At 47.5% G+C, this 63,329-nt stretch overlaps 1 protein-coding gene across 2 annotated transcripts; it reads left to right on the forward strand.

Annotated features, from left to right (window-relative positions):
* Window positions 1-15,219: 15,219 nt before the first annotated feature.
* Window positions 15,220-59,383, forward strand: XPNPEP1 (X-prolyl aminopeptidase (aminopeptidase P) 1, soluble). Of its 2 annotated transcripts, XM_004680454.2 has the most exons (21): window positions 15,220-15,355; window positions 21,549-21,637; window positions 27,298-27,422; window positions 35,329-35,392; window positions 36,840-36,944; window positions 40,691-40,783; window positions 41,049-41,192; window positions 42,984-43,079; window positions 45,112-45,193; window positions 46,533-46,743; window positions 47,699-47,788; window positions 48,350-48,400; window positions 49,518-49,576; window positions 49,707-49,784; window positions 51,185-51,256; window positions 52,048-52,108; window positions 53,439-53,508; window positions 54,278-54,451; window positions 55,152-55,228; window positions 55,642-55,740; window positions 58,851-59,383. In XM_004680454.2, exons 1-21 carry the CDS (start codon window positions 15,324-15,326, stop codon window positions 58,977-58,979), a joined length of 2,001 nt encoding a protein of 666 aa, XP_004680511.1. In that variant the 5' UTR covers window positions 15,220-15,323; the 3' UTR covers window positions 58,980-59,383. The 2 variants fall into 2 exon arrangements, with proteins under 2 accessions (XP_004680511.1, XP_012579286.1); XM_012723832.1 differs by lacking the exon at window positions 21,549-21,637 and having other exon boundaries at window positions 15,274-15,355.
* Window positions 59,384-63,329: the final 3,946 nt, after the last annotated feature.

Raw genomic sequence — 63,329 nt, forward strand, 5'->3', positions numbered from 1 at the left:
ACCCCAAAGCAAACTGACTAAACAGTTTTACCTTTTGTAATAGCAGAACTTCTAGGAGTAAATGCTTCACTCATTACTGGATCCACGAGCTCAAATGGTTTCAGCAGAATTTATACAAATGACTCCTCCCTAGGTCTGCTTTTCTTTGCATTGACATTTTCAGACAGTCTCTTCATGAGTGATAAATGACTGCTGGCATCTATAGCTCGTATCCTCAAATCTTAGTGCCTTCCATGAAGAGAGCTTTATTTCCTCAATAGTTCCAGCATAAACCCTAGATGCAAGGCTACTGGCATTGGAGGCAAGGATCCCTGCCCCTGAATTGGCTGCTGGATTTGGGTTAATGGGTTATGCTGACTGGCTGTATTTTCTCTCTCTACCATGGGGAAGTGGGTAATGGAGGTAATGGAGGTGGGGACCCTCTATCTAGACTGAGCCTGGGTGGGATATTCCCTAAAGGAAAATGAAGGGCTGTTATCAGGAACAAGAGAATGAAAGGTGGGTAGGCCAAACTAGCAGATATTCACTGCAGTAAAATGATACGTTAGGCAATTCTTAGTTAGAAACTACTTATCCTGCACACTACATATGGCCTGTGATTGGCCAGTATGTTAGAACAGCACAGTCAGAAGTCTCTGATCTAGTTCCTGTAGGAGCCAAGACTTTCCTGTTTTTAATATAGCTTGATAGGTTTGTTATGGGCATAATGAATGGAAGCTTTGTTTATGATTTCGATACCAGTTTAGAAATGTTCTTAATGTAAGGAGCCAGATGAGGGGTTCTCCTCTCATATTTTCCAAGACAGTAATGGCTAAAGGTTTGCTAAAGGTACTTTATATAGATTGCAACCATACCTCTCGCTATGGAAAAAGGAAAAAAAAAGTACAAAATCTAATACCTCTAACGTCCTGCTTTTTCATGACCCAGGGGCAACAGAAGGAAGTGCAAATCTTATCACCTGAATTGAGGAGCAAGGAAATTAACATAGAGAAAATCAGCACAGTGGAGGTGGCATCACCAGCTAACTCCTGAGCATAATTGAGGCACTTCACAGGACCTGCTATTTCTGGAAACCAGTGTTTGCCATTAAAGTTCCTTCTTTATGAGTTCTGTACAGTTTAACTAGTTCAAGGCATTAGATTGCCTGGAAAGCATAATTAATTGCATTTTGTAGAGGTCAGCTCAATTCAGTAGTTATTGAAGACTTAGAGCTAGTTGTTTTACTTAGTATGCTTTTGATGGCAAAGAACAGAAAACCCAGGTCCAATAAGTCTTCAAAAATAAAGGAAATCCATGTACAAGTGTAGTGACAAGGAGGCCTTCAGGAAGGCCTAATCCAAAAGTTCAACAGTGTCACCAAATACCTAACTTCTCTCTGTCAGTTCAGGTTTCCTGGCTGTCTGCTTCACCTCAAGACTGACCAGCTCATGGCCACCAGATGGTAGCCAGAATGTTGTGAGAGGTAGTTTTTCCCTACTGTTCCTCCATCAGGAGGAAAAGCAGTTGTCCAAAATGTTTATAAGCAGTTCTTTCCCAAAGAATATTCTCACGTCTCTCTAGGTCAATCCGGGCCATGTACTGCTTATTCCTAAATCAAATTTTGTGGCCAGAAGAATTGGACATACCGGAAAATTAGGACCATGCCTGGCACCATCTTCCTCAGAGCCACATGGTGTGAGGAGGGTGGGAATCTTGCCTTGAGTGGAGATTTATGCACTGTCAACAGAAGGAAGGAGAATAAATGGAAAGCTACGTCCATTTATGTGGGGAGCCGGGGTTTTGTTCATGAATAGAATGATACTGAGTAGCGTAAATATTTGTAAATACATTAAGAGAATGTAATTTCAAAGAGAGAAGAGAATTTAAACTTGGGACATGTTGAGTTTCAGGTGCCTGCCAAAATGTGGGACAATAGGGATCCAGGACTCAGAAAACTGGGTTTGGGCAGGAGCTATAGATAGAGAGGTTGAAACCAAGACAGTGGAGGGCCCTCCCTGGTGGCGCAGCAGGTTAAAGCACAGCACTAAGACGCGAAAGCCACTTCAGCATGAGTTGGGTCCCAACCTGCCCCCGAGGTGATGCACATGGTGCAGCAGACCTCTCCTGACCCATCCACTGTTCCCCTCAGCCTCTGTACGCACAAATAAATCTTTAAAAAAAAAAAAAAAAAGACAGTGGAGGCCATGAGGTGTAGCATCGGTGCCTGGAGGCAATGCTGGGTGTATAAGAGGAGGCCTAACACTTAGCAAAGTGGGAAAAGAAAGGGGGAACCAGGGAGCTGGAGAAAGCGAGGAGACCACCATATGAGGAAGATCTCGGGGAACCAGCAGTCCTGAAACAGGGAGGACTTGTCTCAAAGGCCAAGTCAGATAAGGCCTCGACAGTCTATTGAGTTGGCAGCTGGGAGGTCATTGGTGGGGGCTCTGGGAGAGGGATGGGGTGCATAGAGGAGTCAGAGTGGAGAATGGTGTTGAAGGGCCGAGGACCTCACTCTGCAGAGCTGCCTCTGAAGGGAAAGGGGGAGTAGGCAGAACTCAGGGAAGAGAGGGACGTCTATCCGCTTCCTGATAGGGCTTCAAAGGGGTTAAGTGCTTTTTCTGTCAGGCCCCTTAACTTGTTGGTGCTACTTTCTCTGAACAGGGAAGACAGGTGTGAACATCGGGGGTAGGGACTGTGTTCTACCACAGAAGCAGATCACCGGTCATGGGTAGTAACACCCTGGGGTGCCCATCTATAACATGCCCAGTAGCTGATATCTTCCTGCTTTTCTTCCCTGGGGCCAGCCCATGGGCATCTTCCAGTGGTAATTGGGCGTCCTGGGTGATAGTGGGTGTGTCCACTCATCTGCACCTCCCCTCACCCCCCTAAGGATGGTACTAGGGCCTCTTCAACTCTAACAGGGGCCTCCTGGACTGCCTCAATGTAGATCGCTTGCTATGATCCTCCAAACCTTCTCCCTCTCATCTTGTAATTCAACCTCCCTCTGCTTCTGAAACACTGACTGACCCATGAGGATGCCTGGGTTTTGGGAGGAGCTGATGACCTTTCTTGAAGAGGCTTTCACTGTCCCTTCACCTCTTTCATCTTCCTGTCCCAGGGGACTCAGAGTACCACCTCCTCGCTATCTGTTGCAGATGGTGCCCTGGGTGGCCCTCTCTCTCACTGCCTGCCTGGTGAAAATGCCCTGGGCTGCTGGAGCTGTGCTGATTGAACTCATGGCATCCCCAGCTCAGCAACGAGTGCCTCAACTTTGGCTGCTTAGTCAGCACTTCAGTGAGAAAACCTCGGAGGCTTGGTGCAGAGAAGGGAGATGTCACACTTCCTAGGAACTTCCAGTCAGCTCCACAGGAGCTCCTGCCCCCTACTGCAATGCAATGTTTCTCTGCCTCAGACTGAGCCTTTTCTGGAAGCCTGAGCCACTTCTGAGGTGTAAGAAGAGGATTCCAGGAAATGCAGGAAGGCTTCTGAGGAGTTGAGGTACTCGTCTGGAGCTCACTAACACTGTCCTCATCCAGGTGGGTGCTAACTTCTAAAACAGGGGAGCTATTAGCATCTCCCAGGAATCAGGCTCCACCCTCCGCTCCCCTCCTAGTGGGGCATCAGCTACTTGGGCTTCCCAGCAGCGTGCTGGCCACGACAGTAGATTCTTCCGAACTCTTATTCCCTCCTGAGGGGAAAAAATTCAGAGCCAAAGGCAAGGGCCAGCCTCAGAGAGAGTTCCTTCCGAGGGAAAGGATGACTCTCACAGCTCCCTTCTGTGCTGACGGCACAGGGAATGAGCAGGAGGAGCCCTCCTCCTTCAGTCCCATATCTCATTCTTCACGCTCACTCTACCCCTCAGAAGGAGTTCTGGCCCCACTTCAGGCTCCTGGTGTCACGGGAGCGGCAGACTGGTGTCACAACACTGAGGACAAGCTCCCTTTAAAACACTGTCAGGGCTGAGCTAGCAGACTAGGGAATTGAACCTGTGACCAGCAACCTTGCTCTCTTTACAGCCTGGTTTCTGGCAGGCGACCGTCAAGCCTCTTGGCTAAGGGGTGGGGACAGGTCATCTTGCTTGCGGGGTTTGCATGGTGCACGTGCAGCAGTGGTTGTCCTGTCGTGTCACACTTTGCCATTCTCCTAGTTGTGGACCTTTGACTCGTTTCTGATTTGGAGCTGTAATGAAAAGTGCTACAACCGTATGTGCCATTTGGTGAACATATGTGTTGGATGTGCAGACTGGGCGAGGGTTTTCCGGGTCATTCCTCCCTTGATATTGGAACAAACATTAGAGCAGGAACATCCTGTCTTCTATTGTACACACAGAGGGATCATGGCTAGTGGGGGCAGTGATCCTTGAGGTCTTACAGCTCACACGGGCAGAGCCAGATACCCTAATGTTGGCACAGATCCAAGGAATACTAAAAGCTCCCAAACTTGCGCTCTCTAAAGCAGTTTGCCCACTCATGAATATGAAGACAAAGAAAGTAAATTCTTAATGTTAAAGATCTTTACTAGAATTTATGGCCATGGAGAGGAAAGAGATGTTATCTTTCCCAATAAATCACCCAAAGTTACTCATGCCCATGTGGGTAAATGCCCAGCAAAACAAGGTTGGTCTGAAGCCGGGTACTGGGGCCCAAAAGCTTGCCACAAGTCCAGGCACCTTCTATTAGGGAACCACAGGAAGGGGGTGAATGGAGCCAGGCAAGTTTGGGATATAGGAGCAAAAATCAAAGTACAATTCAAGAAAACAGCCACTGCTGTTGGCCTCCATGAGTCTCTTTCGAGTGTCTCTACGTCTCTGCTCCACGTGTCTACCCCCAGCAGGACCAGGGTGCGAGAACAGCCAGTAGAAGCAAGAGCTCGCTTCCCTTTAGTCCACCAGCCTTCCCCGTGACACAGCTTCACCTGACTGCTTGCACCCAGCAGCTCGTCTGAGCCATAAGTGGGGGCCGAGAACACGTCCCCCCCACCAACACTAGGAGCAGGACCTCTTCTTCCGGTTCTCCCATCTACTTCTCTGAGAGGTCAGTGGGATCCCTTTTCCTTCCAACTGTGCCCCTCTCCCCCTCCTGCCACCCTCTAGGACTCTCCCTGCCCTCCCTCCATTCACCCCCAACCTCCCCTGGGCAAAGGAACCTGTAGTCCTTCCGGGCATTTACAGTGTTGCCCTTAACTCCATTTTAATCCTCCTCTTTTCTGGTGAAGCTTTTCCTACAAGCCTCTATTATTCCTGTAGTACCTCTATGCCTTTTTGTTCTGAACTCTCCTGGTCACTGTTGTCCTTTACTAGACCTTCCTGAACACCTGTAATCTCCACCACTTTTCATTTTCAACACATCGGATAGGTCCTTTCTCTAGGAACACCTGGTGTGGGCCCATCACAGGCATGAGGATAAAACCGATGACTGCTCTTCCTATTGGGTGTCAGGACCTCCTAGGAGGCATAAAGTGCAAGAGTAAGGTGGTTATGAGGTGGGTGCTAGTGTGGGTGCCGAAGGATGGCCGGAAAAGCAGCAAACCCAGCTGCGCAGACAGCTTGCCTGGGCTGGTCTCCTGCACGGGCCCTGCCCAGGGCACAGATTGTTCTGTTTCGACTTTGGCAACTGGTGCTACTGAACTGTGACAAGAGGGGAGGGTTCACCCTTCTGTAAATATTGGCCTTTTAGTGAGGTCCTTCCTGACAGTTTTAAATAGAATGCACCCCACCCCACTTCCCATATTCCCATGTCCCTTCCCTGCTTTTATCTGTCATGTTCTCGCCACCACTAATACTGTTTGTTTTATGGTTTGTCTTTATTCACTAGAAACTAAACTCCATGTGGACCAGAATTTCTGGTTTGTTTGTTTGTTTGTTTGTTTTTTACAGTGTGAGAATACTTTCTTTCTTCCCTATTAACACAAAGATTGGCCGTGTGAGTTGGGAGGAAGGGGACAGTTTAGCTGGAGGGTAGATCAACTTCAGATGAAACTGGAACCAAGAAGCCCTCAGTTTGGTACCCCGGGCAGAACTGAGTAGGCTTGAACTCCCCTGTGTGGCTCAGATCATGCCCAGTGTGTAGTGAGCAATTAATAAATATTGCCAATCCAATCCATCTCGTTCTGTCTGCTCACAATCATTTGGGCTTTGCAAAGAGAGGGAGATTTTTCCAACTCTGTACATCTAAACTTGGGGAACCTGAGCTCTGTGGATAGGAAAAAGTCCCGAATACTGATGGCTGTGTATACTGTATTGAGTGACAGCTAGCTTTTACTATGTACCAGGGACTAGTCTCCGGGGAGGTGGAGACCAAAGACTGGAATAGCCCCTGACATCAGGGAGGCTATTTGCATTTGTGGAGACCGCACAGCTGACCCCTGACTTGGTTGACCAGGTTAAAAATATATACACATTGGCCCTCCCTGGTGACGCAGCAGGTTAAAGCACTGCACTGAGAAGCTAAAGCCACTTCCGCATGAGTTCGATTCCTGCCTGCCCCAGGAGGTGGCCACATGGCGCGGCATACCTCTCCTGGCCCACCCGCTGCTCCCCTCAGCAGTGTACTTCGTCGATCTGCTTGTTCTGCTCCCCACTCTGTCTCTGGTGAAGCCTCTCGCCACCCCTGAGCCTCTGGCCTGTACCCCAGTTCTGTATGTACAAATAAATAAATCTTTAAAAAACTATATATATATATATACACACATTGGGACAGAGTGGGAGAGAGAGAGTTCGGTGTGAGAGGTGGATGTGCAAAGGTCCCAAGGCACAAAGAAAGGTCTTTGAGGAACTGGAAAGTGAGGCGGGAGTCCAGAGAGAATTGAGGTGGAGCGTTGACCACCAGAGCCACTTAAAGTTTTCAGACTTTCAGAGCCTGTTTGCAGTTAACAACTCCTGCAAGCAACCCCTGCAAACTCCAGCGAAACTCCCCTGCAAACTAGTGATTGTAACGGACAACATCTTTAGAGCGTATTAATCTATTACACTTTTCTTTTTATTATTGAACACCCACATGATTCCAATCCCACCTAACATCAAAGAGAGGCCGAAAGACCTGCTTGGTGCCAAGGTCACACAATAGGAACTTATTGTCTTATTCTCCATTTCAGAGCAGTTCTTCCTTTGCTCTTCCTGAAACTGCTACATGACGTCTTTGTGCCAAAGAGCTGGGGGAAGCCATGGGGCCGGGCTGTTTTTACAGCTGTGCTGAACTCCAACCCGAGAATTGTGCATCCCACTCCTCGCACACTCAGGCGACTCCAGCGAACAGGGAAGGATGTAAATCATGCCTCCCACATGTGTTCTGAGCTCATTTGTCTCTCAGCCTCGCCCAGGGGCCTCTTAAGTTTGACTCTGAAGTACTGAGCCAAAACTGCCAGGAAAGGTGACTTGTTAGCTTAACAGTGAGGTCTCTCCTGGCAAATCAGCGCCTTGGGTTACAGGTGCACCTTACTTTTTACAATCAGGTCACTTACAAAACCCTAGAGGGTGTGGACACACGCTGGCCCAGGTTACCACCTCACCTTCTGTAGGAGGAAACTGCTCTTCTCCCGAGTTCAGCGACCTACGTGTTCTCTGAGAATAAGTCCAGATTGCACCCTCATTTTTTGAGGGTGTATAGATACCAGATTTTTGACTGCCCCAGGGAGCTCACCAGTGATAGTAGAGTAACATTCGTTTGCTGTGTTCTTCATGTTTTCCGGACACAGTACTCAGCTCTTTGCTGTGTTCTCTTGCATAGGTCTTTAGAACAGAGTCTAGAATCCTTTCTCCCACTTTCCAGATGAGGCTTAGAGAAGAAAAGTAAACCCTTCAAGGTCTCAGGGCCAGTGAGCGGCAGAACTGGAGTCCCAGTGGGGCGCTAATGCCCCAGGCCTGTGTTCTTAAGGAGTGACTGGAGAACCAGGCTGTGGTAGGGTAATCACTAGCTCTTTTCAATATGACCAAAATGAACCCAATGATTAAAAGCTGGGGGAAAACAGCTTGCTTTGCATACCCCACAGACAAATCCAGGGGTAGCCGGTGACAAAGACTTCAGATTACAGCGTTTTCTCCACGCCTGGGATGCACCGGCGTTTGCATATCAGCAATTAGTGGTTGGTGAGAAGCGCTGATGTGTTGCTCTGGAGAACAGACCAGATGCTTCTTTCTGGATATGGGTAAGACGCTGCACCTCACACCTGGAAGGTGAAGGGTGGAGTTTACAAAACTGTGTGCTGTTCCCAGACCTTCCCTTGTGGGGGCTTGTGCTCTGAGTCAACACTTGGTCTTGATTTCTTTTTGAAATCTGTAGAGGCCTTTTGCATCTGCCGCTTATTTTGTGAACTTAGGCCAAGGGAGGCCCACAGGGGCCCTGCGGCTGTCTCCTTACTCTCCTTTTTGCAGTACTCCAGTTCTCCTGTTTTGCTCATCTGCTCCCTTGATAAGCCCTCCGAGTCTGCGAAGATCTCAGTTGCCCACCCGTATTTCTCCATCTGTGTCTGTCTTTCTTTTAACCAGGTTAGGTAGAATCTCCCACAGACATTCTTTCTTAAATGAAGGAATGATAGATTAATGGAAAACAAGTGAATAGAATGTTATATGACTAGTTTAAGTTACTCAAGTATCTTTTTAGAGATTGTCATTTTATTCTGGGAAAAGGGCTGCTTTTAGCAGGCAAGTTATGATTAGGGAAAGGGAGGATTAGAAATTAGGAAAAGTGATTTTCGTTCTTGGCAATGGTCCTAAGCACAACATTGTTTTTCTGGGTATTTTTGAAGCTCAGGCAGCCCGTTGCTTGGTTTTTCAGCTCCATTTGTTTGATTTTGGCTCGTTTGAGTTACTAAGAGGACATATTGTGGCAAGGGACACTCATGACATCAGCACTAGCAGGGCTGCCAGAATCTGGGGGGGTCTTGCCAAGCCCACTGAGTTGTCTCCTGCATTGCAAGATCTAAATTGCAAGCATGAAGAGTGAAGACTTGCTAGCTGGTACGCAGCTCGGGGGACCTGTGTTTGAATGCCAACACTGAAAACACTCTGACAAGAAGTGATTTAACTCAATTGCAAGGGCAACTTCATGAAAGTCAGAATCCACACCACACTTTGTGAGATTGTCTAGGAGAAGGAGCCACAAACTGGGACATCGACAGGGGCCCGGAAGGTGATGAAGACACACGTACATGGTCAAGCAGAGGGTACCTGGCCCATGGCACCTGCTCAGCTCCTGCGAGTTGTTGCTGTTTAGAAGGCGGCACCACGGCTGCCAAACCACCCTTGAGAATTTCCAAAGCAAACTGAAAGTTTGGGTTTTTAAACAGTAATTTTTTTTTTTTTTTTTTAGATATTGCTATCTAATTAGAATGAAAAATGTAACAACTCACAGAATGGAAGAAAATACTTGCAATTCATGTATCTGATGAGGGCCTTGCACCTAGGATGTATGAGATGTTTCTAACACAACAATAAAAAGCATTTTAGGCCCTCCCTGGTGGCACAGCAGGTTAAAGCACTGCACTAAGAAGCTTAAGCCACTTCCTCATGAGTTCGATCAGCGCCTGCCCTGGAGGAGATCCACATGGCGCAGCAGACCTCTCCTGACCCGCCCGCTGCTCCCCTCAGCAGTGTACTTCATCCATCTGCCTGTTCTGCTCCCCGCTCTGTCCCTGGTGAATCCTCTCACCCTCCACATCTCTGGCCTATACTCCAGTTCTGTATGAATAAATAAATAAATCTTTAAAAAAACTTTTTTGAAATGGGCAAAAATCTAAACACACAAACATACACTCCATACAGACCACACACACACACATATGTATCTCCAATGACAATATACACATGACTAAGAAGCACATGAAGAAAAAAAAGCTAAAGATCATGAGCCATCAGGGAGATGCTAATTAAAACCACAATGAGATATAATTTCATATCCACTAGAATGAATCCAATCAAAATGAAAGGTAGTAATGAAATGTTCGTGAGAATGTTGGAAGAATCAGAACTCTCTTATTGCTGGTGGGAATGCAAAATGGTGTCGTCAGACTGGAAAACAATCCAACAGTTCCTTCAAAGGTTAAACATGGAGTGACAGCATGATTCAGCATTTTCATGCATGGGTGTACACACACACACACACACACACACGATACCAAGGAGCACATGTCCACACAGAAGCTTGTACACAGATGTTCCTAGCAGCTTTAATTACACCTCAAAGAAGAAGCAAATCAGGGCTCTCCCTGGTGGCCCTTGCTGGGTTGAAGTGCAGCACTGTGAAGCTAGCAGCAACCCTTCAGATCAAGTTCATGTTGGATTCCTCCACCTGGGAGCTGACCCACACGGCATGGCAGACCTCTCCTGCCTCTCACTGCTCCCTTCAGCTTTGTACTTCATCCATCTGCCTGTTCTGCTCCCCACTCTGTCTCTGGTGAATCCTCTCACCGTCTCTGCACCACTGGCCTGTACCCTAGATCTGTATGCATAAATAAATAAATCTTTAAAAAAGTTGTGTTTTTTTTTTTTTTTAAGAAGAAGCAACTCAAATGTCCTTCAACGGATGACCTCCAAGCCATGCTGCCTCTATCTAAAGCCCAGCTTTCAAAGCACAGCCAGTCAGGAACCCTGAGAAGTCAGCACCAGGAACAGCTGACAACCTCTCTTCCTTTGTCCAACATTATACAAAAGTCTCTCAACAACTTCTTTCTTTGACAAGGGATAAAACATGGAGGGAAAGGATACTCCTAAGAGCAAGAGACAGGCTTCCCTGAGCTATTTTTCCTCTAGTGTGGGATGATCTGTGTTTCAGAGGACGCTTACTCTGTATGTTTCTGATTTATTTACACTTAGCACATCAATGTGTTGTTTGTGCAAGAACTATTTGATGTCCAAGTAACCCTCTGGGCCTCTTAAAGGTTTTCTTTTTCTTTTTTCATTTGAACCAGAGAACTGAACTTTGCCAAAAGTAAATGGAACTCAGATATCAAAGGTCTGAGTTCAGTTTTCATTGAATACAAAGGGTGAGTGGATTCTGAACTTGGCCAAGTGTGTTCTCCCACCCTTAATTTACAGTACATTGTTTTGGCACTTCTGAAAGTTGGCTTTTCTTCTTCCATTCCTTTCTAGGGTGTAACTACAAGCCTATCTCTCAGTTAACTTTATAAAAACATAGGCCATATTATAAAAATTTATGAGTGCTTCATTCAGCACTATCTCTACAACTATCAGCTTTACTAAAACAGATCAAAACATCTGAAAAAAAAAGTTAAAACCATCCTATAAAGTTGCAGTTTCCTTTCATACCCTATAGGAATTTCTATTTTTTCTGTGTTCTCATCTGGGGGTTTCTCGGAGGGGATATTCCCATTACCCTCATCAGTAGTCAGACAGTATTAGCCAGTTTTCAAGTTGAATACTGGAGGGTCACTCTTATTTTTGATGCTCAGATTGGGAAGATGGAAGAGGTTCTATGCTCTGTTTTCCAAGGAGAAAAGATCAGAGAAATGATTAGCAATCTGAGTTTTTTCAATTAAAAATTATCTCAGAAAAATGAAGAAGCAGCACAAAATTAAGATGACCCCAAACTTACTACAAACTTGAAGTAAGCAGAGTTAATTAACATTTGGTGGGTCGTTTCCCTTATCTTTGAAAATCTGTGTCATATGTGTATATATATACACACACACACATACAAACAAGTACACATTTATGTATAATATATAAATATAAAAAACAGATATTACATTATTTTATAATCTATTTTCCATCCATTAGTTCCTGATTATATTAATAAAGTTATATTAATATAATATAACTTTGTACTAAAATTCAATCATATGCTTATTGAAATGATTCAGTGAGGAGTCTTTTGATTGCAAGTGACAGAAAATCTATGTCAAATTGACTTTAATATAAAAGGACACTTTTTTGGCTGATATCTGAGAAGTCCAGTGGGAGATTAGTCTTCAGATGTGGTTCAAATAATGGATTCAGGCTTCCAATAATGTCATGAGGTTTCTGTTTCCCTTCCGAGGCAGCAGTGGTAACTGCAGCATTTTCTGTCTCTGTTCTTGCCTGGCAGGTGAGCCCCTGTCTCTGCTCAGACATTCACCAGGGACATTTCATTGCACTGGCTCAACAGTTTTTCTCTGAGCCTATCATTCTGGCGTGTTCTGGGTCACAGAAGACTCTGGGAATCAAAGTGTTTCACCTGGGTTATACAGAGAGTGAGGAAAGGGGGGATCCAGTGATGGGTTTTTACTGGCGATTAGGAGGTGGTTACCAGCTGGAGATGAAATGAGTTGAATGGTGAAAAGAATGGTATTCCACATGGGTATGCACAACTTGTTTTGTATTACGTTTCCTCGGGCTTTTGTACCAAAGTACCACACATTGGGGAACTTAAGTGGAAATTTGTTCTTTCACACATCTGGAGGCTGGAAGTTCAACATCAAGGAATCTTCAGGGTGTGTTCCTTCGGGGGCCATTTAGGAGAATCTGCTCCGTGCTTTTCTCGTAGTGTCTTATGTTTGCTGGCAGTCTTTGGCGTTCCTTGACTTGCAGCCACATCATACTGATTTCTGCCTTCAGCTCATGTGGCATTCTTTCTGTGTCCAGATTTCTCCCTATGGACACCAGTCATGGGTTTCAGCCCCTCCTACTCGATATTATCTTAACTAATTACATCTAATTGCAACAGCCCTATTTCCAGATACTATCACATTTTGAGGTCCTGATGGTTGGGGTTTCAGTATATGAGTTGAGGTTGGGATCACATCCACTCATAGTGGTTTCCACACACTAAATGTTTCTGGCTTATCTAAGATCCATCCAGTCTGACTTTAAATGATGAATCTGGCTGCCTCTCCCTTTCTACCACATACCTAGCAGACTGGATGCAATTTTAAAAAAAAATATAATAGTTTATTTTAAAATCATTTTGTGGCCTTTTCCATCTCAGTTGTAATCCCCGTGGACTTTGCATCAACAAATCACCTGTGTGCCATCACCATATCACCATAGTCCATTGCACTTCACCCCACTTTTGATCCTATTCCCCACTCCACCCCTGTAAAATGTCTCTGGAATATAGTTGTTTATTATTATTATTTATATTATTGTTTTCCCCCCTGGTCCTTTATGCTCCTTCTGTAAGTGAAACCATCTGGTATTTTTCTTTTTCTTTCTGGCTTATTTCACTAAGCATGATCCCTCCAGCTCCATCCAAAAGGCATGTGTTTATCTTTTTTTTTTCTGCTGAGTAATATTCCATTGTGTATCTGTACCACATATACACTGGACACAATTTAACCACCAGTGTTCAGGGAACTAGGAATCCATCCACTGCCTGATGTACTCCACAGTGCTACTATTTCCTAACTTGTGGATTTAGGACTCATTCTCCTCAACCTAAGGAATGAGGATGCCATCCTTCACTCACTGGGTAGCTGTAGGCCAGGCACATAGTGCTCAGTGAATGTTAGTCAACGTGACTGTTCTGTCTCTTCAAATGTGTATGAACAGTTCTCACCTGCTAGGGACAATTGGGCTCATCGTTCTCAGATTCTGCCAGAAGAAGTTCAAGAGGGGGTGAGCTGTTTCATTAGCATGCCAACAGGAATTCGAATGGAGTTAAAGGAACACCAAGTGTTTCTTTTTTTCTCCCCTGAAGCCAGTGGGCATAAATTCAGAGCTGACTCCAAGGCAGTGAGGTCTATGGATGCCACTTCTCTCGTGTGCTCTTTCTCTCTTTTTTCTCTTAAAATTTGACCTATCCTATGGTCTCGCAGATGCGCACTGGAGCCATTCATTTTATTTACAATCTCTTTTGCACACCATTAATTTGGGAAAGTGAAAGACATCTGCTGTTTTCTAAGGCACCACATCTTTTAATTTCTTTTGACTTTTAAAAATTAGAACTAATTTACTTTGTCTAATGATTATTGAATAAAACTAGAATGCCAAGCTCTTGCAGGGAGCAGAATCTATTTGATACAGGTGTATTAGGCCTCCACCAAGATCAAACCAAGAGATACAGATCACCTTTAAAAATGTGGTCGTTTTGGTTTAGCAAATATTTCCTAAGTGCTGACTAAAACTGAGTCTAGAGTATATACTGGGGGACAGTTATTCATACAGACAATATTTAAAGATAACTTACTACATGTTCAGTATTATCATTTAAAAAAACAAAAAGACAATTCTTGCACAGATAGGTATTGTGTGGGTGTGTTTGTGGAGGCAGAATCCAATACATATAAGTAAATTTTTATTATGTTAAAATTTGGTAGGTATTCTGAAAAAAAAAATAGGGGGGTTGGTTATGTTTGGGGGCTTACAATTTTAAACAGGGAGTGAGAGTAGGTTTCATTGAGAAGGTAATCTGAGCAAAAACTTGAAGGCCAGGTGGAAGATAAGTGAGGGAGCCTGATATTTGAGGAACAGCAAGTCTCAAGACCTTGGGGCATGTGTGCCTGTGCCCTGTTTTCAAGGACGTTAAGGAAGCCAGTTTAACTTGTGCAGGAGTTAGGTGAGAAGCCTTAGGAGATGGGATTGGGGGAGATAGAGTAAAACGAGGTGCCATCCCACAGTGCAAAGCAGACAAGTGACATGTCTTAGATTTCAAAGCAACCACTTGGCTGCTGCCTTTAGGCTAGACCGTGCAGGTGCTGGACAGAAGCCCATGGGTCTTGTAAGCACAGCAGTAGTGACCACCACCAGAGTAGCCCCCAAGACCAAGCCCAGAGGCCCACGGGCACCAGAGATCATGTTAACTCTGAAGAGCCTATTAGGTATCCAAGTGGAGCCAGCGGCTGGATTTTGAAGCTTCCTGGAGAAGTGATTTTGGAGTCACCTCTAAAACCACAGTGAGTGCCTTGCTAGGTTTTTCTCCAACGGGCCACGTTCTTTTCCCTCCGTCTTCCCCAAGGCCAGAACACCCCAGGAGGGCTCGTGCCATAGCCCCTTCAGTCTGCAAAGCCCTTCTTTCCTCTTTGGGGAATGGTGGGGAAAGTGAACAGAAGTGGGGAACTGCGGCACCCTGCCCCTCCCCTTCGGCAGAAAGGCTGGAGCTGTGGGAACGGAAGCTCCGTCCCGCTTCCCGCCCCCAGCCCGGGGACCAGCGTCCCGAGAGCCCCGGGCGGGGCCTGCGGGCTGGGGGCGGGGTCTGGGACGGGGCCCGAGGGCGGGGCGGTGGGGTTTAGGGGCGGGGTCTGAGGCGGGCCGCGACGAGAGCGCACGCCACAGAAGGGGGCGTGGCCCGCCTCAAGTGCGCCGCCGCCTGCGCCGCGGCCTGCACGCTTCCCCCCCTCTCCCTCCCTCCTGCGGTGCCGCGAGTGATCAGCTGGTCTGCGCTTCCCTGACGTGGGCCGGGGCACGTCACCGCCGAATGGCAGCCTCCAGAAAGGCACCGCGAGTAAGGTGAGGGGACTCAGCCGGCGAGCCGGCGTCCGGGCAGCGCGCGGCCCTCCAGGCCCGGGCGCGCGTGCTGCGCCCGGGAGGGCAGGGGCCCGCGGGAAAGGCCCCGCGAGCGGATCCAACCCAGTTTGGCGAGCATCGGAGCTGGCCAGAGCCCCCGGAGCGGGAGCAGGGGGAGGGAGCCATGCAGCCGGGCAAGTTCCGCTTCGTTTCCGGCTGGGCCGCAGGCACCCCCAGCAGATCGAGCCCGTCTCGGGACAAATGTGTTCTCCGAGCTGCCGCGCTGGGCTCGGGGGCACGGTGGCCATTGCCGACCCCCGCCCTCCCAGCCCGGTGGACAGGCAGGCCCGTTGTTGCGGGAAGTTGGTCCCTCCTGGCCCCTTCTGCGTGCCTGGGAGATGGATGAGCCCCTGTGCTTGTTCCACATCCCGGAAATGAAGCCCTCAAATTACAACCCTGACCCCTGCAGTTCACCTTGCTAATCTGTCACCGCCGCAGAGATCGGCGGCCCAGGACCCCTCCCCACCCACGTGGCTTCAGACGGTAAAGGAATATAATACTTCGGTACGATCTCCGGGAAGACCCATCAGCAGCCAGCCCTGGGCCCTCCTCCCTGTTACCGTGATGAGGGCGCACCAGCCCTCACCTGCAGCCCTCACATTAAACACAGTGCAGCCTCTTCCTGTCTATCCCCGGTGAACTTCTCAGATCAGCTAACAGTGGGAGATGGAGAGATTTTCTTCAGAGTTCACAAAGATTAGAAGCCAAACTCCCGGAGCATCCTGACAAGGGCAGGCACCCCCTGTCTCCTTGAGGCGTGATGAATACTTGGCTTTATGGCCAGGCTCACTTGCTGAACACAGACCATGGCTTGAGCAGCTCTTTGTGAGTGGGCAGATCTCAAGCCGACTTGGCCACAGCATGTTAGAAATGAGTGAAAACAAAACCTGTGGGGTGGAAGGGTGTGGTGAGATGTAGCAAACCTGCACTTGGCAGGGACTCTCTGTATGTTAAAGGCTGGAGATAGTGTCAGGCAAGTGGATATAGGTGTAGGTCCTAGGTAGAGAAGCGGCCTGTAAAGATCAGGGTGGTCTTTGCTAGATTCATAGAGTCACAAGATTGGGGGGGGGGGCTGAAGGGTCATTAAACATTAACAGGTAGAGCCTCCTTCCCTCACACAAAAGGCAGCTGAGAGAATGAGAGAAGGGGGGCCTTTGCCCCTGGTGCCTCCCCTCCAGGCAGAATTTGAGTGCCATTCACTATAAAAGAGGAGGACTTCTTTCACTTTAGATGATGGAAACTGAACTTAAGCAGGAAACTTACCCGACTTAAGTAAAAAGGGTTTAGCTTGCTGTGAGAGCAGCTGGGTCCAGAAGACCAACAGCATTGGCTTCTTTTACATCCCTTGGCTCTGATTTCTTTAGTGTTGGCTTCCTTGTCAGGCAGACTTTCTCCTTAGGGTGGTATGGCACTGTAGGCTGACAGTTCCGGCAGAAAGAGTCTTCTTACCAAATGGTTGGAGTAGAAATCCTAGACCTGATTTCTTTTGGGCTAACTTGATCCTGTGCCCATCCCTGAACCAGTCATTGTGACTGGAGGGTTGGATTGACCAGACCTGGGTTCCAGAAGTTGGTGGGTGAGACACATCCCGACTTTGTGGACTGAAAATGAAGAGACCCAAGGTGCCCTGATCAAAAGATGGAGGGATGAATTCTGGGTAGGCAAAGGCTGTATCACCCTAGAACATGTTCTGGCCTGCCTTTGTCTCCCTTTGCAAGTCATGTTGAGCATCCTGTCCTTGTTTTACCCTTGTCTCTTGTTGTCTGACAGAAACAGTAAGAGCCTCATCATGGACTGAAGGAGGGGGAAGGTAACTAGCCTCCTGCAGGCATTTCTTTAAATCAGGAAGGGAGAAAAATATGCCATAACCATTTTGTGCAAAGATCAAATACAAAGTTCTCTGCATTCTCCTTTTCCTCACATGTCTCATGGTGTATCACTCTGTTGAGAAGATACAAGCACGTGAAGTCTTGAAGTCCTAGGACAGGCAAGAGCACGGAGCTGGAAAGTTGGGAGGCCTGAACTCTGGTGTTTGCCTTGCTCTGCCCCAAATAACTGAGGCCCTTGAGCCAAGTAAAGCTGATCTCTGTTTCTCAGTTTCTTTGCCTAGAGGAAGAAGCTGAGTTGGATGAGTCCCTGAAGTACACGTTATAACCTTGCTTTGACCCCGAGCCTGTTCCCCTAAGTGAGGGGTGGATGGAGCTTGGTCTCTGTATGGACACCAGGGTATGACAGGTGTAGTTACTTCATGGAAGCTTTGATCCGGACAGGAAGGTGGAGGAGGTGGTTGGTGCTTACTGGGAGAACTTGAACTCAGCTTCTTTGTGAACCTTTGTCAGCCTTGGTTTCTGGCTGTGGCTCTGCAGCTACTGAGGTGTATGACCTGTGGCAGGTCATCATGTTCCTTGTTTTCTCAAGTGGATCACTAGGGCCTCCTCTGAATAAGCTCCCTCCAGCTTTCTAGCCTTGTGTCTTACCTGTTACTGAGTATATAGAGTAACTGACTTCCATGGTTCCCCATTTTGTAAATGAGCATCTGAAGGCGAGGGCAATCAACTGAGAATGTGATTTCTGTCAGTCCAAGAAAAAGAACTTCTTTATTTTGTAAAAGATATAATTCATGTACCACACAATTTGTTTATTAAAATATACATATAATTCACTGGTTTTTAGAATATTCAGAGTTCACCCATCATCACAGTCAATTTCAGGACATTTCTATCCCTTCCCAAAAGAAGCCCTGTACATCTAGCAGTCTCTCCTCTTTTTCCCAGCTCCCTGTCAGCTCTGGGCAGCTGCTAATCTGCCTTCTGTGTCTGTAGTTTGCCCAGCTCTGGACATTCCATAGGGAATCTTACAATCTAGGATTTTCTGTGACTGGCTTTTTTCACTTTGCATACAATGTTTTCAAGGCTTACTATGTTGTAGCATGTATTAATACTTCTATTGCCAAATAACATGGGCAGTGTTATTGTCTGGATGGGCCACTTTATTCTTTTGTCAGTTGATGGCATTTGGGTGGCTTCTGCTTTTTTGGCTATTCTGAATAATGCTGCTATGAACACTGTGTGCACATTTTTATGTGGACTTAAGTCTTCATTTTTCGTGGGTCTGCACCCGGGGGCGGGGTTGCTAGGTCATTGTTTAACTGTTTAACCTTGTGAGGAACATAGGACTGTTGTCCAAAGCCCCCACCCCATTTTAGGTGTAGGGGTCCAGTTTTTCACATCGTTGCCTGTATTTGTTACTGTCTTTCTTTTGACGATAACCTTCCTAGTGGAGGTGAAGTGGCCTCTTCTTGTGATTGTCGTTAGCATTTCCCTAGTGACTAATGATGCTGAAAATATTTCCATGTGCTTTGTGGCCATTTGTTCACTTCCTTATGGTAAATGTCCATTCAGATCCTGACCATTTTAAAATTGGGCTGTGCTTATTATAGTTGTAATAGTTCTTTATGTAAATCTGGATAGTTGGCTCTTGCCAGATGGATGAGCTGCAGATGTTTTCTTTTCACTTTATTTTTGTTATCCTTTGAAGCTCATAAATCTTTGATTTACTGAAGTCCAGTGTATCTGTTTTCTTCGGTTGCTTGTGTTTTGATGTAATGACTAAGGCATGAATGCCTAATTCATTGTCAGGCAGATTCATTTCTATCTTTTCTTCTAAGAAAACATTTATGTCTTTTTGATTCCTTTTGAGTTAATGTTTGCTCTTGGTAGGAGGGAGGAGGTTCAGATCCATTCTTTTGCATGTGGATATACAGTTGTCCCAGTATCATTTGTTGTAGAGACCTTTATTATCTTCACTGAATGATTTTGTTACTCTTCCCTGACAGTAAATATGAGGGTTTATTTCTAACTTCTCAGTTCTATTTTATTGATCTATGCCAGTACCTTATGCCAGTCCCACATTGTCTTGATTACTGTAGTTTTATTAGTTTTGAATTTGAGGCAGGGTGAGGAAAGTTTTGGGGGGTTAGGAGGGGTGGAGGGATGTGGGTTGGTGGAGTGTGGGGATGTGGGGTATGATGACCTACCAGTTTGCCCCTTTTCAAGATTGTTTTGGCTGTTCCAGAATCCTTGCATTTCCATATGAATTTTGGGATCTGCTTGTCAAGTTCTTCAGATGCTAGGTGAAATTTAATAGAAATTGTATTGTGTTTGTAGGTTATTTTGAGTATTGCCATTTTAGTGATGTTAAGTCTTCCAGTCCATGAAAACTTATTTTTCATTTTATTTAGACATTTAATTTTTTTTTTTTAAAAACTGTTTTGTAGTTTTCTGAATATAAATCTTATACTTTTTTGTTGCTATTGTTAAACTCATTCCTAGGTATTTCATTATGTTGATGCCATTATAAATAAAGTTTTCTTATTTCATTTGGGGACTGTTTATTGCAAGTACAGTTCACCCTTAAAAAACATGGGTTTGGACTTCATGGGTCCACAGATACTCATATTTTTCTATCTGAGGGTTCTGCATTCTTGTAGCTGATATTGGTTGGTTGAATTCCCTGGTTGTGGAATTCACTGAAACTGAATACAAAGGATAGTCTGTATGTGGATTTGGGCTGGGTGGGGTGGAGTTGGCGCTCCTGATCCATGCTACTTTGTTGAAGGGTCAACTGTGTATTGGAATATGATTGATTTTTGTATATTGATTTTTGTATCCTGTGTTCTTTGATAAGCTCATTTATTATAATTATTTTGTGTGGATTCTTTTCTATGTTTGAAGACTTCCTATATCAAACAATAGTTCTTTTCTAATTTGGATACCTTTTATTTCACTTTCCTGCCTAATTGCTATAGAAAGAACCTCCCATACAGTGTTGAATAGAATTAGCAAGAATGGACATCTCTTTTATGTTGATCTTAGAAAGACCATATTTATGGTCTAACATTCAGGATGATGTAACTATGCATTTTATAATAATCTTGATCAGGCTGAGAAATTTCTGTTCTTCTAGTGTATTGAGTACCTGTATCATAAAGGATTTTGTCAAATGCTTTTTCTGTGCCGATTAAAGTGAGCTTTTTCTGTGCCTATTATTCTTTATTGACATTGTATTTTACATTTTTTTTTTATACTTTGAATCAGTCTTAGACTTCTGGGATAAATCCCACTAAGTACGATTCTCTTTGCTGGGTTTAGTTTGCTGGCATGTTGTTGAGGCTACTTGTGTTACATTGAGGTCTTACTCTTTTTTTTTTTTGCTTAAATACTGAAAAACTAAAGTAGCAGCCATCTGAGGGCAGGCAGGCCTGGACTGCCTAGCAAAAAGGCTGGTCGCTGCTTCTGACTGGGGTAGACTGAGCTAATGTGGATCCCTCTCTCTCTGCTACAGAAATGTAGTTGAATGATAACAAAATTACTTTTATGTTCATAGCTGACTAAAATCCAGAAACCTTTCTATTGCCTGCATCCCCCTTATTTAGGGTAACTGGTAAACTGAATTGGGGGAAGTAGTTGAACAACACAGTTCTTTATACCTGGGGTGCAGGGTAACAGATTATCTTCACATGGGACAGGAGATTTGTGTGTGAATCTCCTAGCTAAGAAATTGAAAGGAAAATTTAGTCTCAGACACAAAAAATAGTGACATTATTGCTTATGCTATCCAGAACATGTCTCACTCACTTAGATAAAGTAGTCTCTGGAAGATAAGCTTTTTGTAAAAGATTACAAAACATAGAAGGAATGGCCCATCATGAGGGAGCCAACTGACCCAGCCAATTTGAGGATTATTGTTTAGGATTTTCTAAGGGAAAGTATAAAGTGGATTGTAAAGTAAGGACCCCAGATAATTAAGATGTTAAGAGAAGGAATAGAGACCATAGGACCCCATGATGAGAGAACAGGAAAATTGAAAGAGGACCAAGTGGAATTTGTACATGTGAAAAATTAGTCACAGCTGAAAAGAATGCATGAATTAAGGCACAGCCTCAAAAGGCTTACCTGCCATGGTGATCGTTTATCTGTAAGTTTTAATTGAGATTGTTCCTTAGTCACTGGTCCTGGGGTGAAGGTTCTTCATACTCAGAAGCAAAACTGCTAAGTCAAGCTGATTTCCTCTGTCTCCGCCTTACCACGTTTATGGTGGTCAAAGTCTGCAATGTCCTGTTCTTTCTCTTCTTAAGGACCCATCACCAGGACTTTCAGCTGAAAAATTTAAGAATAATTGAACCTAACGAGGTGACACACTCAGGAGACGCAGGTGTGGAAACAGGTAATAATTTTACCTATAAATTAGATAGAGGATCTCAAGAGGATTTTAGTTTGTGTTCCCTTCCCCAAACCCCAAGTTGGGAGAGAAGAGAAAGATAAGGGATTAGTGAGTGATCTTGGCTGGGGGTGAAGGGACATTTATCTGGAAATTGAAAACTATTTTATTCTTTGGCTTCCTAGGTAGCTGATTACCATTTCTGTATACTTACCATATTTATTGGATAGTAAATTAGAGAATTTTAGTTTTTGCATTTCTTATTCCTAGAAGTGGTGGTAGTGGTGTTGATAGCAATAGGTTATTACTAGACAACTTTATTCTAAGTTTTCTAATCTCTGTTGCAGTCCTTTATTGATTACCTTAAGGAGGAACTTTCAATTTTCATTGTAAGATTCTGAAATGAGGGAAGGTTTTTTTTTTTTTTATTGTGTTTTGGAAATTGATTATGCCTTTAAGAAAAATATCTGTAACTGCCTTCTCTTCCTGTAACTGGTTAGTTGATTTGTTGGGTTGCCAGTATTCCAAAAAGTTGGCCTGTTACTGTATATCTAGCCCATGTAAGTCAGTGCTTTTTAAAGGTTACCCAGGAGAACCACAGCTTTTCTTTTTAGCTTTCTGAAAAAGACTTACCCTTTGAAGCACTTAAGAAACCAATACTGATTTTTCTTTGGAAGATCCATGTGATCATTGCATGCAATTTTAGGTCCTTAAAAACATAGATGTATTTTGGGCTGTATTTGGAGGAAGGAGAGGTAGGGGGATGGGAAAGAAAAGAAGTAAGGAAAGGGAAAAACTGACAGAATCATCACATTTAAAGTTTGAAGAGAACCTCTGTTTTTACTGCAAGTGAGGAAATAGTTGTGGCTCCCAACTGAAACGCAGAACCCATTTGTTTTGATGTTTTTGGGCAGAACACTTTAGGAGAACCTCTGTTAGGTCTCCTAGCTGATACTGTGTAATGGATCTTGGACTTGTTAATTGGGTAGACCTTGGGTCCTGGGCTCTTGATGATCCAGTTGACTGGGGCAATTACATAACTTCTGATCTCTTATATGTAAGATGGGAATAGTGATACCTCCCTTGGAGGATTATTGTGACAATTAGCCACTAATGGGTGTAAAGCCCTTGGCCCTTACTCAGTGTTGGGACAGAGAAACAAACCTCTGGAACTTGATGCTGAAGCACAGGTTGGCATCTGCTCATGTGCTGTGAGATGCTGACATTGGAGTTAAGCGGCCCCTTCGGTTCTTAAAACAAGGGCGTGAGGGAATCCCAGCTGGCGCTTCAGAAGATCTTGAGTCGAGTACTGTTTCCTGAGTCACTGTGATGCACCAGATGCGAGGCATGATGCTTTCATGTTGTGTTAAATTGAGCCCTGAAAGGTAAATAAGGTGCACTTTTCTTGTACTTCTCAATAGTGAAAAGTTTTGCTGTCATACAGGCTGAAGGCTTAGGAACTTATTTCTAAAAACAGAGCTACACTATCAAGACTTTAAATGAGTCATTCTCTTTAAAGCATGATTTAAAAATACCTGGCAGTGTATAGGCTAATGTTACATCACAGACCAGGCTTGTTGTTCTTGGCTTTCTGCTCTCCTGAATACCCTGATTAGCTCTTGGCTGCTTCTGACATTTCTGCAAAGTACTGTGATGTGGAATGAACAGATGCTGTAATACAGCATCTTCTAAAATCTTAGCCTTCTTCTTCTGCTGATGACGATTCATTATTGTTGTGCCTGAAAAGATTATCGACAGAAACTGTGACATTCATTCAGCCATCTTGGAGTGAGCATATGTGTTAGGTGCTGGACTAGGTATGGAAATTCAGAGAAGAGGATGGCATGTTTTCTGCCTTACAGAGAAGCATTACTTATACTTGCTGCACTAATGGGCATGTGGCCTTCATGGTCAGTGAATGTGTCTAACTCTGGGACTTGCAAACACATAGCATTTACTAAGTGCCAGGCAGGTGCTTTATATGAAGTAACTCTTCTAATCCTGATATAAATCCCTCTCCCAGGATCATCAACCTCTGTCTTGACTATCCTTTCAACCATTGCCACTTCAGTTTTGTCCCTCTGTAACTCCAGCTGCCTTTCCTTTCACTCACTTTCAGGACCTGTTCTAATGTCTCACCTTTGCCCTCTGTAGCTACCTCAGTGCTTGCTTTTCCACTTCCACAGCCCATTGCCTCTGCGCATCCAGTTGCTGTCTTTTCAAGGACCAGGGACACTAACCAAAAGTGAAAGGCACGAGGATGAGGGACGGGGCAGGGAAGTGTCTTAGAGAAGTGACAGGGCAGGTGGTCTTGTGAAAATGCCACTGTGGTAGAACATGGTTCTGCATGGGGGAAGAATGGGATGAGGAGGTAGGCTCTGGTGACCAGGGAGCAGAGCTTCCTTCTACTTCCCTTTGTTTTCAGTTTGTTGTTGAGGATTTGTGCTTTTCCCTTTGGTCTTGTCGACTTTGTTGATGAGGTAGTGATTATTTTGGTACATACTCAGTACCTTCAAAATCTTAAGTCAGAATGTACCCCAACGGTGGCCCGATTCTATAAGGAAGTTCATGCTCTTCAGAGAAAATGTTTACTTCCGTTTGTTTGCTTTTTAAAATTCCATATGCCCCAGTTGCACTCCAGACTAACTAAATGAAAAGTTTCACAGTTGCCTAAGTGCAGCCAATATTGAAATCACTGCTCTGAAGTAGGTAGCATTTTCACTTGACTCTTTAATATTGATTTGCTCAGATAAAGGGTTGGAAGCAAGTCTATTCTGAAGCTCCTGAAAGATGTCATAGTAAAGTTTTCAGTTGCTGGCAGCTGAATTGTATGAAGGTGTTGACATAAAAAGTTAGGTCAGATCAGATACTTCTGATTCCTCTTTCTCAGACAGGTGAGAAACTGTAGGTTAGACAGAAGGAAAAGGTGTCCTTCTGAAAAGTGTTCAGATGCAGCTGTCATACAAGTGACATGGACATGTTTGAATTGTGAATCGGTCCATTTCCAGTGACACTCCCTGGGAGTACTTCTCCAGGTGGAGAGGCTGGAGGCTGGTGGTTGAAGGTATCCTTGCTGAAGACTAGGAGTGTGGTAATTTTTAATGAGTCCCAAGATCAAAAACTGCTTCCTAGGGGGGATCTATTATAGGTGACCAGAATAACTGAGTTTTAGAAGCCCAGATGCTGATGATGATGGAGTAGATGAAACTGTTAACAAAAATCTACAGATAGACCAGGCAGAGGAACCAAGCTATCCATTCCTGGAGATAACTAAGGTAAGGCCTCAGTGTAGCGCTCCATTATTTAGAGCATTCTGTGTTAGAACATTTCTGGTTAAGTAAAATATTTTTTATCCATCTAAAAAATGGGTTGGCAAAATCCATAACACTGACAACACCAAATGCTGGTGAGGATGTTGAACAAGAAGTTTCATTCATTCAAGATAGGAATGAAAATGGTATAGCTACTTTGGAAAAGAGTTTGATAGTTTCTTACAGAATTATATTCTTAGCATAGGACAGAGCTGTCAAGCTCCTTGGTATGTACCCAAAGTCTTTACAAGCTATATCCACATAAAATCTATACATAGATGTTTGTGCTAACCTTACAACCTTGCACGTGACCAAGATCCAGTAGAGAAATGGATACATACATTGAGATGATGTTCAGATAAAAATACTATTCAGCACAGAAAATAAATCAAGCTGAAAAGGCATTGAAGAATCTTCAAGCATATTGCTGAGTGAAAAAAGCCAATCTGAAAAACTTTTAACTGTGTGCTTCTAATTACATAACTTTCTGCAAAAGACAGAACTGTGGTGACAGTACAAAGACAAGTTGTTAGTATTTGGAGGAACGGGATGAATAGGCAGTGAAAGCCATTAAACTGGTCTGATACTGTAATGGTGGAGACATGTCATGTATTTGTCAAAGCTCATACAACAGCCGGAGTGAAGGTAAGGTAATGTAAAGGGGACTGGGTGGATGATGATGAATCAGTGAGTTTGCTGTAACAAATGTAAAACTCTGTTGGGAATTTTGATAGTGGGGGAGGCTATGTGTATGTTGAGGCTGGGGGCTGAACAGGAACTGTGTGTACTTTCCACTCATAAAACCTATGTCCACATAAAACCTATAAACAGAGGTTTGTGCTAACCTTACAACCTTGTAAGCAACCAAGATCCAGTAGATAAATGGATACATACATTGAGATGATGTTCAGGTAAAGGAATATTATTCAGCACAGAAAATAAATCAAGCTGAAAAGACATTAAAACATCTGTTTTGCCATAAATTAACTGCTCTAAAAATATAAAAATATTTTAAAATAAGTTGGAAAACTTACTATTCTACTTTGAATCCTAGTAGTTTTGTGAGTGGGATATAGCAATATGTATAATGAATTTTCTATCATTGACTTTTTGTTCAGTTCTTTTGTTGTACAGCAGGGACTAAAGCTATAATCTTAATCAGGACTGCTAGTGCATAGCAGTATTTGCTGAGACTTAAGATTCTTTTAGATAACCAACTAAAGTGTTTTTAAAGTTAGCTTGCAACATCTGAGCATTCATTATATAGAAATAGTCTCTTGTATTCTGGAAGGCAGCACTGTTTTAATTTTTGACTACTTAGAAATTAATAGAGGTTTAAGAGTTCTAATAGGACTACATTTAATATTCCTAACATTTTCTTTAAATGATATTTGTGCTTCTATGATTTTCTAGACTCCAGCTCTAGTTTTGTTGAGATGTTATGCTCCTCAGGATCTCTGGAACCTCTTGGGGTTCATTTTGAAAACCTAGATTTACTCTGCTCCCACCATATTTTAGAGGGGAGATCACAAGCCCCAGCCCCTTCACCAGGAAATTGCTTTTAACTCTCAGTTGATAGCAGGTTTTCACCTGAGCATCTGACTTAAGACTTTTGACTTCCAGTGAACTAACTGATCTATTCCACATCTGTGGTTGGCAATTTAACAAAAATACTTTTAAAACAGTCAAAAGTAAGCAGTGATATAAAGAATAAGAAAATAAAAGTCCCTCCAAATTTCTTCTACACAGAGGTAATGACCATCTATCTACCCTTGGATAATAGGCCTCCTAGAAACTTCTCTGCATACACACATACCAAATTTTAAATAAAGGAAAATCTGTCCCTGATGTCTTGTAATATGTTTTTAGTCACCCACCAGTAGTGTTGTATCTTTCTAGCTATATATCTATGTTAGTTACTGTTTTCCTATGTGATTTTAAATTGTTTCATCTTATACTATTTTGTTTTACTATTTTGTGTATTAGTTTATTTAATAAATTAGATATTTCCCCCTTTTAAATACTCTAGACAAAGGTAAACACCTGTGTTCTTGTGCACATGTTCATTTATCTTACTATAAAGCCCTAGAAATAAAAGAGATGACTGATCAATTTGGAAGTGTTAATAAAAGCTCAACTGTTCTTGCCACAAATGGCTATTTGGAAATAGTATTTAAGGATGGTACCCATTAGATTCTGGTCGCGTAGACCTTGGTCCAGTGGTGAGGTAGTCAATTTGAAGAGCATCTAGGTTAGGGCAGAGCATAGCAGGTGTTTCTCTGGGACTCTCTTTGTACTAGTCATTGAGTTGTGTGTGGCCATTTGGTTTTGGAACAAACTCTTCTGTTGTTGCAGGTGGCAGAATGGCTCCAAAGGTAACTTCAGAACTGCTTCGACAGCTGAGACAAGCCATGAGGAACTCTGAGTATGTTACAGAACCCATCCAGGCCTACATCATCCCATCTGGAGATGCTCACCAGGTATTGAGTGGAGATGGGCTGTGATGGAACTCGTCAGCCTCTTCTTTCCTCAGCCTGCATGTGTTTGTAGGAATCTTGTTCAATCCACATCCAGTCACAAGCCTTCTCTAGGGCTTGCCACAGCGATCCTGTGTTCCATAGCCTCTCACTGAGCTGGAAGGGGGTGGGTGGTATATGAGGAAGTCATGTGGTTTGGTCCATTAGTATTAAATTTAGTAGGCAGTAAGGTGAGAAGAGATGGGTGAGGTATTGGGTGGGGTGTAGCAATGGAATTCTGTCTTGTGTTCTCTAGAGTAGATAAACAAGGTTCACATCTTCATTGGAATGAATGAACCATCACGATGAAGGACTGGGTGAGATTGACCTACGTGGTGGGCCTCTGTCATGGTATCTGTCAGTAGCAGAGGATCTGGGGATCCTATCGAGGAACTGCTTTTTTCTTCTTCTGCCTGGGCTCCTCTGATGGGCTCTTTCCTATCTCCTGTCAGTCGTTCATCTGTAGGACTTGGTCTTCATGACACATGGATTTTCTGCTGGATTCACTAGTGTGTTTTTCATGTCCTGCCTTTCAAGCACCAGGCTATAGTCCTGGCTCATTTGATTATGGCTGTCCTATCTCAGTATTGAGGAGGGTGCTGGTTCCTTTGGCTGGAGTACAGCAGCAGTTATTATAGAGCAGTTATTTTGGGATCTTCTGTGAGTTTGTGTCAGTCAGTGAACCAACAGGATGGGTTATTTTACACACACACACACACACACACACACACACACACACACAATGTTATTATGAGGGATTGACACCGACAATTATGTTTTATTATGATATCAGATGGCATCAGCTCTGGTTCTCTGGTCTTTGGAGTAGAATTACACCACTGGCTTTACTGGTTCTTCAGCTTGCATATGGCACCAGTGGTGTGATCCCTGTCTGACTCCAAAAGCCTATGGACCAAGAATGCTAATAACCAGGGCAGGAGAAGATGGATGCCCAGCTCCAGTAGGATGGAGAAAATTGCCCTTTTTCTACCTTCCCTTGGAAGGATAAATGATGCCTGGCTGTGTGGGGAGAGCAGTCTTTAAGTCAGTCTGGTTATTCAAATGTTACTCTCCAGAAACAACCGGAGACACACTAAAGATAATGTTTTACCAGCTAAGACTCTGGGAATTCCTTAGCCCAGTCAAAGCAACATGAATTGAACCATCACAGTCTCCTGGCACTCTTGTCAAATTGGGTCTCACCCCTGCAAGGGGTTTCACAGGTTGTCATGGCGTGATAAAGACACCTAATTGTGCTGCTTTATTTGTGAGCCTTCACCCCCAGGGGAGGCCTCATTGTACAGAAAGACTTGACCTTTGAGTGGTTACTTGAATAAAAAATTGAAGATTTCCGGTTCAAGAGTGTGTGAACAGCTTTGTAGTCTGTATTTCAGTTTCAGTTTTCATTGGCCTGGAGTTAGGTTACAATGTATATGTTTAGAAGGGAAAGTCCTTGTAGCCAAGCTAAGCTGGGTTTATCTTGATATTCCGAGCCAGCTTTTACTTAATTAGGTCATCATACACTGTTTCGGGGGCCAGTACCCTGATTCATATAAAGCATGATACACCCAAAACAATTTCTTACTGAACACTGGGAATGGCAGTAAGGCTAGTAAGATGCAGGTAGGGTGCCAGGCTTTGCCCAGCTCATCACTGGCGAGTAATCCTGGGGAACAGGACTGAAGGGTTTTTCCCCGGATGAGGAGACTGACTCAGGAGTTCACTTTTGTCAGATAGTAGCAATCCATGCAGCGTCTCTGACCAGAGAGAGATTGGATCAGTCAGAGGGAGCAGTGCCTCTTCTGGGTTAGAGAACGGAGAAACCTGCTCAGGGGCCACTGCAGGAGCCCAGAGTTGGGGTGCAGGAGGTTTGGACTTGTTCTGACCTTATTGAGGAAAAGCAGGGCACAGCTGGGGTGTGCATTGCAGGCGGGTGGCCGAGGGGATGGACACGTTTTTCCTGACTGTGGTTCCATGCACTGTAAGCAACGAGAAAGTCTCTCGTTCCCCTTTCTGGTTCCTGTGGCGAGGAGGGCATCATTGAGGTGACTGTTAAGTGGGACTCTGGGTCACAGCCAGGACTGTGAGGACAGGAGGGAGGGTTGGCTTTGTGTGCAACCGGCCACAGCAGGCGCCTCAGTAATAGAGAGGCTGCTGTTCTCAGTGCCTCTTGCTCCTAGTTGTTCATTTCAGGCGAGAGTCAAGCTTGATGGAATTTCTCCTCAGGGTGGGGAAGGGATGGTGCTGGAGAATAAAGGGGAATCTTGAATTCTCTCCTTTGTGTACTTTCCAAAATACAAATACACACACCCACACGTTGTTCTGTGCCGGAGGAAGGCTCTCCCGAGTGCACAGTTACGCAAGGGTTGGGCACTCTGGGGGTCTGCTTCTTGCTGGCCTCTGCAACTCTTAAGGGTGTTTTTCTTTTTAAACTCAGAACAAGGGTTGTGGTTTTAATGTGTTTGGGCCCAGGGGAACTTTTACAGTGAGGAATTGTCCCCTCTCTCTGGTAATCTGAAAGCTTTTATGTACCAGCTAAGTCAAATGTTGGGATTTGTGGGCTCCCCTGGCCCCACACCAGGGGAGTCACTGCGTGGGGCCAGCGCTCTGCCACATTCATTGCCTTTTACAAACCTGGATACGCTGCCCTCCGCGTTGGTGTGGCCGATTATTCTGCTCTTGGACCCTGAAGTTCTGTCAGGGATGATCTGCCAACTTGCATTTTTGGCTGTGTTTAAGGTTCTCCTTCTGGAAGACGTGAATCAGATTTTCCTAAACTCTTTCGATCCTACTCCCATTTCTTCTGGAGTTGGCTTCCTGTTTTGTTTTGTATTTCTTAAACAGCTCTCTCTCCTGGGGGGAGGACAGTGATTTTATCCCCCCCACATTAGAGAAATGCTAGCTGTGGTAACACCTCTCAAAGTTTCAGTGGCTTGCTACTATGGAGCCTTGTTTCTTGATCCTGTAGCAGTGGAGTGTGGGTGGCCTGGTTGGGGTCCAGGAGGAAGAGTGATGCAGAGATTGGGCTCTTTCTAGTCTTGGTTGCCACCCTTCTAGTTGGTAGGTGGTGTGGAGAAGACACCCACTTTTAACTGCCACCACCCCAGCTTCACGTCCCAGCCATGTTCTGCGGTGAGAACCATGCTAGTATGTGACTCCACTTAGTTGCGAGCGAGCCTGGGAGTTGACATTCCAGATGGGAAGCCTTTTTCCAGGGACTGCTCTAGGATAGGACTGTGACTTGGTTTCATGTAAGCGAGAAGAAAATGTCATCACCTGAGAGTTATCTTAGTATTTGGGAACAGGCCTTTGTCTTCGTTCACAGTCTAAACTCTGAGCTTCCTGGGAACATACCTTTATTCATGAGTTTCAGTTTTTTTGAGAACTTAGTACGTCTGAAGGACCAGGGAGGGAGGATGATGTCACCCTGCTGGGCCCCCGTAACTTCATGTGAAAGTCTCAATACTTGGCCATCAGCTTCGCTTGCCCTGTTGTATCTGCATGAGGCCGTGCCGATCATTCTGCTTAAACCCAGCTCTGTTCTCTTGAACTTGTCGTCTCTCTAGCACTTGCAGGATAAAGTTCAAGCCCCGTATTTGAGGTCCTTGACCATTGTCTTGAGCCTCCCTTTCGAGGCCTCCTACTGCTGCCCCCTTGAACCTTATTCCACAGGACTCAGGTTAATTGACTCACAGTCCCTATAAAGATATGGCCTTGGGCCTTCTCCCTGGCTTCTCATCTCTCCGTGGTGGTGCAGGTCAAATGGTTTGAGCGTGGCCAAATGGTTTCCAGGTGCATCAGAGCAGTCTTGGAACTACAGCAAATTTAATATCGTGTGTTGAGCGTAGTCTCTGTTGCTGTTACCAGGGCCTGAGGTATGTCTTTGCTGGCTGTTCACTTCGAGAAGATACTTTGTGTTTCCTATAGAGTGGAGGTTACTGTCTAGTAGTAGTGCTGCAGTTTATCCAAAGCTTAGGATGTGCTAATCGCTTTATGTCACACCTCACATTTCCAGGATGGATATTATTACCACTCCCATTTTACAGTTGAGGAATTAGAACCTGAAGTAAACCCCGCGAGTAGACAGGCTGGAACGCCTGTTGTGTTTGACAGCTGTTGGGATTGGAACTAGAGATGTGAATATAGCTGTGGGCAACTATTAGGTGATTGGGATGCCTCAGTGTCACTTGCTATTATCACCCCAGGCAGGGCATGGAGAAATGCCGGCGGGGATGGCCTTGTCACATTCTGAGATGTGGGCGAACTGAAAACTGGGAGGGCCAGAGAGCTTTATGGCAGAAGGGGCTTCTGAGCTGGGTTTTGAGAGACAGCACAGGCATTTTTCTTTTCTTTTTTAAAAGTTTACAGATGTGTTTTGTTTATATTGCTTGAATTAGATGACAACATGTAAAAGTTGGGCTGCTCTCATGCACACGTGTATATGCAGCTTCTGAAATACTGAAGGGTGAACGTGGCCTGCATTACGGCACCACAGGCGTCAGCTGAGCAGGAGCTGCTCTGTCTAGGAAAGACACCCCCTTCTGCCTTGTCCCTCTCTGCTCCTCTAGTTTACATCCTGCACCCTAAGGCATTTGAGTTTGAGATCCCACTTATAATTCCTTTTGTTCTTTTTCTTTCGGGTGATGTAATTCAGTTCTGGTTGCTGCTGTAACAAATTACTACAGACTTAGTGGCTTCAAGCAACACAAATGTCTTATTTTATGTCCTGTTTATGTCCTGGAGGTCCAGCTCCAAAGTGGGTCAGCAGGGCTACGCAAAGGTCACGCAATTCCAGTGTGGGTGTAGGGGGTTTCCACACCAGTAACCAGCAATTCTCAGACATCAGCTGGGTATCCTGCAGGTCACCTCAGTTCAGTGAGTGTCTCTGGAGAGACACAGGCCCACAGGTTAAGGGATTAGCCCTCCATTCCCCCCTTTCCGTTCATTTCAGGCGCCAGTCACAGGTCCTGTGCTTCTGACACCCCAGCTATAAATCAGAGGTTCTGGTGACCCTCTTCTGGGTTCCAGCCATTTGCTAGAGCAGCTCATAGAATTTGGAGAAACATTTACTTACTAGATGACCAGTTGATTATAAGAGGATATCACCCAGGAGCAACCAGGGAAGGGTGGAGGAAGGGAGCAGAGCTTCCATGACTGTGACCCTCTTGCACCACCTCTTCATGTCCACAAACCTGTGAGTGCCTCTAACCCTACCCTTTCGGTTTTTATGGAGGCTTCGTTTCATATTCATAGCTGATAAAAACTTTGGCTCCTCTCCCATTCCTGGAAATTGGGTAGGTCTGAAAATTCCAACTCTATTCATCATTGTTCCTCCTGCAACCAGCCTCCATGCTTAGGAGCTTTCCAAAAGCCACCTCATTATTAAAAACATAGTTGTGATGGAAGGGGGCTTGTGAGCACCAGGGCAACCTGTTCACCTGTGCACTCTGAAGAGAATGAGACTGAGTACTGTGACAAAAGATGTTCCCATTGCTCTTATTTTTCAGGAAATTCCGAGGGCTTTGGAGCTGTGGAAGAGGACCAGATATATATGAGAAATGTTATTTTGCTCATTTGAATGACCATATAGAACAGTTATCATAAATCACAGGATTCTGGGTGCCCCAGGGGAGAACCCATTTCCTGATCTTTTCCAGTTCCTGAGGCCGCCTGTATTCCTTAGCTTGTGGTCCCTTTCTATGTCTTTAGGGAGATGGCCAAGGTTTTATGTAGGTAGAGGGAAAGGGTTTCATCTTGCCTTCTATGTGTTTATTTATTCAGCAAATTGGCTGAGGGCCTACTGTAGCATCTATACCACCTAGTGCGATAGTGACAGATGAGAAATAATCTCTCTGATCTCATGGAGCTCATATTTGCTGGGTTGGGGGGTGGGGCAGGACAATACAGTAACAATGTGGAAAAGTCATTGAGAGGAGAAACATCTAGAAAAATATGCTGTAGAAGAGACTGGTAGTCCTGGCAGTGTGGCTGGAGCATGGTGAGTGAGGAAGCATGGCAGAGAGTTTAAGGGGCTATCAGGCCAGGTCTTGTCCCTGGGGGCTGGGCTTTCGATTTTTATCCTGAATATATTGGGAAGGCCTTAGAGGGCTTAAGGAGAATGTCAACACTGCATACAGAGGCAGACATTTTGAAAAGCTATCTCTGAGTGTGCGAAGGGCAGATTGGGGGGGCAGGGCCCAAGTGCAGATGCCAGAGGCCTGGCCTGAGCACTGGTTTCCAAGATGGAGAGAAGTGGATGGGTTGGGAGAAGCAGCCAGCAGCTGTGCTTCTTTGGGCCTTTGTCCTTGTGTGCCTTATAAGACTTTGGCTTACTTCAGATTCTTGCTGTTCTCTTTGGAGAGTGTTCTGGGCTCTGTCCCCTTCAAGGGTAGAGCAGAGGAGTGGGAGGCCCAGGCCCAGTGCTTGTCTGATCTCTGCTTAGCCCGGTAGTGTGGAGGTGACACCTTCGGCCAGCAATGTCTTTCTGGCACACTGACCGCTTAGGTCATGTCTAGGCATACTTGCTCCAGACCTCATCCTGGTCCCAGAGCAAACATGTCCATCTACCTGCTGTTATTCCTCCTTCCCTCAGAGAAATCCTCCTGCTTTTTGCTCAAGATGGGCCATCCTGGGGAAACACCCCTCAGGTGGGAGAATCTTCACCCTGGCTGGTCAGGGATGTCCTCTGTGGCTTCTCCATCATGCACTGTGATTTTGACCTGCCAGTTACTTTCATTAACTTAGTTTTCCCAGCTAGATGCTTTTTTGTGGTTCAGAAAGAAGAGGTTAATACCTCTCTTCTATTGCATATGCTCAGCACTCTCAGAATTGTTTAAACATTAATTTATTGTTCCTGACTACAGTCCCAGGAGAGGGATGAGATCCTGTTTTTACTTTTTTTTTGTCTTGCATCCAGTGATTGCTGGGTTAATAAGCAAGTGAAAATGATAGTTCATCAACTTCAAGATTCTGTCTTTGAACCTGAGTTTCTCACTCGCTGTTGGTCTTTTCCTGGAGAAACCTTTGAAGGCTGAGAGATCTGTATCCTGCTGGAGAAGCTGGCATAGGGCTTCAGGTGGAGGCCTTGAGCTGACAGAGGTGCCAATTCTGCCTCTGCTACTTACTGGCTGTGTGACTTTGGGCAAGTGACTTAACTCCCTGCGCCTCACTGGCTAGTTCTAGAAGCTGCCCACTGCGGCCTTGCATCCTCCGCCCAGGAATGAGAACCTCTTTCTTCAGCCCTTAACCCTTTTCCATTCAGAGGCAGAGGATTATCAGCTGGGAAGGATCTAGATTTGGACAGGACGTTTTATTTTGCTGAAACCTCCTGGGTTGGAGGAAGCATTTCCCCTGGCTCCCCAACAGGAAGGGACAGGGTCTGCGTGGGAGAGATTGGTGATGCGGTCTTGGAGGGGGACACAAACAGGAAGTCAGAAATGAGCTAACCCTAAGGCAACCAGAGTTAGAACTATTGGCACCTAAAACAAATTCAGCCTGGCTTTTCAGAAAAGTAGCAGATGCTGAAATGTCAGTGGCAAGGAAGGGAGAAGACTGCCGGTTTGTTCTTTCAGTGAGATCTCGGTGAGAAAACGACAGTTTGCACGGGGCTCTCTTGACTTGTCTTGTTTTCTTGGTGAGGAAGTAGCAGCTAAAGGGAACAGCGTTAGTCTTAGTAAAGGTGTTCAGTGTGTGCTCTTAATGTTTTTTAAATATTCAGCTTGCCTTTTTACTAGACTGTTCCTTGAAGGTAGGTGCCAAGGGTCTGCCAGCCTTGGTGGGTCCCTGCTGGCCGAGCGCAGGGCTGAGCATGTGGCGAGCAGCTGGCACGTGCCTGGCGGTGCTCTAATCTGTTGCCCTTTTGGTTTTCCAGAGTGAATACATTGCACCCTGTGACTGTCGCCGGGCCTTCGTCTCTGGATTCGATGGCTCTGCGGGTGAGTCGCCACCTTCTCTCTGTTCTTTTGTACTTTTCTGTTCATCTCCCAAAAATAACTGGAACAACTTTCAGCCTATGATAAATAACTGAAAAGAAAATGCAAACCAGACGTTGCCTGTGGAGCCTCAGCAGAGAGGTGTCAGCTCCCAGCCTCCCCCGCTCCGTTGGGCCACCTTTTAGTCACTTTTTTTCCTTTATGTCTTTGCTTTTCAAGTATTTATTTAAAAATGTTTTTCAACATTTTGTTGAGTATACCTAGAGAAAAGAATAGCGATTGAATGGAATATCCCTGCTCACTAGCACTCCAAATAAGAAACAGGATACGGTGGGCACCTTAGCCGCCTCCCCGACCCCCGCACACTCTCTCTCTCACTTGCTTTAGCTTACTGCTCCTGCAGATTTCTCCAAGTGCTTGGCTTTGGGTTTCTGCTTTCACTTTCAGCTCAATAATAGTGGTTGCAACTGAGCTACATTGGTGTCCGCCCTAACCTTTTCAGAACTGTTACATGCCCTTGAGTTTTAGATTTTCCCCCTTGAGACTCCCGCCCGTCCTTTGAGCTAGACTTGGTGAGCGCCCCCTTGCCTTGTTTCCTTTGATGCAAGTGCTTGTGGTGGCTGCCACAGGGGGCTGCTTTTTGCCGACACTCTGCCTGTGGGAACTGAGGGCAGGGAGAGGTGGGCAACATAAATTTCTGCTGGTGACCATCATCGAGCCAGCAGGAGCACTCCTGGGCCCGTTTGTCTCTCTTGGGAAAGGTGGAACAGCTTCTGAGGGGTGTCTAGGGGAGCCGACACCACTGTGATCACTGAGCAGGAACCAGCTTCCCCTCTGCGTCGGTGGTTACAAGGCTATTTTGGTTCACAGTTCTCTGCTCATCTGACCTTGACGCACTCTGTACAAGTTGGGCATTTCTGTGCATGGGTCAGTGCCTGTGCAGTCTGGGCTGCCTCTAGCCTCCCCCTTTCTGGCCGTGACCCACAGCTGTTTCTCAGGGGCACTGCTCTCTTTTCCTGGGGGTTTCCCTGGAGTTAAAGGCCCGTCTACCCCCTGGGGTGGCAGTGCGTGCTGAGCCACACAAGATCCTGCTCCCACAGTGCAGCTTTTTTTTTTTTTTTAAGGTTTATTTATTTATGCATACAAGAATTGGGATACAGGCCAGAAGTACGGTGGGAGGTGGGGGTGGATTCACCAGAGACAGAGTAGGGAGCAGAACAGACAGATGGACTGAAATATACTGCTGAGGGAGCAGTGGGCAGGTCAGGAGAGGTTCTCTGTGCCATGTGGGTCAGCTCCCTGACTGAGGATTGAACTCATGCTGAAGTGGCTGCAGAGAGCTTCATAGTGCTGTGCTTTAACACCTTGTGCCACCCAGGAGGGCCCCATCACTGTGCAACTTTTCCACACTGTCAGAAGCCTTTCTATTTTCTGTGCTTCTCTGTCACAGGCACAGCCATCATCACAGAAGACCATGCGGCCATGTGGACGGACGGGCGCTACTTTCTCCAGGCTGCCAAGCAGATGGACAGCAACTGGACACTCATGAAGATGGGTACGTAGGGGAAGGGCCAGCTCAACCTTGGTGGAACTTGGGAAGGGATTCTAGAGTCCTTCAGGGTTCCTGGATCTTCACTCTCAGGGGATCAAAGGCCCTTTTTAGAATCTAAGATGTCTTAGTCTTTTTAGGATGTCCTAATACGTCACCGTGGATTCTGAGGCTTAAGTAAGTGGCAAGTATGTGAATTGATTCCACAGTTCTGGGGGCTGAAGTCTGAGATCAGAGGCAGGTGTGGTCAGTTCTGGTGAGGACTCTATTCCTAGCCTGCAGTTGGCCATTTACTCTGTGTCCTTACCTGCTAGATTTCTCTCTCCTTGGAGGGCTACCAGTCCTATTGCATTAGAACTCCACTGGCATGAATTCACTTACTGCCCACTAAAACCTGTCTCCAGATACAGTCACATTTTGAGTTGGGGCTTCAACATATGAATTTGAGGGACTTTGTCCAGTTCGAGGCAAAGAACCGTGGAAATGGCATGCTTACATGTACGTGTAAGGGGCGGGGCTTTCGAGTTCGGTAGGTCCTGGTTCAGGAAGCTCATTTTATTGAGGGGAACCCGAGGCCAGAGACAGATGAGGGCTGCAGATCACACAATTGTTGTGCATTGACTAGTGGGTGGGAGGGGGGGGGCTTTCTCCACCACTTTGTTGTCATGTGATTCAGCGTGAAGCAAAGGGAAGACTGTCCCTGATGCTCTCCCCACGAGCTGCTTTCCGAAGACTCTGGACTTGCCTCTCACAGCTCAGCGCTGGAGAGGAACGGTGCTCGGGGCTAGGCCGTGGGGCGGGGGCTTCCTTGGAAGTCATATCACTTTCAGCACTTCAGTTTCCTTATCTGTAAGTGGGAAGCTAATAGTGAGGATTAAAGTAATAATATATGGAAGACATAGTTAAAGCTCAGCGCTTATCAAGTAAGTGTTGCGTGTTTGCTATGGTTCTCAATTCTGTGCCATGTGCATTTTTCTGAGCTGTTAAAACAGCCTTTAGAAACCTGGTTGTGAGTGGTTGTACAGAGATCGCTCCTGAATTTTAAACTTGCGAGCAGATGAGGAAGAGGGAGACAGAGCCATTGATAGCGCTTGAGTTGATGCTGAGACACAGGCAGCAGCTGACTGAAGGCTGGTATGTGTGTTCACGTGTGGGTGTGCTGCACACTGGCCATGCACATGTGTGTGCTGTTCGTCTGAGGGAGAAGCTAGGAACATTTTTGTTTTGGAAGTGAATTTACTGTAAACTCCTGTTTCTCAACACCGTTCTTAGAAATATAAAAACAGTAAAAACACTAAAGCTATTTCCCTTACACACGCACCTTTGAATTTCATCTGAGTGAAGACTGATTTTCGGTTTTAGGAAAAATAAATATGAGAGTCTAGAACTTTCTGCTTGGCCTCCCCCCGTTGACCTACAGAGTGACTGAGTGGGTGTGGGCAGCTCTCTTTGTGGCCCACAGCTCCAGCTGTTTGGTCAATTGGCACTTTGGGATCAGAGCCTCAGAGGAGCAAATGCTGCCTGCCAAACTGGGTGTGAGGCAGCGTCCTTCTCGCTTCCAGATGTCTCTCAAGGCTGCTGTTTCCTGGCTAAGCATATCTTTCCTCAGGTATCTTTCTGTAGAGCGACACTGTGGGCTTGATCAGTGAGTGATTCATCTCTGGTGAATTGTCTGCTAGGAGGTGACTAGGAACATTTAGAGAAACCATTGTGTAGTGGAATGAAGTAAAAATGGAATCAAATAACAAAATAACAACTCAGTATCAGCTTCTAGCCAGTTTTTTAAGAGCTGAGATTCATGAGCTGATTTTTTTTATAAAACTTTGAACTTCCCTTCTGTGGTTATGTGGTTATTAGCAGTTTGCAGCAGAGAAAATAGTAAAGGGAAGCACTGTCTTAGGAGGTGAACTTCTACTCTCTACAAATATTTGACCAAGATAGTAACTGTTGAACAAGGATCTGGTTAGTTAAAAAAGTACACATCCCAAATATAGGAGATGTTGGATTAAGGAAAGTGGAATATCAAAAATACCTTCAGTTCCTTTTGTGAAACTTAACTGGGGTCCTGTGGTTACTTCTGGGAGCTACAGATGGCCATGTGGGTGCGCCTGGGCCCCCTTGGGATCTGTGCAGGGTGTTCTCTGCTGCCAACACAGGTGCTCAGTCCTCTGGTGAGGCTGGACAGTGGAGTGGGGCTTTCTCTGTGACACTGCCCCACAATGAGGGCCCCACAGTGAGCCTCCCCAGTGAGGGAGGGCACCCAGGCACGCACTCCCTTTACCTACTGAGAAGTGAGGGAGGCTCCCAGGCTTCCCCAAGTCACCACCCAGTAGTGGTGAAGTGACTGAGGCTGATAAGCTGGTCTTCACATGTGTTGCAGTGATTCCTGTGACGCCATTTTTTTTTTTTTTTTGGTCTCACCCTTATTTTATACTTTCCTACATACCATCTTATGCTTCTCAGCCTTCCAGAATTAAGGAAATTTAGATTATCCAAGAGCTGTCAATCTGCCTTGTAGAGGGGCTTAATGGATCTACTGTGGTAGTACCAGTGAATTGCGTCCTCTGGAGGAGGGTGATAAGCTTGGGCCCACCAGGGATTCTTTTTTTTCTTTTTAAGTTGTATTGCCTTTTTTTTATAACATTGGCTTATAACACCCTGTGTGACTCAGAAGGTTCAGAGACAACACCTGCCCCAAGGACCCATAGTCCTTCACCACAGTCCATGGGCCTCTCCACACCTGCCATCCAGCCTCCACCCCAGAGCAGCCTTTCTCTGCAATCAGAGTTCCAGGCTTTGTTTTAGTTTGGTTTTGACTGTATGTGTTTTGTTACGCTGTTGTCCACGTGAGTGAAATCAGCCAGTGTTTGTCTTTCTCCTGACTTACTTCACTCAGACGAGCCCTCCAGTTCTAGCCGTATTGTCACAAGGGGCAGGAGTTCATTTGTCTTTCTGCTGAGCGCATGGCATTCTGGTGTGTATATAGACCACATCATCTTTATCCACTCATCTGTTTTGGGCATTTAAACTCAGTGTAAGGAAGATGGCATAGCTCAGGTTCCTTCTGAGCCCCTTGGCTGCCACCTATGGCTTTGTTTTCCTCCCATCCCAGGTTTCATACCCACATTTGATATTGGGTCAGTGTAAAACGTGCTTGGGAGCACGAGCAAGGGCACATACCCTATGTTTATGGACACCAGGCTTAGAAGCCAGAGGGCACAGGGCATGCACATCTGTCAGGACACCTGGGCTGAGAAGCTAGCAAGAGAGAGCAGCCAGGGGAGAGCGCAGGGATGGTGGGGGTGGGCGACCCAGTCTGCCTGCCTCCCGGCCTCCGGCCTCCGCACCTCCCCGCCCACCTGCCACCCCGCCTGCTGGGGTGCCTGTGTCCCCAGGCCTGCTTCACCATGAAAGGCTGCCAGTCTGCTGGCGCTTCAAGATTCTTTCCTGTTTGCCTGAATTAGCCATGAACCTGTATGACCTGGAGTGGTGGCACTTGGTGATTGTACATAGCGCAGCATCCCAGGGGCTCCTTTGGTGGATCCTTTTTAATATTTTGGGGCACCTCCATATTATTTTCCCTTAAGGGCTGGACCAGTTTCCTGGCCCACCCACAGAGTGAGAGTGTTCCTTTCCCACACCCTTCCCCATACTTGTTGTCTTCAGTCTTTCTGATATGAGCCATTCTCACAGGAGTAAAGTAGTGTTTCATTGTGGTTTTGGGGATTGTTTATTTGTTCTTCCCTTTGTAGGTCTGAAGGACACACCAACTCAGGAAGACTGGCTGGTGAGTGTGCTTCCAGAAGGATCCAGGGTTGGTGTGGACCCATTGATCATCCCTACAGGTGAGTGAACTTGGGCTCCTTCAACAGGGGTGAGGAAGTGGGTTCTGCATGCCTCTTCATCCTCTTTGCTCATGGGATGTGACACATTTGGGGGCTCAGCATAACTTCAAGTTATGGTGAAGATCAAGGTGAGGAGGAGAGTTCTGGCAGTCAGTGAAGACAGGTCCTTATCCTGAGCGGCCTGTGCCAGCCCTTACCGCCCTGCTGGCTGCCTCTGAGAAAACAGCCTTCAATTCATGGCTGGGCTGTTTGCTTCTCTCCCCAGATTACTGGAAGAAGATGGCCAAGGTTCTGAGAAGTGCTGGCCACCACCTCATTCCTGTCAAAGAGAACCTTGTGGACAAGATCTGGACAGACCGTCCTGAGCGCCCGTGCAAGCCCCTTCTCACACTGGGCCTGGACTACACAGGTCAGAACCACTCCTGCACCCCCCTTAGGCCCCAGCCTCCTCCGCTCCCCATCACCACTGCTTCCATCCAGTTCTCTGAATCAACACTGACCTTGAGCTGGTGGGAGGATTTTGTCCCACTTGGCACTTGGATGCAGCCAGGAGCTTCATTTGTTTCACTTGCGCTTATTGCCGCCTATTTGCCACTTACTTTGACACAGTTTATCTCCCAGGCCCTTCCGGGCAGGCCTCTGGGTGCTGCTGAGTTGGCTTTTTTTTTAACCACTTAGTCGATAACTGCCACTCTGACGTGTCTGATACATGAAACAGAAGTTTCTTCCCTGTCAGCATTTGTAGGTTTACCTTGTAGGCCCCTCTTCCTCCATCTGGTATCTTCTGCCTTTTAGCTTTGGGACGTGACTGGGTCTCTTTGGCTTATGGTTGTGGTGGGTGAAGATCTCATGGCTGATGAGTGGATTTCTAGAACAGTGAGCTGTGCAGGGAGAGAGGATGGGGAGGTAGGGCTGCAGGGAGGGAGCCTTGCTGTAGAGGCAGAAAAGGAGAGGTGGATGGGGGTGTCTGGAATGTGGGCAGATTGCCCAGAGGGGTCCTGGGAAGAAAGCATTACAACCCAGACTCCTAGCCAAGTTTAATCAGCATTCCCCAGTTGATCTTCAAAGAGCCGTTTGATTGTGGGGGCAGCCCCAGCTTGCTTGCCTGCATGACGCCATCAGCCATCACCAGAGGGTATTGCAGATTCAGAGGCTGGGGGGATGGGTCCAGTGAGTGGCCCAGGGTCAGCTAAACATTTTCCCTCGGCTTGTTTAGATTTTTTTTTAAACAATGCAGAGACTTTGGTCTCTTGCTTGGAGGAGAGGAGACACAAAATGTTGCTGAAAAGACTTCTGTCCAGTGCACACTTGTATGCCCACTGTGTGCTGGACACTGTGCTGGCGCTGGATGAGTAGACAGTGGCTGCCCCTGTTCCAGGTGCTTGTAACCTGGTTACAAATGCTATTTCATGGCAGGTCATGGCATTGGGGTGATGTCCTTTTAGGCCAGACTTTCATCTTGGGGAGCAGCAGGCAGGTCCTGGTTGTGTCTTACAGGGCAAGAGGGATTTGGAAATGGTAGTCACAGTGACTCCGACTGCAGGGAATTCCTGGGTCTTAGCCCTGAAAGGCAAGTCTTGTGGTTCCAGGAGTGTAAAGTAGTGTGTGTGTGTGTGGGGGGGGTGATACTCCTCTGACTTCCAAGACCTCAACACTTCTGTGCTCCTCTGTTACATCAGTCTCTCTTCGGCAGGTTAACTAATTGCTGGTTTGATTGTCTCCCCTTCTGGATGGTAAACCGCGTGACGGCAGGACCTGTGCAGTGCAGAGCTGCAAGCACAGCAGCCAGCCTAGTAGCCTTGCAAATCTCTGTCCCTGGGAAGCCTAGATTCACAGACATTTCTTGGACAAACAAGTGAATTCATTTTGCTAGTGAGGCAGTCAGGGCTCTTGACAGTCCCCTGGCTTGGGTGGTCCCACCTCTCACGTAGGGCTTGAGTCTGGGCCTCCTGTCTGCTCAGACAACTTGTTCCCTAGGATGTGCTGGTGTAAGAATGTCTGGGCAGCACTATGGTGGTGGCACATGGGTGATTTGGTGATGGGAAGCCCACAGGGATTACAACTGAGATGGAAAAAGGCACAAAATGATGTAAAAATAAACTACTATATTAAAAAAAAAATGTCTGGGCTCCAAACACTTGGAGTTCCCACGGGTGCCTGGGACCAGGGCTGGAGTTACAATGACACTTGTTCCTCACAGGCATCTCCTGGAAGGAAAAGGTTGCAGACCTTCGGCTGAAAATGGCTGAGAGGAACATCGTGTGGTTTGTGGTCACTGCTCTGGATGAGATTGCATGTGAGTGCTCTGGTTTCACTGGTTGGGTTCCTGGCCCAGTTTCTCCATTGGTTCTCTGGCATTCTGAGTGGCCAGGAAATAAGAAAAAGACTGTCCCCCAATAGTGTGCCATACAATGGGCAAATCTGATACAGGGAGTGGGGTGAGGCATAGAACTTTACCTATAGTATAAACTATAGCTAAACTGTAGTAATAGTTTAGCCAGGGCTGATGTTAAACTTGTGGTAAAGTTCACTTCTGACTAGTTTCCTCTGGACTCTGGCACCTCTGAGAAAGGACATTTCCTTCAGACATTTGGTATCTGTCTGCATTCGTGTCTTCGTGTAGAAGTGGGATTAGAGGAGAAATTTTTTCCCCTGTACTTTTCCTGCAGAGCTCCAAGGTTTTCATATGAGCAGGAACTGAAGTTCTTCATGAAGCCCTCAGATGTAACAGCAGTTTCTCAATCTTTAGACCTTAAATTACCACCATGCAAATTGTTCAGTATCGTCAGCTCCTTCAGGTACTGAAGGAATCTGGTTGAACCTTCTTGTATTATCTGATGTTTTCTGATTGGATTTGACCCAGGACAACTGAGAAGAGGCACTGCCTCATCTTTTTCTCACTAGCACAAGAGACCCCATTACATAGTGCTCTGTCTCTTGAGATCCAGCCCAAATATTGTTAAGTTTTACCAGGGATTATATCCCTAATTAAATTAACCCAGCATCAGAGAAAATAACATGTAAATCTGATTTCTTCCCGTGATTATAGAAAAACACATTCCCTTGTGGAAAGAATCTGGAAAATGCAAAGGAAGTTGAAGAAAAAAAAAAACACCTATAATCTTGTTATTTGGAGATAATCACTTTTAATATTCTGTGCATGTGTAATTTTGTAGCTTGACTTTTCTTTCAGTGTATTCACATACACTGAAAATGTAACCATAACTATCAGCCTCTATAACCACAATTTAAATGAGTATTAAACATTTTATCATATAGTGATACCAGCATTCCTTTGGTCGTTCCCCTAAGGCCGACCTTTGGGTTATATCTAATTTCCCTCTGCTTTTATTACCATGCTGCCATCCAAATCTTGGTACATCAAATCCATGTCTTAGTTACTGATAATTTTCTTCCTGTTTCCAGTTGCCTTTTAGGGGTGTTATGGGTTAGTGTGTGTATGCGTTGTTGGGCTTTTGACCCACCCTGTTAGAAAGGTCCAGTGGTGGCCTATGACTGCGTCCACCTTGCCACACCCTTGTTGGCCCCAGGTACTGCCATTTTAAAAAATGTTCTCATGTGATAGGTGCAAATTTCTGCCTTGTGGCTTTACTTTGAGAAACCATTGAAAATATAGGACGTACTTTTGATACCTGGGTCTTTGGCACTCATGGATTCTGCCGGCCCTTTCGTTGCTCAAACGTGTAGGGACGTCACCAAAACAGACCCTGACTGAAGGCCTCTCCACTCAGACGAGGTGCCAAGGAGCCCTGGGTGGACAGGAGGCTGGATTTCACTGGGCCCAGGGCCTGCTGACTCACTGCTTTGTTCCTCTGCCGGGAACTCCTGCCGCTGTGGGGCTCATGACCCTGACAGGGAGGGCTATCTGGCTTCCCTCCTGGGTGGGTCTCAGTTTCCCTGCCCCTAGGTCCTTTGCCTCAGAAGGGAGTGAGTGCTGTTTCCTTTCCCTTTATTGGGCAACGCCAGAGGTTTTTCTGCTTAAGACCAGTCTTGACGGATGGGTCACCACCGGGCAGACCATTTCAGCTCTTTGTTTGGAGGGCATTTTTCTGTTTTCTGACTAACTCTTCCAATCCCTTGGTGGGACTGTGATGTGGTGGCAGAAGAAACAGTTCTGGCGCCACCACTCGGCGAATGTGAGCATCTGCAGCTCAGAATTGGAACCCGGAAGTGAGGTTCCCTGCCTCCCAGAGCAGAGCCGCCCGTCCTTTGTAAGTGGGGACTTAGATGTGCTGCCCTCTACTTCCAAGGTACCTCTTCACATCTCTGCAGGCAGGTGACATGGACTTCGTTTTTATTTTTTTTAGGGCTGTTCAATCTCCGAGGATCAGATGTGGAGCACAATCCGGTATTTTTCTCCTATGCAATCGTAGGACTAGAGACCATCATGTGAGTGTGTGGAAGGGCTTCTCCACAGCTGCTCAGATGCCTCAGTCTCCCCTCTCGGCCTCTGGCCAGCAGACACTGCTTGATGTTCTGCTACATGCTCTTGTCTTCTGCTCTTCCACTTTCTTGCCTTCTCCCCATCCCCTCTTGTCTTCCTTAACAGTCGGTATATTTTTATACCCTGCCTCTACCTCAAATGATTTCAAATCTATGAAAGTATTGTAATACTATGAGATAAAAGGTGAGGACATCAGAACAAAATTGGAGTGAGTGACGTTAGTTCACAAAATTCTGCTGCGGAGTCTTTCTCAGGCCATACATTTGATTCCAAGTTTTGTGGCAGCCAGTGCAACGTAGACTCAGTTAAGTAACACTGTTCTACAGGGCAAATAAACCCAGTCATTTTGAAAGTCAGAAATAAAACAGGAAAGCCCCTGAATTGTACATCTCTCATGAGATCTCCCTGCTCCTGGGTAGACTTCTTCATTCAGACAGCATGCTTACTGAGTGCCTGTTAGGTGCTTGGACCTATGTTGGGTGTTGGGGTGAATGAGAGAAAACACGGACTCATCAATGGGTGCTGTAGGATGAGGCTGACCTAGACTGGGGTCAGAGGAAAGGACTGCTAAAGTAGAGATTAGAGTGCATGTGAGGTAGCAAGTGAAAGAGAGAGTGAGAGTGAGGGATGGTGAACTAAAGCAGAGGAAACCCACTTTCACTGTTTCTGGGCAGGAGCTAGAGGTGGGGCTGTGTGTGGAGGACCTGAGTTTGTCAGTGTAGTGGAAACAGAGGGTGAGACTGAGGTGAGCAGAGCCACACTCAGGAGCTTCTTGGGCCCTTGCCTTGAGGACATGGGGCAACTAATGAATGAATGTGTCACTGGGGACCATGTGATCAGGCTTGTAATTGTTAAGACTATTATGAGTGTGAAAAATAGGACAGTAAAGGAGCGATACTGGAGGCAGGGAGACCAGTCTGGAGGCCGTGGCACTGGGGAGGCTGAGAGATGGCAGTGACTAGGCAGGGCTGTAGCTTCTGCCAGGCAGACTTGAGGGTGACTTAGGTTACAGGCACAAAGATCTTAGTGAAAAGGGAAGGAGGGGCCTCTAGGAGGATCATGCCCAGGAGCTGGCATGGGGAATTGGGTGGATGATGGTGACACCCACAGAGGCAGGGGGCGTTGTTTGGAGGGGAAGATTTTGGAAAGAGGACTGGCGAAGAGAGAGCAGTTTCTTGGTCTGACTGCCAGAAGACAGAGCCTGGTGTGGGTGTGTGGCTCGGAGTTCGCCTTTTACTCACAAGTCCCCCCCTTTCTCTGTCACCTCCTCTGTGCCCCCTGCAGGCTCTTCATTGATGGTGAGCGCATCGATGCCCCCAGTGTAAAGGAGCACCTGCTGCTTGACCTGGGCCTGGAAGCCGAGTTCAGAATCCAGGTGCTTCCCTACAAGTCTGTCTTGAGCGAGCTCAAGACCCTGTGTGCTGACCTTTCCCCGAGGGAGAAGGTGTGGGTCAGCGACAAGGCCAGCTACGCTGTGAGCGAGGCCATCCCCAAGGTCAGTAGCCCCACAGGGCCTTTTAACCCTGTCGCATTCTAGCAGCCAGCCCCTTCCCCTGTTCTAGCTTTGTCCTTGAGACAGAGGCTGGTCAGGCAGATCTTCAGCACTGGGGAGGGATGAGAGGGAATCCAAGCCACCTTAGATGTAGCCTTTTTGACTGTCATGGCCAAACCAGCGACATACTCTCATCTCCATCTGGGGAGAGCCCAGGCCTGACCTCTAGATGTTCCACTTCACCCCCTCGCACTGTGTGACAGTCAGAGCCTTGCCCTCTTGGTTAGTGGTGCCCACCCTGCTTTCTCTGTGTCATGAGGGGCAGGTATGTGAGGTAGAGTAAGGACTGTGGAGAGCATGAAAGTCTGTGGGGAGCTCTGTGCAAGGGCAGGTGGCAGGAAACCCCCTCCCTGTGACAAAGAGCTGGATTCCACAGGGGCCTCAGGTTCCGGGAAGGCTGCCCTGGCCCCTCCGGACCTGACCATTTGTAGTGGCTGACCATGATCGCTGGGCGTGAGGGCGCAGGAGCGAGAGCCCTCCTCCTTAGTCATGTGCTTCCCCAGACAGTGGGAAAAAGCCTCCTTTGTGTGGCAAGAAAGGGGTTCTTGGGGTCAAGCTTTGATCTGTAGATGACCTCTGACCACAGCTATGGAAACTTGAACGCAGTTTCTTGTGGAATTGGGGAATTAGAATGCCAGCAGTGTCACAGAGACAGGGGCCGGGGGATAGAAGAGAAATACCCTGTTTGAGGTACTTCACCATTTTGGCTGAGTTCAAGCTACTGTTATATCATGTGCAGAGTCATCAACCCGGAGGTGCAGTCTTTGGGCCCCAGGGGACAGGTGGAGAAATCCTGAAGGGGAGCTTTGTGTGTGATGGGTAGGGTCCACAGGTGGAAGTCTTGGCCCTGGGAGCATGGGCCCAGGCTTGATCATCCCCCATGCTGCTATGCCCCCAGGATCATCGCTGCTGTATGCCTTATACCCCCATCTGCATTGCCAAAGCTGTGAAGAATTCTGCTGAGTCAGAAGGCATGAGACGAGCTCACGTGAGTACAGAAGGACTCGTGGTGGAGAGCCTAGTGCCCTCACCTGCTTGCGGCCTTGTGCCTGGCACAAGGTTGGAATCTCTGAGCTTCCCAGAGTTAGTGAGTGAATACATGAAGTACTGGCTAGGCTAGGCCTTCACAGAATATAACACAACACAGAGAGATATTGGTGGTGGTGATGAAGATGAAGCCTCTGAGAACCTCCAGATTGTGTTTCAGGGCTAGTGGTGGGTCTAGAAAGATTTGGGGCCCCAAGATGGTGTTTGACTGTGGTGGGTCTCTCCTGTCCCCTATGGGGCAGGCCTCAGACCCTTGCAGGGAGCTGTGTGTGCTCTGAGGCCCTTTCTGATGGTATCTGAACAGCTAAACTGCAAAGGAACCTTCTTCCTGAGTGGGAATTGCTGCAGACTTGTTCATAGGAAACCCTGCATGTAAATCCTGGTTGTGCTGATGGTTTGGGGCCCTATAGGTGAAGTCCACTCGGTAGTACATTAGGACTGGGTTTTGGATCTGCTGATTTTCAGTATCTTAAAAAAAAAAATGTTTTTGTTGTTTGCACAGATTAAAGATGCTGTTGCCCTCTGTGAGCTCTTTAACTGGTTGGAGAAAGAGGTTGGTTCTTGGTCTTTATTTAACACGTGGATACAGATTATTCAGAAATTGGCCACAATGAGATTCCAACTCCCTGGCGCCCTCCATGTTCTGGAGACCATGAGGTCTAAGATCTTGATCTAATTTTAGTATTCTCTCAGGTTCTTTCTGGTCTGTGTGTATTTACAAAGTCTTTAGTGTAGGAAATAGTAATAACAGAGAGGATCTTTTCTGGGTTAAGGAATTATGACTAAGTGAAATATCACTATCAAGGCTGGGTGTTTTAAGAGAAGATCTTTGTGCACATTTTTAACATCTTTTAAACCAAATAACTTTCTGCATTAAATTGATTCTTGGTCCTTCATTCCTTGCCTCACCATCCCTCGGGGTGACAGGAGGGTAATTTCTTTGTGCGGATTTTAAACAATATCATATTCTCTTTATATTACATAAACAGCAGTTTACATAAAGCAGCAGTTACATAAAAACTTAAATTGGAAAAAGAAAATATCACCCTTACTCCCACTGGCGTAACCATTAACCCCCCCTTGACACTTGTTCATCTTGTGTAAATCATTTTTCAGTGGAAGTAAATTTTTACATGTTTCAGTGTACAGAAATGATTACGTTTTATTTTCTTAGTGTAAGCATTTTTTCCCTGTGTTTTGAGGCCTCCAGAGATCATCCAAATAGACTGTTTGCTAGCTAGGCTGATTTATTTAACTTCCCTTCTATTTTTAGATATTTAGATTGTTATTAAATTTTTTTTTTTTTTTTTTGCTAGCATCAATAATCCCTGTAGTACTATCTTTTTATTTATTTAGAGTGACTTTCTTAGGGTGGTATCCTAGGCAGGGAATTTTTAAGTATGGGCACACTCAGCTTGGGGCGGTCTAGGATATAAGACTTTGGCGAAATAGTTGAGTGTAAAATTTTAAATAGAAACACCTCTATGTTGGATAGCTTTGGTGAAAGCCTTTGGAAATAGCCTCCTTGTTAAAGATGAGATGCAATTGTGTCCTGTAGTTAGGTAGTTGGGACACAGGAGTGAGGAGAAGGCGCCTTTGTCTACCTGCCCAACACGTATGACTCGCGTGAACTCGCCACGCCAGGTGATTTAGACGCTCCTTCTGTGTAGGTTGCCAAAGGGGGTGTGACGGAGATCTCAGTTGCTGACAAAGCTGAGGAGTTTCGCAGGTGAGGCTCCCTCTGTGGCCCAAGAACCTTGTGCTTATTTGCTGGGCAGCTTACACGAGGCTGGAAGGGCCCTGGCCCTCGGCACCGTGGGAACACCTGTAAGCCGATCTGCTTGGTGCATCTGTTGCAGGCAGCAGGCTGACTTCGTGGACCTGAGCTTCCCGACCATTTCCAGTACGGGACCCAATGGCGCCATCATTCACTACGCGTAAGGCATGCGGAGGAGCCCGAGCAGGGGAGAGACATTGTTTACCGGAGCCCCCAGCGCCCCCCTCTCTGTGTCTGTTGAGACTGTCCTTACCTAGCAAATAAGACCTCTGAGATCTTACTTTCTCTCATTTTTTTCTGAGTCCCCAAGCCTGTTGGGGGCCTCCTCTTGGGCACACCTGTTTGGCATTTGGCTCCCGATCTGGCCAAATGAGCTGCCCCCTTTCCTTTCCGAGACCGCAGCGCTGCCCAGCTCAGATGGTTTTGCCCTGTGTTAGGTGTATTGGGTTCTCTGCTCCCCACCTGAGATGCAGCCAGTGGAGGAGCACTGGGCTGTCTTGTGGTGCCGCACTTGGGCCTGACTTGTTCCCTCCTTTCAAGTGATTGCTTTTCGTTTTTAGTTTTGGGGTGAATTTTGCACGGTGTGTGGGAGACACTCACACATAGGACTGCAGAGTTCTTTTGCAGGAATATTTCCACTCAACATTAAAAGACAAAAGGACTTCAGTTTTTGTCAGGTTTAATTCAGGGAATGAATTTCTTGGCTAGATACTATCCCAGAAGGTGGCGTAATTAACGCTTTAAAAAATCTTAGACCGAGGAGCGAAAACTTTGCTTCTACTTCGGTGTTTCCTCACTCTGGCTGTTGGAAGCCTTTTGAGTGTCAGCGCTGAAGCCAGGCTCGTGTCTGCTTGTCTCAGTGCTTCAGCTTGAGGGTGTCCTTATTGCCCAAGAGGGGGTGGTGCCGGGAGTGAAGGAGAACCCCTCTTGTCTGTCAGGCAAAGAGGCTCTCACCCCTTCTCTCATTTCCTAGAGCAGCGATGAAAAATAAATAGGCTCATCAGACCACTTTTTAAAAATATCTTGTGTTTTTTTGACAAAAGGGTCCAGGCTTAGGAGCATGTTAAGCATCTATGCCTTTCCCAGCATAAATCCCTTTAGTTTTTCTCCCAAATGGAGACATTCTTCTTGGGCCTGTCTGGTGGTCTGGGAAGTAAGCTCCAAAGGGGTCAGGACTGAGCAGGGGAGCTGGGAGCCTTGCACCCCTTGCCTGAGGCAGGCAACACAGACTGCTCTTCCCAGGCCCCAGCTGAGGCCATTGTGTCTCTTGACCAGTATTTTTGTAGCTTTTCCAGTGATCACATTATTTATTCCAGAGACAAATGGAGGCAGCCATAAGGAAATAGGTTCTTCTTTCTCTTGAATTCTTTATCTGCTGGGGAGATAGGCTGACGGAGGTTTGAACAGTAGAATGTTAATACCACCTGGAATAATGGATTTATCTTTTAATTTTATAATTTCACACTTAAGGCAAGAATAGTACAAGGGACGCTTGTATATCCATCTACTGGATTCAGCAAGCACTTACATTTGCAAACTAATTTTTAATTTGCTTTCTAGGCCTGTCCCTGAGACGAACAGGACCTTGTCGCTAGATGAGGTGTACCTCATTGATTCCGGGGCTCAGTACAAGTAAGTGAACTGGGGCTACCTAGAACTTAGCCAGCTGAGTCCAGGTAGTTGAGCAGCTGCACGGCCTGGCTCCAGCCGAGAGCCCGCAGTGGGTGATCTCATTCTGCACCAGCCTCAAGTGGAATCGGCCTCGTGTTTTGTCCTCGTTTTGACCCCAAGTTGAAAGGGCCCGGTTGTATCTGTTCCTACACTAGATTTTTTGATAGAAATGTTTAGTCCTTGGCCAGAGGTTGTTAAGTGCTAACTAAATAACTGGAAGGCAGCTTTTAAAATCCCTTGAAAATCTCCTACCCAACCATAAACTGCCTGCTAGCTCCCTCTCTTTGCATCTCGCCCCAGGGCCCTGGAAATAAATAAGTGAGCATCTCCCCTGAATTTCTCAGTTTCTTCATGCTTTCTTGCTTCCATGCTCCTCTTCTAGAATAGCTTCTTGTGGGAGAATCCATCCCTGTTGGATCTAGATGTGGAGCCTGTGAGAAGGCGCTTGCGTGAATGTTCTACCTCTCAAGTCTTAAGAATAATGTTGCTCTGAGCATTTGTATACACATCTTTGTGTGGGCCCACATTTTCAGTTCTTTTGGGTGTTTACCTAGGAGTGGAGTTGCTGGGTCAAAGGGTAGCTTTATGTTTAACCTCTTGGGGAGCTGCAGACGTTTCCAAAGTGACTGGGCCGTTTTATATATCTGCCAGCTGTGCGCAGGGACTGGAGTTTGTTCACATCCTCATCTGTCTCGTAGTTGAGCAAAACTTATTACAACTGGAAGCTAACCTGCCTGCTTTCCTTTGACAAGGGATGGAACCACCGACGTGACCCGCACCATGCATTTTGGGACACCCACAGCCTACGAGAAGGTAGGGGGGAGACCCCAGAGCCCTTCCGTTTTCCTAAGAGCATAGCTTTTATGGGCAGGGCCTGCATAAATAAAAATGCTATGTGGGAGAGTAATATAGCTCATTGCTGTGGAGCCAGGCTTATCTGCTTTATGACATGCATTTAATTATTGGAGAAATTTTAAAGCATTCTGTCTGCTAAGGTCAGAGCAGCTCAGACTCTGTTTAATCTGCTTTGGCTTTTTCTTGAGTCAGGAAATCTGTCTGAGGATTGGAATGGTGCAGAGAAATAGATGCCTTACAGGCTACCTAGATTTGGTTCTGAAAGCCCCCCCTTCCCTTCTCTCCTTTCCCCTCCCGTCTCCTCCCCTCCTTTCCCCTTGTTCAGAATTCCTATTTGTAGTCGCTGCTCTCTAGGAACCCCCTGATGTGACACGCCTTGTTCAGTTTCTGATCTGTCTGGCCTGGAAAGGAGGAAACAGCTAAGGTAGTAAGATGTGTCCCTTCAGGCTGGAGCCTAGACTTTGGATCTCTGTAGTTTCTTGGCTCCATGACCTTGAGTGAAGCACTTAGGCAGCCATAAAAAGGGGGCTAGTAGTCCTTGCCTCTAAGGCTGGTTGTGAAGGGCCCCCTAGCCCAGCAGGTTCCAGGGTCATAGACGCTGCTCAGTGAATGCTGACTGAATCTCTGAGAGCATCTGGTTTCTGGAAGCTCCCTCAGGACATTTCTGTGAGGAAGATGGTTGTGTGTGCTATTCCCAGGCCCTTCACCACTTCCATAAGTGGGCATCAGCATCTCCGCTTAGCTTAACATTGGGTCCAGATACCTTACTGGGACTCTACTGTGGAAGGGATTTGGCCTGACTGAAGAGGGCAGAGTTAAGTGCTGAATTGGCAACTGACTGGCATGTGACTGAGCTTCCAATGGCCCTTCTCGTGCAGGCAGTAGGGACAACCCTGAGTGTAGCCTGGAGGGGAGGAGCACAGATGATGAAGGATGAGGAGACGTGGGCCTGAGTGTTCAGTGCCTGGTATAGCGCCAGGTGTGGAGGACAGGCTCAGTGAGTGAGGTGGTCATGGCCCACCCAGCCCTTCCGAGGTGCTGTGGTGTGGTGTGTGTCCAAAGTTTATTACAAAGTTCATTACAGAGGAATGGACCGTGTGATCATCTGTCTGATGGTTCTGTTCTACCCATTTGAATTTCAAGAGGTTCTGGAAAATGGGTGCTATGCTCAAACCTTTCTCATCCAGTGTCTGCTCACCCCTTCAGAGACAAGGTTTCCTGAACTACCAGGAAACGGCAGTTCACGCATCTACCTGCTTATAACGTGCCTCCCGGCTTCCTTTGGCAGGAATGCTTCACGTATGTCCTCAAGGGCCACATAGCTGTGAGCGCGGCCGTTTTCCCGGCTGGAACCAAAGGTAGGTGGCTCCTGTCAGTTGGCGGCTTGTTTTCTTCTGTGGGCCCCAAGTTTGAGTGGAAAAAATGCCTTTTCCTTTGTCGCATCAACTCCCAACCCACGTCAGGTCCAGCCAGGGCCGGGGGTGGGGGCGTCCCCTGGACCGCCATGCTCAGCGTCCTCCCTCACAATGTTGGACACCACATACCAGTTGCTCCCGCGGGAGCTCGGCCCCACTAAAGTCGGCACTGCCTCCTGTTTGCCCTTTACCTCTGGGCCAGGGTCCCTTTTGGGGCTTTTTCCTGGGAACCCAACTTTACCTTTGCTGTGGACTGGGGTGGGATGTTGGATTGGGAGTTAACCTGAGCTGGACTCAAGTCTAGTGAGACTGGGCCTGACCTGCCTCCCTGAGCACAGGTTTCGTCACCTCTCAGGCTGGAGTTGTGCGCAGTCCTGTCAGGTGCTCACGTCATCTGCACCTCAGGCTCCCGGTGCTGGGAGGGAGTATTAGTGCTACCAGTGCAGCTCTGCCTGCTGCGGGCGCCCTGCCTGCCCCCAGCACCCTGGCCTGAGGCGCCTTTGCCTCAGATTGGGCCGCCCTTTCCAGAGCACGATTGTTAGAAAGTTCTTCCTTGTGAAAGGCTGAAATCTGAACCCTCCAGTCACTTTTTCCCCACTGGTTTATGTTTCACCTTCTGGAGCCAAACATAACAAATCTAATCTCTAAAGTACTTTGCAAATTGAAAAGTGCTGTCTGCATGTCATCAAATGGTCCTTTGTGTGCCTCGCAGGCCACCTTCTCGACTCCTTTGCCCGCTCAGCTTTATGGGACTCCGGCCTGGATTACCTGCATGGAACGGGCCACGGTGTCGGGTCTTTTCTGAACGTTCACGAGGGTCCTTGTGGCATCAGTTATAAAACGTTCTCCGATGAGCCCTTGGAGGCGGGCATGGTAGTCACTGATGGTAGGTCACCCTGTTGGAGGGGTGTGCATGGGTGCGCCAGCCTTTTGCAAGTTCTTTGGGTTCCCTTATATATAGTAATTTGAAATGACACCCCCCTCCCCTCCACCCCCATCACCTTGAACTCAACAGCAGCAATCTCTTGGGATAGTAAAAGTGGTCACTGTCCTTTGTAGAAAAAGCGAGAGTATAGAACAATGTAGGAAGAAAGTGAAGATCATTTGTAATCCAGCTACCCCGGGGGGAGACATGACCTACTATTTTGATGGTTTGATATGCTAGTTCTTGGTCTGTTAGATGTGTCTGTTTATTATTTTAATCATTGAGATCATGCTGGACATGTTTGTATTCTGCTTTCTTATTTAATATATTGCCTTTCCCATTTTATTTCCAAATCTTGGTGAATATACTTTGCTGCCTAGATCACTAGTTCTGGGGACCTGCTCTGTGGTTTCTGTGGTAGATCATGTTACTCTGCTGTCCGCACCGCCGGGACTTCAGAATTTCCTTTCTGAACCTCAAGTGCCCACTAAAAGTGGCCCTGGGGGAGAAGGTGGCATCTCCGGGCTCATGCCCTGGACTCGTGGGCCCTTCCCCAGTTTCTCCACCGTTGGCGCGGGGCTCTCACCCCACAAGTTAAGCTTCTGTACTGCGTGCATATCTTCGTCGTGGCTACTCTGATTTGGGGGTTTGTTTGCTTTAGAGCCAGGGTATTATGAAGATGGGGCTTTTGGAATTCGCATTGAGAATGTTGTCCTGGTGGTTCCTGTGAAGACCAAGGTGAGTAACCACATACTTCAAAAATGTCCTTATCCCGTAATAGGGAACAGGCCCTAGTCACCTGATGGGGCCAGCAGGGCCAGGTCACGTTGCGTGTAACAAAAACTGAACTTGGGGATCAGTGCCCAACCAGAGAGGCCCTGAGCCAGACACCCCCTTTTCCTCACAGTAGACTTCAGCTGGGGGACCCGCTGCCGGGAGCAGCCCTCTGCGCTTTGGCTTTTCCTGATGGCGGGCAGCAGCCCTTGGAGAATGGCAGCGTGTGTTCATCGCACCTTCCGTGGTGCCCAGCTCGCCACTTCCTGATTCCCACTTATGCCTGGTTCTGCAGGATGGTCCTGTCCAGTGGGGATGACCTCATGGTGGTTTTATGAAGAGGGGTTAATGCTCCTGCGTTCTCCCTTCTCCCACAGTACAACTTCAATAACCGGGGAAGCCTCACCTTCGAACCTCTAACTCTGGTTCCAATTCAGACCAAAATGATAGATGTGGATTCTCTTACGGACAAAGAGGTAACGAGGGCATCTCGGGGAAGGGCAGTGTGTGTGTGTGTATGTGGAGGAGGGGGGTCAGGTGGAGAGTGGCCCCACATTCTCTACTCTGTTCTCACTTTTTAATATAGAGGACAGAGCCAGCGAGTCTGGAGCACCTTGGTCTCTGAAGGCCTAGGACACATTTCTTACGCTTGTGGGGCCTCTGGGCAGGGATCGCCATGACCCTCCTTGCCCCAGCCCAGCCTGGCAGTCAGTAGGGCATAGTGTACTTTTGTTCTCCCAGAGGGCAGGAGCCAAAGCTCCTGCCTGAGGTGTGTTTTGCAAATATGTACCCTCTGTCTTCCCTGCAAAAGGCCTGCTGGGTCATGGGCCTGTTGACCATTGCATGCACCAGGTGCTTGCTTGTGTTGCATCAACATTAGGAATGAGAAGCCAATATATTATCACGTGCCTGGCTTGCACACAGATGTGAGGGGCAGGGAGGGGTGCCTACTATTCTGGTCACCCTGGGCTTAGAAAGCACCACAGCTCACCCATCAGATCAGGGTTACAGGTCAGGAAACCCCATCAAACCCCAAACAGGTGAGACGGCAGGCCTGGGGAGCTGGAGTAAGATTTGAGGAGTCAGGCAGGTGATAAAGGTTGGCGCACAGACAAGGTCAAAGATGGGGCAACAACGGTCAGCACTGAGCAGAGCAGCACATCTCGAGAGAGGAAGACAGAGGCCAGAAGACATGAATTTGGAGCAGACAGGTGGTCAGAAGTTCCTGCAAAACTGCCGATGACTGGCAGGCACCAAAGGCAGGATGAGCTTGATGCTACTTAGGAAAGAGAGCCGGTGACCTCATCACAGGGGCCTCAAGTGTAGGTTCTTGAGGTGTGGGAGGTAACCTCAGTGGGGTAGTGGCCCACCTGGGCCTCATTCTTGGCAATGGCAGGAAGTGCTTGTGGTGACTGAGGAGCCCTCCTGCACAGGGCTGTGGATTGGGGTGGTCCAGTGGGAAGCCTTTCCTCCTTATCCACCTCACTGACAGGTGACAGGGAGGTCACCTACTTCACACTTGACCTCTCTGTGCTTGCACACCCGCTGGCCAGCAGTGCCCATGCTTTCGCCAGACACAGATGGGGTTGGCCGAGGCAGATTCATTCATGTCATGAGAGACAGGAAATGCAGCCTCATCCCAGGGTCAGATGTGTCTCCGCAGGGAGAGGCCACCCGCGGTCCAGGCTCTCCTCCGGGGCTGAGCTGGAAGGGATGGAACACAAAGCGCGCATGGGAGCCTCCAGCTTAGCTGCCCTGTGTCCCGTCGTCGGAACAGACCGCTTGCAGTGGCCCAGGGCACTTTTCCAGGGTCTTAGCGAGAGACTCCCTGGCAGGAAATCACGTCATTCTCTTGGAGACCCAAGGCAGTGGCTTCCTGATGGTCATTCTGTGTGACAGTCCTTGTTGTCCACGTCGGCCGACCAACAGGCGTTTCTCCCACTGACATTCTACCTTATCCAGGCAGGCGGTGTCTGAGGGAGGTGGAGTGAGGCCATTTTCTCTAAGGGTGAGGTTTGCTAACCTGTGACTGTCCACCTCGTGACACTGTCTGTGGAAAGTAGATTCTCTTACGCGGTGGCTCATCCTGTGCCTTGCATACTCACGTCACTGAACTCTTTGGCCAATTAGCTTTTTCTAGGATGCTATCTTCTTCCCCTGAGATCATAAGTGACTTTTACAAATAACAGTTACATACAGTGTCATTTATCATCTCTGTTAGCCAAAGGATTCCTTTCCTACATACATCTCTACAAATCTGGGCTTCATTGTTTTCAAAGACTTAATAACCCCCCACAGCAAGATTCTGTCCACTGGGCTTCTGGAACACCAGGTCATTGCCTTTACTTTCTACAGCCTGTCTTTGGCGGAAACTTAGGGAGTTTTCAGTTCGGTCCGCATTCCCACCGTGTGTCACCAGATGGCAGCAGAGGACTTTGTGTGGAGGTCAGGACTTGAGGCCCAGGCTGCTCCGCTCTCCTTTTTCCCTTCCTCTCCCCCTAACACAGGTCCTTGGGTGTTTCCCAGGTGGGCTCAGTGCTGTTGTCATCATCACTGTTCAGCTGCTGGGCCAGCGGGCTGCCTTGTCACCCTGCCTGGCCTTGCTGGTGACACACAGCAGTTTGCTTGCTACCTCCCTCCCACTCCCAGCAGGGGACAGTAGGCGCCAGTCTGCCGATTGGAGCCCTGGCTGGGCCCAGGCCAGTGTCCTGTCTGCCCTCACACCTGTGGCCTCGTTCATATATTTTGACCCTTGCACAGGCTGTGGCTTCTGGTCCAAACCACCATTCCCAAAGCAGGTGCTTTGGTTACACAACTCGTGCCTCCTCCGATGGCAGCGAGCAACACTGCACCTCTCAGCAATAATGTTCACCTGGGCCACTGTGCGGATGGTGCAGCGTGAGGGTCGCGGTCCTCGTGGTAGGACTTGCTCCACTCCCGCCTCCCCCTCTGCCCCTGCCCCGGGGTGGAGATGTGCCTCTTTCGTGGCTTCAGAGCTTTTGCCATGAGGCCCATGGCTCAGCCTCCACCCAGGCCCCAAGGCCTGCCAGGCCTTCTTTATATCTCATTTGCTTCTCTCTGGGTGGTCACATTCAGCAGAGGGTCCGAAAGCCCAGCTCATCTCAGCCCCTCCCTGCACAGCGCCACATGCCTGACCCCAGAGGCTTCGGGTCCATCTAGAGAGCCATGTTCACAGATCCCGGGGACGTGACTGATCCGGCTACTCAGTTCAGTGGATGTGGGAGAGGAAACCCTGCTCCCCACCCTGCCACCCCAGGCAGTGACCTGGGAGACCCTTCCGGGCCTCCAGGGCTGTCTTTGAGGGGAAGGCCTGGTCATGTGTACTCCAAGGACAGCCTGCAGGTCCTCGGGCCCCCTCTTGCCACTGCCCGTCCACTTGCTGGAGACCCTTCGGGAGCTTTTCACCATGAGCCCATGGCCGCCTCCGTCTGTTTCCAGGGACATGGAACACAAGGCGACCTGTCATACGTGGTGAAGGACGGTGTGGCCAGCCTGTGGGCCCCCGAGGCGGCCGCGGGGCCTGGAAGGGGTGACGGTGTGAGCCCTGTGCTTTCTTCTCTCGCAGTGCGATTGGCTCAACAATTACCACCAGACCTGCAGGGACGTGATCGGGAAGGAGCTGCAGAAACAGGGCCGCCAGGAGGCTCTCGAGTGGCTCATCAGAGAGACGCAGCCTGTGTCCAAGCAGCGTTAACACCTCCAGGGGTTGTGATCGGAAATGCTCTGGGGGAAGAAGACACTGCCGGCCAGACAGCTTCCCTGTCCCTCTCTCCTCCCCTCCCTTTTCACTTTTAGACTCTTGAGGAGAGCTGAAAATCATATCCTCTTTGATATTTTCTTGCAAACACTTGATCTTTTATGATTTTTTAAATTGTTGAGTGCGAGCCGAGCCAAGAATCAAACTGCTGCGCCAGAGGAGGGGCCCCAAAGACGGGCATGCTCGCCAGGGTGACGCCTGAGCGGCTGCTGCGAGCCCTCACCGTGGCCGCGGACCAGAGTGCTCGTGTGCCAGGGCCCAGGTGCTAGTCCGTCGCTCGTGGTCCCCTCACTGCTCACGAGGCTGTATTTATGATCATCGAATAAAACGTCAAAACGCTTTGTCTCAGCCGTCTGTGTCCACCCTGGCGCCGCTGCCCGACTGCCTCCGTGCTTTCCAGGTGAAGGCCCCGTGGAGGAGAGGTCCCTGGCCTCCCTGTTTTCTGCTTAATTACAAGGCTCTTTTCTTCCTTTTTTTTTTTTTTGTTTTTTAAAGAAAACCTAGTATTTTTAGTATCTTTTTCTGATTTGAAAATATATCATCAGTAGACAGAATCAATGAAAACAGCCTAATGTCTGGCCCTGTCCGCGGTAGAAGCTGCAGGTGCTCCCTGCCCCCTGCTCCCCACCTTCCAGGCACCTGCCTGCGCCTCCCTGAGCCTGGGCTTTCTCTCTGGACTCCGCACGAGCCTGAAGTTCTGAGCGAGTCAGTGTCCAGGCAGCTTCAGGCCGGTGGGGTGAGGGGTGGAAGAGGCTTCCGCAGCCCGTGGCGTGATGTCTGGGGTGCCGCCTGGCAGTGGTATTTGCTTTCTTTCCTTCTCTGTCTTACTTAGCTTTTTCTCTCCTTATTTCCTGTGACCATCTCTCAGGAAGCCATCATGCAGATCCTGTCTTAGGCTGGTTTCTTTAGGGATCTAAGCTAAGATACAACCCCTGTTCTGTGAGACGTGTCCTCATTTCAGAGCTACTAAAGTGTAACGCAAACCCACTATGGAAACGCTGACCAAGGCGCTGTGATCTGGGGCTGGAGAAGGGGAGTGTCTTTTTCTCCCCTCTGTTTCCTTGCCCTGAAGTCCACATGGAGTGGAGACATGTTTCTGAGCAAGAGAAAGATCTTTGAAGGAAAGTGTGGGAAGTCCAGGGAGATGCCTGGGAAACCATCAGCACAGAACCTGGGTTTCCACAGAACCTGGGTTTCCACCTGCCAGGGCTGAGGAGGGCACTCTTGGGAGTCAGGCATGGACTTCAGCAAACCCCTGCAGGGCGGCGGGGCACAGGCCTCCTGAGTGTCCGACCAGCAGAGGGCAGTGCGACTCTTCGGCGAGAGCAGACACTGCCGGGAGCCAGTGGATGACAGATCCTAAAGTCCAGGGAGGATCCTCGGGCGCTCACGCGGCTGCGCTCCGTGTCTTCAGAGGTCCTACCCCCACCCCAGTACGTTGCGGCCGGCAGTAATTTTCATTTAACGAAGATGGACCAACTGGCAGCTCTGATGCATGGGGCTGCTGGGTGTGAGGGGGAAGAGGTGGCCCCTCAGGCCCTCACAGGACATGCTCTAATAGACGTGACAGGACCAGCCGTGACTACAGCCCAGGGACAGGCGTGGAAATGGAGCCGAGGAGGCTTGTGGAGAACTTCTCCAGGGTCACCTGGAGCTCTGCGCCCCCGGCACATTCTGAGTCTGCCGAGGACAGCACCCCCGTGGTTATAGCAGTCGCTGCCCCCCACCGACCCTCGCCCAAGGTGGTTCAACATGTTCTGCTCTCACCAGGCAGATTTACTTTTTTTAGAGTGGTTTTTAAGTTCACAATAAAACTGAGTTCCCACGATATCCCTTGACTCCTAGCCTCCACACCACAGCCTGCCCGTGGGTAGCCTCCCCCACTAGAGGTGAGTCAAAACTGATGACCCCCATGAACACGTGACAGTCGCTCAGTGTCCGCCCTGTATCCATGGTCAACATGAGGGTTCACTCTCGAGGTTGTAGTCGGCGGGTTTTGACAAATGCATGATGATGTGTGTCTATATTTATGGTATCGCACCTGATGATTTCACTGAAAATCCTCTATCGCCACCTATTTATCCCTTTCTGCACCCCAGCTCCTGGCCACCACTGAGATTTTACTGGCTGTATAGTTTTGCCTTTTCTAGAGTGTCAATAGCTGGAATCATACAGAATGTAGCTTTCTCAGATTGTTTTCACTAGCGATGTGCATTTAAGATTCCTCCAATGCTTTTCATGGCCTGAAACCTTTATCCGCCCCAGCACTGAGCAATATTCCATTGTCTGGATGTCTTACAGTCTATGTACCCATTCAGCATATCTGCTGCTTCTAAGTTGTGGCAATGATCAATAAAGCTGCTATACACATCGATGCAGAGGTGTTATTGTGGACACCAGTGTCCAGTGTCTTTGGGTAAATACCAAGGAAAGCAGGAACTGAATCCTTTCGTGAAAGCGTTTTTGTTCTGCTAGAAATTGCCAATCTATCTTCCAGAGTGACTGCAGCCTTTCCATTTTCACTCTAAACAGCACCCCGCTCTCCCTTTTCCTCTGGGATTCCTTTGCAGGCTTTTGTAACTTTCCCCTGATTTTGTCTAATTTTGTCTTAAGTGCGGAAACCCCATGTGGGTTCCATTCTCTGCAGCAGGAAGTGGAGGCCAAGGGTTCCCTTCTGTTGTGCCGTTTCCTGTTTAAACAAAGACTTCAAGCTCTTCTGTCACGGAAGTTTTGTGTTCACTTGGATCCGAGAGCCCTTTCCTACCCTCTCTCCGAGTTGTGCTTTGTAGCCCCAGGGAGTCTGGTTAGTTCAGCAGTTTGGAGTAGAGCATCAACAAGATCAAAATCCTTTTTTGAAACCTCTGTGATCACAGCCAACACTTTTAACCTCTTCTCTCTAGTTGTGGTGTCTTGGCTTCTCTCCCCCAACCCCCAGTCCCATCCCTTTAGTCCAAATGAGCTCATTTGGCCCCCATTTTCTGGACCAAGTCGAGCTGATTGAGTCTTTTCTCTGCCGATATGCTTCTCGCCTGTGCCCACTCCCAAGACAGAGCCTGGGCTCCTGACTGACCCTCCTGGGTGTTGGCTCTCTGTCTCCCTTGGTGCCTCCTGGGCTTGGCAGGGCATCCACATTTACCTGGGCCTGAGCTTCCTCTTACTCACTACAGGAACTCAGCTGCTCCCTGGCTTCTTTCCTTAATAGGGGTGGGGTGTGGGGCCCTCCCTGATGGCATAGTGGGTCAAAGCACAGCACTTCAAAGCCAGCTGCAGCCACTTCAGCACGAGTTCCATTCCAGCCAGGAAAGTGACCCACAAAAAACAGCAGACCTCTCCTGGCTTGCCGGCTGCTCCCCTCAGAAGTATACTTCCTTGATCTGCCTGTTCTGTTCCCCACTGTGTCTCTGGTGAGTGCTCTCCTCACTACCTCTGCACTTCTGGCCTGTACCCCAGTTCTGTATGCATAAATAAATAAATATTTTTAAAAGGATGTAGGTAACAGGCAATAATACCACCTTGTGGAAACCTGTCACAAAACTTCCAGCAGGTGCTCATTCCTCCCCTCCCCCTCCCTCACGTTTGCATTCTTGGGGCTTGCCATGTCCCAGCTTGACTGATGCCAGCGGGTAGCCTGAATATGCCTTTCTCATCCCAGACCCCAGGATTCCATGTACTTTCACACCTGGTGGGACACTCGCCCTCATTTTGGGCTTCCCAGAGTACACCGCGTGGAAGACCACCTCACCCTCTTCAACACAGAGCTTGGCCTTGTGTGTTCATGTTGTAGCGGCCCGGGGATTCTGCTTAGGTAGGGCCCTGACCTGGCACTTCCTACTCCTGTCTGTTTCTCCCAGGACAGTCCACACCCTCTGCAGCTTTGGACTCTGGGAACCAGGGGGTAGAGTGCGAAGCACACAGAACAGCTTGTGTCCACCGTGGGCACCTGATTCAGCAAGGAAACGGGAAAACACACAGCTGGCGGTAAGGGTCATCGGGACCTGTGGGGTTGCCCTGAAGTCTGGCAGGGAGATCTCGGCAAAGGGCACATGGAGAAGGTGGAGGAACCGCAAACGCTTGATCCAGTGAGCATGCGGAGTGCTGGAAGGAGCTGCCGTCCTCGCAACAACCCGGGAAGGCAGGTGCTGTTAATAATCCAAGTTTATATTTAAAGACGTTTTAAAGCGGCAGTGAAATGACTTCTCCAGCTTGCATAGCTGGCAATGATGAGAGCAGGAATTTCACCGGCTAGTCTGACCCTGGAGACCAGGCTGGCATCTGAAAGGCGTTATT

Source organism: Condylura cristata, unplaced genomic scaffold (assembly GCF_000260355.1).
Source record: "Condylura cristata isolate star-nosed mole 26May11 unplaced genomic scaffold, ConCri1.0 scaffold00011, whole genome shotgun sequence".
Taxonomy (NCBI): Eukaryota; Metazoa; Chordata; class Mammalia; order Eulipotyphla; family Talpidae; genus Condylura; species Condylura cristata.

Coding starts and splice junctions, on each gene's coding strand:
- XPNPEP1 (XM_004680454.2), top strand. CDS start 15,324: ATGGCAGCCTCCAGAAAGGCACCGCGAGTAAG. Junction 15,356..21,548: donor AGAAAGGCACCGCGAGTAAG/GTGAGGGGACTC, acceptor TCTCTTCTTAAG/GACCCATCACCAGGACTTTC. Junction 45,194..46,532: donor GTAGGACTAGAGACCATCAT/GTGAGTGTGTGG, acceptor TGCCCCCTGCAG/GCTCTTCATTGATGGTGAGC.